Source organism: Setaria italica, chromosome VIII (genome assembly GCF_000263155.2).
Source record: "Setaria italica strain Yugu1 chromosome VIII, Setaria_italica_v2.0, whole genome shotgun sequence".
In the NCBI taxonomy this organism is placed as follows: domain Eukaryota; kingdom Viridiplantae; phylum Streptophyta; class Magnoliopsida; order Poales; family Poaceae; genus Setaria; species Setaria italica.
This window is the reverse complement of record NC_028457.1, coordinates 36,635,188-36,705,407: the sequence shown is the minus strand read 5'-3', so window position 1 is coordinate 36,705,407 and position 70,220 is coordinate 36,635,188. Positions and strand designations below refer to the sequence as shown.

At 46.6% G+C, this 70,220-nt stretch overlaps 5 protein-coding genes across 6 annotated transcripts; 4 read left to right on the top strand and 1 right to left on the bottom strand.

The window, feature by feature from the left end:
- Positions 1-13,828: 13,828 nt before the first annotated feature.
- On the top strand, positions 13,829-16,605 carry LOC101774967 (receptor-like cytosolic serine/threonine-protein kinase RBK2). Its single transcript, XM_004980761.2, has 4 exons — positions 13,829-14,734; positions 14,817-15,032; positions 15,128-15,286; positions 16,365-16,605. The coding sequence occupies exons 1-4, from the start codon at positions 13,829-13,831 to the stop codon at positions 16,560-16,562; spliced, it is 1,479 nt and encodes a 492-aa protein (XP_004980818.1). The 3' UTR covers positions 16,563-16,605.
- A 3,474-nt stretch (positions 16,606-20,079) lies between these two features.
- Positions 20,080-21,756, top strand: LOC101777672 (probable inactive leucine-rich repeat receptor kinase XIAO). Its single transcript, XM_004979784.3, has one exon. The coding sequence runs from the start codon at positions 20,175-20,177 to the stop codon at positions 21,387-21,389; it is 1,215 nt and encodes a 404-aa protein (XP_004979841.1). The 5' UTR covers positions 20,080-20,174; the 3' UTR covers positions 21,390-21,756.
- Positions 21,757-37,387: 15,631 nt separating this feature from the next.
- LOC101774576 (probable CCR4-associated factor 1 homolog 9) lies at positions 37,388-38,320 on the bottom strand. Its single transcript, XM_004980760.1, has one exon. It carries the CDS (start codon positions 38,318-38,320, stop codon positions 37,388-37,390), a length of 933 nt encoding a protein of 310 aa, XP_004980817.1.
- Positions 38,321-43,151: 4,831 nt separating this feature from the next.
- Positions 43,152-48,671, top strand: LOC101778090 (glutathione synthetase, chloroplastic). Its single transcript, XM_012847973.3, has 13 exons — positions 43,152-43,626; positions 44,431-44,600; positions 44,825-44,900; positions 45,011-45,141; positions 45,642-45,764; positions 45,857-45,937; positions 46,248-46,328; positions 46,405-46,474; positions 46,771-46,892; positions 47,205-47,344; positions 47,423-47,615; positions 47,739-47,865; positions 48,187-48,671. The coding sequence occupies exons 1-13, from the start codon at positions 43,336-43,338 to the stop codon at positions 48,187-48,189; spliced, it is 1,608 nt and encodes a 535-aa protein (XP_012703427.1). The 5' UTR covers positions 43,152-43,335; the 3' UTR covers positions 48,190-48,671.
- Positions 48,672-54,796: 6,125 nt separating this feature from the next.
- Positions 54,797-64,850, top strand: LOC101779030 (nuclear pore complex protein NUP107). 2 transcript variants are annotated; one of them, XM_004979788.4, is made up of 25 exons: positions 54,798-55,027; positions 55,764-56,137; positions 56,736-56,805; positions 57,614-57,729; positions 57,866-57,897; positions 58,011-58,136; positions 58,571-58,729; positions 59,068-59,160; positions 59,252-59,419; positions 59,562-59,660; positions 59,736-59,944; positions 60,016-60,073; positions 60,459-60,547; positions 60,634-60,768; positions 61,438-61,560; positions 61,813-61,911; positions 62,008-62,199; positions 62,362-62,533; positions 62,639-62,795; positions 62,932-63,134; positions 63,294-63,435; positions 63,510-63,670; positions 63,784-63,900; positions 63,992-64,089; positions 64,441-64,850. In XM_004979788.4, exons 1-24 carry the CDS (start codon positions 54,921-54,923, stop codon positions 64,070-64,072), a joined length of 3,282 nt encoding a protein of 1,093 aa, XP_004979845.1. In that variant the 5' UTR covers positions 54,798-54,920; the 3' UTR covers positions 64,073-64,089; positions 64,441-64,850. The 2 variants fall into 2 exon arrangements, with proteins under 2 accessions (XP_012704056.1, XP_004979845.1); XM_012848602.3 differs by having other exon boundaries at positions 54,797-55,027; positions 62,362-62,795.
- The last annotated feature ends 5,370 nt before the right edge of the window (positions 64,851-70,220 follow it).

Below are 70,220 nucleotides of genomic sequence, written 5' to 3'. Positions count from 1 at the left end.
AGCATGAATTTGCATTTGATTTGCTCCAAAACCTCACTAATAAGGGGAAGTGGAGCTGAAGGATGCGTGTTTTTTTCTGGAAGAAGTGTCAGTGCAGTCATATCCCTGACCAGAAGAAGGGAGATGCATACATATATTGAGAGAGAAATGCGTGCCAAATCTGCTTCGTCATGCATTTATGCTCGAATTCAGTTTCTATACTGTTGTGAGTGAACAGGGAGAAAAGTGTGACAACTAAAGAACACAACGCTTATACCCTTCCATTAAAAAACAATGGACCCTTAAAGTACAAACTATCACTGAATGATGAACAACATTGGCCCCAAAATCATAACTGTGCCCAAGACTCCAAGGTAAGCAAATGAAAAAGCTTTAGATGAGACATGGGTGATCATGCATCCCCGAAAGAGTGAACTTCAGTTTTCTCAACCATGGACAAACTTAGCCAAGGAAGGTTAATGATGAAACCTGCCTCTTTTGTGAAAAAAGAGAGAAAGCAACACACACATATTTTTTTGATCGTCTCGTGATCAAGTGAGTCTGGGTCGGTATTGCTGAATGCACAGGCATGCATGTGGTCTCTAATTTTAAGTCTTTAGCTACGTTCTGGCTTCATGAGAAAAATTATACAGTTCTTAAAATGTTTCTAGGTTTTGGGAACTTAGAACAATCTCTGTTTTTAGATTTTAGAATGGGCGTTATCTCAGTTTGCAGCAGCCATGGATATTCTCGTCCACGATAGATGCTCAAGAATTGGAAGGGTTCATTGCTGAGATTCTTTTTTTAAAAAAATAATAAAGATGCAAATCCATATGTCACACCCGATTTTAAGGACAAAATCGAGTGCATTAAATACATGTGCGCCAGGATCAAGTTACACACATGTACGATAATAGTGAATAACAAAGATAGTGCTAAAGCGAATAAAGAGAGTATTAAATATTATTACATGACCGAAAGTCTCAATAAAACATAAGCCTAATTTATTACATAGCGGAACTCCAAAGACGACGACGACACCACAGGCAGCTGACTGAAGAACCGTACGCCTAGAACTCCTCAAAGTCGTGCAGATACTCCTCCCAATTAGCTTGGTCTGAACAGCGGTTTTGCAAGGGTGAGTACACTTATGGTTGGTACTCAACAAGTCGTGGGGAATAGTGTAGTGTAGGGCAAATCAAGGTATAGCTAAGGCATAATTAGCATTCGCTTTTAATTAAGTTGGTCAAGTTTTATTAGCAATTAACTAAGTATAAGTTCATACCACCTGAAATTAAACATGATCATAAATAAAGTAAACAACATATGCATGAAATGACAACAAGTTAAATCCATCTCCCGATAATATTATCATGTGAGGGTCCAGGCCACTCTTAACCGTGAGCACGGCTGATCGATCAGTTTTACACTCTGCAGAGGTGGCACATCTTTACCCACAAGTCGCATAAAAGTTCAAAAGAACTTTGGACCCAACCATGCGGTGTTTGCAAGGCACCATACCACACATCCGAGGTGTGATTGCATAGAGACGCTACGAGGCCTTTACAAAGATTCATTAGTCAGTGGTAACCCGCTAAGGTTTCGGTGTCTGGCGTGCACAACCCATCCCAGGCAAAAATGCAACGACTCAGTCCCCCCTCTTGCCTCATCACGAGTAAGGTCACCCCAGACTAAGGTTTCTAATTATTCAGCCAAGACCAGAGCCATTTAGTCTTGTGGTAGCACTGTTTTCCTGGGTGGTCGCTCCATATTCCGATTAATAATACATGATCTTGTATTAATGAAAGGTATAACAGAAGTAAAGCAAGATTAAACGTTGTGTTTAGTTAAACCACCATACCAAGTAAGCATTAAGCATGAGCTACCCAACAGAAAGTAAACCGGTTGGTCAAGGCAAAGGTAAATCAATCTAGGCGAACCTTAATTGGGACCCATCAATTTAATCTTAACATGTGCATAGCATAAATGTTGAGTACGAGAAAGTAAAGGTGTATAGGACGAAAAATAGTGATCAAGGACACGACTTGCCTTCTTGGCCTTGCTCCTGCTGTTCGTACTCCTCGAAGGCTTGGTCTTCAACTCCCTCGAACTGCAGGACGTCTACACGCGTCACATGAGCACATACAAGAAAACATGGGCAAAAGTAAGAAAACAGTACGCCAATCTCAATTAAACAGAGAAAACAAGCCTGAAAAGTTGATCTACGCTTTAAAACGAACACGTGGATATAAAGAACGTGAAAAACGGAGTTAAGATGCAAAAGATATGATTAAAACAAGGTACAGGGGCTTTTCTGTGAGAAAAATGAAACTTTTAGGGCCAAACCGCGAAAACCGAGGGCTTATACGCAATTACGCGTATAAACCGAAGGTTTAACGCGCAAAAACTCCAAAACGGACGGCGGGTTGATTTTTAGAAAGATCAAGGGTTAAACCGAAAAGTGCGAGGGCAGATCTGTGAATATTTTTCAACGCGATCTGGACCGTGGGTTGATTTGCAGAAAAGGCGGGGGCTCAAGTGCAAAAGAGGCACGACGCAGCGCGGTTGACCGTTATGCGGCCGGATTGACTCGCTACGAGCTGTCGGATCTAAATCCGACGGTTGCGGTCGTCGATGACTCGCGGCGGCGGCGAGCGGCGGCGGGTCGCCGGAGTAGGCCGAAACGGCGCTCCGGGGCTCGGTTTGGCGCGGGGGTTGCACCAGAAGAAATAGGAAGACTTGGCGAACTCGCTTTGGCGGTCCTTGATGACCGAAGCTCACCGGAGGGCGGCGTTTGGCGGCGGAGAAGAGGTGGCGGCGTTGGAGCTTGGGCGCTAGGGTTTGGGTGCTGTTGGCGCGTGTGGTGGAGACCGGGAGGGGCGGCGGTTTATATAGGCCGGATGGTGGCGGCTTGCGCGTCAAGGAATAGAGGCAGCCCCGGTTCAAATCGGTCGGGGAAGGCGGCACCCACCCGGAGATCTCGCGCGGCGGTTGCGGGCGGAGGAGAGTCCGGCCGGAGGTGGGAGATGACGGTGGGGCCCACCTGTCGGCGGCCGCGGGTGGTAGGCGGGCTGGTGCAGCTTCGTGGGCCGGCGCGCGCGTTCGCGGGCCGCGGGGAAACGGGCGAGCGGCGAGCCACGCGGGAGAAGGGAGCTGGGCCGGCGAGGAGTTTCGCGGGCTGGCAAAAGAGAAAGAGGAGGGGGCCGGCGGACGGGTGGAGCAGGCCAGAGAAGCTGCAGCTCGGCTAGGCCGAAAGAAAAGAAGAAAGGGAAGGAAAGAAGGATGCGGCCCAACGGCAAGATAGGAGAAGAAGAAGAAAATAGAAAAGGGAAAAGGAAAAGGTTTTGGAAATTGAATTTAAATTTGGAATTCAAATTTTTTATTCAAACTCAAACAATCAAAATAAATGCACCAGCATGAATGCACAAATAACCCTATGATGAATTAATTAAATTAAAGAAAATGGAATTAAATGCCTAGAATTTAAATGACATCCTAATTTGAGAAAATTTTAGTGAATTTGAATTCTTCAAAAATTTGGGTGTTACAAATCCTACCCCCCTTAAGAAGAATCTCGTCATCGAGATTCGGAAGATCCTGCAAAGAGATGGGGAAATTCCTTCTGTAACTCGTCCTCTCTTTCCCAAGTTGCCTCGTCCTCTGTATGGTGACTCCACTGAACCTTGCACATTCTGATCGTCCGGTTTCTTGTAACCCTTTCCAAAGTATCCAAAATCTTAATGGGGTATTCCGTGTAAGTGAGGTCATCCTAAACATTCAATTCCTCCATAGGCAACTGTTCCTCGGGAACTCTGAGGCACTTCTTAAGTTGTGAGACATGGAACACGTCGTGTACATCCGACAACTGATTAGGCAACTCCAATCGATAGGCTACCTGTCCCACTCTCTCAAGAATCTTGAACGGACCGATGAATCGAGGTGACAACTTCCCTTTGACCTTGAATCTGCGCATACCCCTGATGGGTGACACCTTGAGATACACATAATCACTTATCTCAAAGGTCAATTCTCTTCTCCTAGTGTCAGCATAACTCTTCTGTCGAGATTGTGCAGTCCTCAAGTTTTCTCGGATGATCTGGACCTGTCTTTCTGCCTCTTGTATAATTTCTGGCCTGAATAACTGACTCTCTCCTGTCTCACTCCAATAAAGAGGTGTTCTGCACTTTCTACCATACAAAGCTTCAAACGGCGACATTTTGAGACTGGCTTGATAACTGTTATTATAGGAGAATTCTGCATAGGGTAAACTCTTGTCCCAACTACCTCCATACTTCAGTGCACATGCTCTTAACATATCCTCTAATATTTGATTTGTTCTCTCGGTCTGTCCATCCGTCTGAGGGTGATAAGCGGAACTGAAATTCAATCTTGTACCTAGAAATTCATGCAACTTCTGCCAGAAGCGTGACGTGAACTGAGTACCTCGGTCAGACACTATCTTCTTGGGCACACCATGCAAACACACTATTCTTAACATATACATCTCTGCTAACCTTGCCCCAGAGTGCGTAGTCTTTACCGGAATGAAGTGTGCTACCTTTGTCAACCTGTCAACAATAACCCAAATTGAGTCGTAACCAGCTTGAGTGCGGGGCAATCCAACTATAAAGTCCATGCCGATTTCTTCCCACTTCCATTCAGGCACTTTTAACGGTTGAAGCAATCCAGCCAGCCTCTGGTGTTCAGCTTTAACCCTTTGACATATGTCGCAAACAGCTACATGTGCAGCTACATCTTTCTTCATTCCGGGCCACCAATACCTCTGCTTAAGATCCTGATACATCTTGGTACTTCCGGGGTGAATGGAATAGGCTGAATCATGAGCTTCTTTCAAGATCGTTTCACAGAGATTTCCCACATCGGGTACCCAAATCCTTCCTTTGACCCATAAAGTTCCCCGAGAGTCTTCTGTAAAATCTGTGGCTCTTCCTTCCTTTATCATCTCCTTAATTTCCTTGACCTTGGCATCCTCAAGTTGTCCTTTTCGTATCTCTTGCTCCAAAGTCGACTCCACTTCCATCGTTGCTCCCTCAGTATGCGCAACGACGCTCAAGTTAAGCCTCTCAAATTCTTTCATCAACTCGTCGGGCAACTGAGATGCTAAGGCTAGGTTAGCATGACCCTTCCGACTCAAAGCGTCTGCAACCAGATTAGCCTTACCAGGATGATATTGAATCTCCAGATCATAGTCATTGGTAAGCTCTAACCATCGTCGCTGTCTCAGATTAAGGTCCTTCTGAGTGAAGATATAGTTGAGACTCTTGTGATCGGTATAGATCTGACACTTAGTCCCCAGAATATAGTGTCTCCAAATCTTCAAGGCATGTACCACTGCGGCTAACTCCAAATCATGGGTCGGGTAATTTTGCTCATGTTTCCTCAATTGCCTGGAAGCATAGGCGATCACATGACCTTCCTGCATCAGAACACAACCTAAACCCTGTCGAGATGAATCACAATATATGTCAAACCCTTTATGCAGATCTGGCATTACCAATACTGGAGCTGTGGTCAACCTCTTCTTCAGTTCCTCAAAACTGGCCTGACATGCCTCTGTCCATTTGAATTCCCTTCCTTTTTCTAGTAGCGTAGTGAGGGGCTTCACTATCTTGGAGAATCCTTCGATGGACCTGCGGTAGTAGCCTGCAAGTCCGAGAAAACTCCTAATCTCAGTTACTGTCTGCGGCGGGTTTCACTTCAAAACATCCCTAACCTTGCCTGGATCCACTGCAATTCCATCGTCGGAGTTGATATGACCAAGGAAAGAGACCTCCTTCAACCAGAACTCACACTTACTGAATTTTGCATACAACTGATGCTCCCTCAACTTCTGAAGCACTAACCTCAAATGTTCCTCATGTTCTTCCTCACTCTTAGAGTAAATCATGATATCATCAATAAACACCACAACGAACTTATCCAGGTACTCCATAAATACCTTATTCATCAGATACATGAAGTAAGCTGGAGCATTTGTCAGCCCGAATGACATTACCGTGTACTCAAAGAGATCATATCTGGAAGTAAAAGCAGTCTTGGGTATGTCGGACGGCCTGATCTTCAACTGATGATAACCCGATCGCAAGTCGATCTTGGAGAATACCTTGGCTCCTCTCATTTGATCAAACAGATCCTCAATGCGAGGCAATGGGTACTTATTCTTGACGGTTACCTCGTTCAGTGCTCTATAATCCATACACATCCTCTGAGTACCGTCCTTCTTTGGCACAAAGATAACTGGTGCTCCCCATGGTGATGAACTAGGCCGAATAAACTGTTTTGCCGATAATTCCTCTAATTGTTGTTTCAATTCTTTTAATTGCTCAACCAACATTCTATAAGGACGTTTGGAGATAGGTGCAGTACCAGGTAAAAGATCAATAGCAAATTCAATTTCACGGTCAGGTGGCATACCTGGTAAATCGTCGGGGAACACATCCAGGTAGTCACACACCACTTTGATATCTTTCAAAGATTTCCCAGCCAACTCATTAGCTGCACAATCTGCTGCTGAGGGTAGAGTAGCTACAAACTCCACTTTCTCTCCATCAGGATCTGTTAGCAAAACTGACCTCTTGGCACACTGAATCGTTGCGTCAAAAGCGGCTAACCATCTCATTCCTAGAATAACATCAATTCCACCGGACTCAAGTACGATAAGATCAGCCGGAAAATCTATTCCCATTATTCTCAGCTTAACTTGTGGACAGATGTACTGAGCCTTCATTGACCCACCAGATGAACTCACTAGCATGTGACGCCTCATGGTATGCATGGGTAAATTATGCTTTGCTACATAATGACTAGTGACAAAAGAATGTGATGCTCCAGAGTCAAATAAAACTGATGCGGGGGCAGAGTTGACAAGGAACATACCGAGCACTACATCTGGAGCCTCCCGAGCAGTCTCGGCTTCCACGTGATTCACCTTGCCACGAGCAAAGCTTTGCTGCCCCTGATTGCCTTGTGGAGTCTGGTTCCCATTCCTCGGTTGCTGCATCTGATTCTGTCGAGGAGCACTGCTGTTCTGCACGGGGGTAGCTAGCCCACCTTTCTTAGGACAAGAGTTGGCATAGTGACCAACCTCACCACATTTGAAACAAGTAGGGCCCACTGGAGCATTGGGCCTTGCTGGAGTGCCAGTAGGGGTCATCTGGCGATTTTGCGGAAAGCTGGGGCGCGGAGTCTGCATAGTCTGCATCCCCGGATGCTGGAACTGGGGGCTGGGGCGCTGGAATGACTGTTGAGCAGGGCGCTGGAATGATTGCTGCCCAAAATTCCCACTCGGACCCCCTACGCGGAGCGGTGTCCCTTGCTGTGGAGCAAAGCGAGGGTGAGTGTTGCTTCCTGATGACGACTGGGAGTTAAACTTCCTCTTCATCTCCCCAAGCTCATTCCTCTTGTGCTCCAGGCCAATCGCCTTGTCCAGCATCTTCTGAAAACTGGGGAAGGTGTGCGACATCAGCTGGTATTGGAGTGGTCCAATCAAACCATCCAAGAACAACTCCTGTTTCTGCTCATCATCGGCAACATCTTCAGGAGCATAGCGGTACAACTGGACAAACTTGTCCCTGTACTCAGTCACTGACATATTACCCTGCTTAAGGGCAAGGAACTCCTTCTTCTTGAGCTTCATCAATCCGGAAGGAATGTGGTGACTCCTGAAGTTAGTCCTGAATTCCTCCCAAGTAATGCCATTAGCATTGGCATGGGTGGTGGTGTAAGCATCCCACCAATCTGCAGCTGGTCCTTCCAGGCATCCTGAAGCATACATGACCTTCTCCCTATCAAAACACTGGGTGATATTCAGCATCTTCTCCACGGTTTTCAACCAATCATCAGCATCTAACGGGTCTGGAGAATGTGAAAATGTTGGGGGCTTGTGGCTCATGAACTCCCTGTGTCTATCCCTTGGCGGCGGCTGCTGCTGGTTGTTGTTGTTATTGTTGTTGTTCAGCTGAGCTTGTAAGGCTGCCACGGTGTTGGTCAGTCCGGTGAGAAGCTGAGTCTGGGCTGCCAAGAACTGCTCCATCCCTGCAGGTGCTTGCTGATTCTGTTGCGGAGCGGGGTTGGAATTGCTGTTGTTGTCCCTGTGACGAGGTACTGCGGGGTGGTCAACTCCTGATCCGGACCTGGTGTTTACCATCTGAGCGTTAGGGATAATAGATTTAGATAGGTGTGTGAAGGAATAACTGAGAAAGATAAAGCGACAAGATATAAAAGTAAGACAGATTCTATTAGCTCCATTAAATTAGATGTGGCCGTCAGAAGAAGTGTCCAAAATTAATGAAAAATTACCAAGTAGTAACTTATTAAATTTTTAAACCAACCCAACTGGAATCACCTCAATCGGACTTCTAGATCTCGGGTTACAAAATTAACAAGCTGACAGTATCGGTCGACAGTTTCAGATTCTGATTGCTCTACTAATTCGCATACATCTCCCAGACAGATCCTCCAAAAATTCTGAATAATTTACAGAAAATACTCCACAAAATTTTGAAACTAACCCCACTGATTTTATGTCATTTGGAGTTATGTAGCTCGAGATACAAATAAAACAGTACTGACGTGTCAATTAATGTCGAGAATAGAATTGAACATCGCATAGCTTGCATGATAGATAGATTTAGACAAATGGAAGATCATGATTAAGAAAGATTAGAAGCTGATTTAGAACAGAACTAAAACCCAACCAAGCACTTTTATTACTAAGACCGGTATCGTGTGGCAATTACCCCACATACCGCACTCATTACAAAGATCCAACTCGAACATGTAACACAAAACCAAGCATCTAAGCACACTTTAATCTAAACACACTCGAGCAACGACTAACGATTACAAAAAATTAAGCTAAACACTCCTAACTCCTAGAGATCTTCTGCGGCGGCGCCGGGCAAGTCGTAGCGGGGACGCTTAGGTGGCGGCGACGAAGCGGGAAAATCGGCATCCTCTTACGGCGGCGGTGCCCTTGTCGCGGAAGCCACTAGCACATCTCTCTCCCACCTAACTTCATGAAGCTCCCGTTGAATCTCAAAGAGGTGGTTGTTTGTTTCATTCAAAGCGGTGAGAGTTGCCGACAAGTACTTGCGAAGAAAATCCGTGGCCATGTCAACTCCATCATGAGTAGCTATGAAGGTTCTTGCTTCTCCACTAGCTCTGGATGGAAGGAACCGACGATATGTGTACTGTAGCCGTGGCCGTTCCTTGTGGGAGAGGACCTCAAGTGCCCTCCTAGCTGCCTCGGCAATGCCGGACTCCATGGTCCTCCTCATCGCCACATCATGGTGAACAGCCATCACCTCCCATCCTCTTTCATGCTCCTCACGAAGGATAACCTTCACCTCCCAAAAAGTGGGATAGCGAGGGTGGGTGAACCGAGCACACTTGTAGATAGGCCTCATGCTGTACCCCAAGTGATGACAAGTCCACCTAGCCAACCAAGACTTTCTGTTAAATTCTTCTTGTATTTTTGCCATCTTATGAGCCCGGATCCAACGGCAGTTTGCAACAAGGAGTTCGACGAGCTAGAGAGCTACCCTAATCCAATGCTTAAAAAACAGACTCTCCAGGAATAAAATATGCATCAAAACACGAGCATGTATTTGATTTTCTCCAACACCTCACTGGAATCAAAGAGAGGCTGAATTATGAGCATGCTAGAGGCCTCTTCTGGAGGCAACACACCCTAAGAGGACACATTAAGACAAGCATATATGTATAGAGAAAGGGAGACATGCAGGCAACATGATAAGCTTCACCTCGTTTTGTCATGCATTTCTCCTTGAATTCAGTAGATCTTTACGGTTTTGTGTGATGCGTGGACACTGCGAAAGGAAAGAAGCATAACATTTTGGTAAAAAGACAAAATGACATGTCAATTGTTTTGCCCTTAGTTTCTTCCCTCACACAGAAAAGAAAATGCAGCCAGATTGCACAAGTGCAGAGCCAGAAGCCAGACCAGAAGGGCATCCGTGAGCTCTAGCAATCTCGCATGCTGTTGTGGTATTCTGAAATCTGAACCCTCTAGCTCTAGCAATCTGACATGCCCAAATGGGTCCTCGCCATTTACAATTTTTCCTTTGCAAGAACCAACCAAAACCCTGTTACATGCTTGAAGGGCATCGGTTTCCGAGAGATTTATTTAGAGACTCCCTAAAGATTAACATACTCCTATACAGATCACAAGGGTAAGACAGCATGCACAGCTTTGAAGGAGGGTTCAATCCCATATGAAGAGGCAGTCTGTAACACCAGAGAATATTTTGATTGATTCATCCTCATATGCATCTCCCAACATGTATTTCGGCAGAAAAAGTAAAAAGGGGAAAATAAAGGAGGTGGATAACTATATTACCCTTCCTTAGCTACGCTGTATGTAAAGCAAATTCCGGACTTCTAAGAGCTCCATAATCTAAAACAATACACTCATATTTTCCGCAACAAAGTCTAAATTCCAAAGTGCGTATCACGAACACACACAAAAAATTGCAACACAAATTAATCATGGGTAATGGATTGGAACAAACCAGATCATCAGCCCTCCAATAATATTATTGCTTTAGTCTTGCACTATACAATCAAAAATTGTATCTACTCTGGATGTTGTATTGTACACTCCGACAAATGTAGATATTGTATGCTCCTGCAAATGGATCGCACCCAACACCAATTTATTGATCCCAAACAACCCAACCGCTTTGATTTTCTCAACTAAATCCTGTCACTTGACTTTAGAAGAACAGTATCAACTCTCCAAATCTGCATCTTTGTTGCTGGTATCTTATCTTTCTTGCATTATGGTGAGATCTTTATAATTTCTACATTGGTTCCCGACAGAAGCTAACACCAGCAAATCACAAGGCAAGCTAGCTGAGTGTAATAGCAAGCAGATTATGTTAAACTGCATCCGTGGGTGACTTGGTTGTATTTGATTGCTCATCTTGGGCACAATTGATCATGAAGGGTCAACATAGTTCATTTAGGAGCATGAATTTGCATTTGATTTGCTCCAAAACCTCACTAATAAGGGGAAGTGGAGCTGAAGGATGCGTGTTTTTTTCTGGAAGAAGTGTCAGTGCAGTCATATCCCTGACCAGAAGAAGGGAGATGCATACATATATTGAGAGAGAAATGCGTGCCAAATCTGCTTCGTCATGCATTTATGCTCGAATTCAGTTTCTATACTGTTGTGAGTGAACAGGGAGAAAAGTGTGACAACTAAAGAACACAACGCTTATACCCTTCCATTAAAAAACAATGGACCCTTAAAGTACAAACTATCACTGAATGATGAACAACATTGGCCCCAAAATCATAACTGTGCCCAAGACTCCAAGGTAAGCAAATGAAAAAGCTTTAGATGAGACATGGGTGATCATGCATCCCCGAAAGAGTGAACTTCAGTTTTCTCAACCATGGACAAACTTAGCCAAGGAAGGTTAATGATGAAACCTGCCTCTTTTGTGAAAAAAGAGAGAAAGCATCACACACATATTTTTTTGATCGTCTCGTGATCAAGTGAGTCTGGGTCGGTATTGCTGAATGCACAGGCATGCATGTGGTCTCTAATTTTAAGTCTTTAGCTACGTTCTGGCTTCATGAGAAAAATTATACAGTTCTTAAAATGTTTCTAGGTTTTGGGAACTTAGAACAATCTCTGTTTTTAGATTTTAGAATGGGCGTTATCTCAGTTTGCAGCAGCCATGGATATTCTCGTCCACGATAGATGCTCAAGAATTGGAAGGGTTCATTGCTGAGATTCTTTTTAAAAAAATAATAAAGATGTAAATCCATACCAAAGAATTTAATATGGCATCACTAAGGAAAACAGAGCAGCTCTAGGCATGCATCAGGCCAGACGTGTGTTTAAACTTCAAACTCCACATGTTTTGCGCTCCTGGATTTGTCAAATCTTGTGCCAACCTAACAAGCACAGCAGCGTTTCCAACTTCAGTCCTGTGTTGGCGAGAGTAGTCATGAGATAAAAAAAAGTGACGAACTGGGCCCCCACAAGTAAAGCGTAATAGCGAGCCAAATTCAGTTGACTTGTGACTAAGGTTAAATAAAGCAGCCGGGGAATAGGTTTACCAGTTTCAGTGCACAATTTTATTGTACCGTTACCAAGACTGGGAACTAGGTAAAGTCAGTCTCAATGGGAGTTTCATAAGCATTAATTTTCATACCACATCATCAATTTTACTAACTTACAAGATATCTATGAGGAGAGAGAAGGAGGAGTTTCGTCCCCTAGTCTCATGACACTCAACATGCAAAATGCAAAACCACATGTCCTCACACAAAGCAGCCGGGGAATAGATTTTGGTCATTTACCAAAGAAAAAAATAACAGTAATCGATGAGCTAACTACAGAAATGGAACTGAAACATGAAGGAAGCGATTCAAAAATTTAAATAACGGTATAGAAGGGACGTCGATTGCAATGATTTTGAAGGGCATCCAGTTCTCTCGATATTTTATAAACATTCACCATAAAAATACAATTCCAATGGACTGCAGGTATTTGACCTGAACAAACAAATTCAGTACATTACAAAGATACAAGCCAAATGGTCCAAAACCTACCTTGCTCCAACTCGAATAAATCCTCTTGCACAACTTCAGTTGTGACTTTTCATATTCTGCTTCTCGCATCTTGGTAATCTGCAGGTGAAAACTTTCTAGCCCATGGATATTGTCTCTCAGCAAAAGCTAACCCAAATGAATCTCAAGAAAATATTTAACCTCCAAATCAATTTCCTTAGGGATTCTTGCAAATCTCACCAATTCGCTACATTTTTTACACTATTTCTGAATGAAAATACTCTTCATTGGATTTGGTTTTCCCCACTACCTCACCAACCACAGTGTACACATAGTGGAGCTCAAGGATTTGAAATTTTAAAGCATCTCATGCAGGTACTATTGTACTAATGATATCCCTGCTCTAGCAAAGACAGATCCATACATGTCTTCAGAGATTCATGCCTTATGAATCGATTTTGTCATCCATTTGTCCTCAGTCCTCACATTAAGCCAATCTTTGAATTGGTGTGAGCGATATGGGAGAAAAGCACGAAAAATCGTGGAGCAAGAGTATGAAAAGCATGACAAATTGCAGAGCAAGGGCTGTCCTTCAATTACATGACGCAAATCCAATAAAATAAGTAAGTTAGATACTACTTTAACTTATTTAAATCCAATCAAATAAGTGAAATATGTAATGCCTAGAGCAGAAAAATTAAGATCAAATATGTAATGGAATCCAATCAAATAAGTAGCCTTTAAACGGGCTGTTCAAGCAAGAAACTGGAGGCTCGTTTGGGCCAGAATATTTTTAAGATGGCTCGGCCCAACAAATAAGGCCCATGAGTCCACAAGTTAAACAGACTTGTGTTTAAAGTTAAACTGCGGCACGAATAAGGACAAAAAATGTGTTTAAACTTGAAACGCCACATGTTTTGCGTTCCTTTTTATTTACAGTCAAATAAAAAACCTCAAATTTGGCAAATCTTGTGGCAACCTAACCAAAGAGTCCAGCAGCGTTTCCAAGTTCAGTACTCCAACATGCATGAGGCCTACCGCAGAAACCGCGCCAAAAACGCCTCCCTTCTGCTCTGTTCGCTGGCTAGGCTAGCCTGTTTCTCTTCCATGCATGCGCAAGACCTCCATTCCGATCCCCCAAAATCCTGACACAGTAATCAAAAGAGAACAAACAAAAAAAAAGTCGTTGCAAGATTCACAGAGAACACATCATCAGAGTTCTTGCTAGATTACAGTTCATGTGCCTCCACAGGTAAAGATCAACCCCCGATCGAGGAGGGTGATGCCGTCGCGCAAGAAGAACGCCGGCAGCGGCGCGGCGTGGCGGCGGAACAGCGACGAGTCCGTCTCCCCGAGGTGCGTCCTCGACGACGGCTACACGACGAGCACCAGCAGCGCGGGAGCAACGACGGCGGCGGACATGGCGTCTCCGGCCGTCACGGCGACGTACACGGACCCGTCGACGACGTCGCTGCCGAATAAGCTGGCACAGTCGACAGCGGCGCGGCAGGACGGGGTGCCGGCGGCGGCGTGGAAGGCGGTGGCGGAGGCGTGGCGATCCCGCGCCAAGCGCCAGCTCTCCGGCCGCATCATCCCTCCGCTCGTCCCCGCGATGTCGTCGACGCTCCGGCGCCTCAGCCTCCGCCGCCCCGACGGCGACCGCGCAGCCGCCGCCGGCGAGGCGCACGAGTTCTGCGTCCTCAAGCCCACCCTCCGCACCTTCACCCTCGCGGAGCTCAAGAAGGCGACCCGCAACTTCAGCAAGGAGAACGTGGTGGGCCGGGGCGGGTTCGCCAAGGTCTACCGGGGCAGCCTCCCGGGGGGCGAGCTGGTGGCGGTGAAGAAGCTGACGCCGGCGGCGGAGGGCGGCGACCGGGTGGAGGGGTTCCTGGCGGAGCTGGGCCACGTGGTGAACGTGAGCCACCCCAACATCGCCAGGCTCGTCGGCGTCGGGGTCGACGGCGGGGAGCACCTCGTGCTCCCGTTCTCCCGGCTCGGGTGCCTCTCCGGGATGCTCCACGGCGGCTGCGGCGGCGGCGCGGAGCCGATGCCGTGGGAGGCGAGGTACAGGGTGGCCGTGGGCACGGCGCGCGGGCTCGAGTACCTGCACGAGAGGTGCGCCAGGAGGATCGTGCACCGCGACATCAAGCCCGCCAACATCCTCCTCATGGACAACTACGAGCCACTGGTAGGTACCATGGGGGAAAAAAGTATGCAATGGTGGCTGCCCATTGATGTCGTTGTCATCGACCTCTCCTGCTTCGTTTCAGATCTGCGACTTCGGGCTGGCGAGGTGGCTGCCGGCGAAGCTGACGCACCTGCAGGTGACGGTGTTCGAGGGCACGTTCGGGTACGTGCCGCCGGAGTACACGACGCACGGCGTGTTCAGCGAGAAGACGGACGTGTTCGCGCTCGGCGTCGTGCTGCTCGAGCTCCTCACCGGCCGCCGCGCCATCGACGCCGCCAAGCTCAGCCTCGTCTCATGGGTACGTCGTCGTCTTTGTTTGGACCTACCATACCTACCTGCTGTCTCTGACCGTCTGACGAGATCGTTTTCTGATGCGAAACAATTAATGTGCAGGCCAAGCAGTACCTCGACGACGGCGACGAAGACGAGATGCTCAAGATGGCCGACCCTGCCCTCGGCGGCCGGTACGACGTCGAGCAGCTCAGGAACATGGCGTGGGCGGCCAAGCTCTGCGTCCACAGCTCCCCGGACCATAGGCCGCAGATGAGCAAGGTATCATACCCTCGCTGCACGCATGCTAATTTTGCTAGGACAAGTCAAGGTCAAACTTCCATAACTTTGATTAATAAGGCTATTCCCAGTGGAGGTTTAATAAGAGTTTCATTCTTATTTAATAATGAGACATATCATTGATTTTGATGACATGCATGCTAATTATGAAAAGAGAGGGGGAATGACTTCCATCAGGATGAAACTCTGTAGACATTGGTTCCAAGATTATGAAACCTGATGAGACTAGTATTGGTTGGGGACTAGAGAATTTCATTTCGTCGCATCATGTCTAATCATATACCTTGCAATTAAATTAAATGATATATCCAGCCTATAAAACCGTGAAATGAAACTCTGCATTGTGAGATCTTGTTTCATTCATCTACTCAAACCTCTTTCAATGACATGTCAGTATTGGAAACCGCGATACGAATTTTTCCATTAGGAATAGCCTAGGTACTCTCTCCAAGTTATAAAAGTCTTGTTGTAAATTCTTTGGAAAACGATACCACCATTATTAGTTTCAAAAATATTTTTTATATCTTATAAATGCATTATAAAGAAAGAAATAGTAAAAGTTATATTCTGAGGATCGTGTCAATGTCCAAAACATCAGTTCTTCACGACCGGGGCGGACCTAGGGAAAATATTGAGTGAGAGCACAATCTAAAGATCAACTTAATTGACAAAGCTTAATATGGTGGAACTTTACTACTTACTGCAGCAAAAAAAAATGAGTGAGGGCATGGGCACCTCTACGTGGGTCCGCCCCTGACCTGAAGGAGTATAAGAGTTTTGGGATACTACTATACAAGTAGGAGTATAAGAGTTTTGAGATACTACTATACAAGTAGTTTGCTACTTCCTCCGTTCCAAATTATAAGTCGTTTTGAATTTTTTAGATTCATAGATTTTGCTATGCACTTAGATGTACCTTATGTCTAGATCCAGAATAATATCTATGCATCTAGAAAAATTAAAATAACCTATAATTTGGGACGGAGGGAGTTCATGACAATGGTGCATTTGAAGTGAATTTTAGCGATACAAGTAAAAAAAATATATGCCGCACCCGCAGGTCGTCCGGATACTGGTAGGAGAGGGGACGCATCCATGTGCCGAAGGAGGGCAACATGGGACCCACCATCTAGGTGAGCTGCATGAAATGAACGGCTACGATGCAGCACCTGGGTACTCGGATGATCTAAGCCGCCATAAGGCTCTCGCCTTCGACTTTGACGGGGAATCCACACCACGAACATGCGTTGGTTCTTGAATTCTATGCACGGCTTTTTATTGTGGTTGGGAGGTTTTGTACATAGGGGAAAACATTATAACACATTAATTTTGTGCATTGTATATGGTTTGATGAGGAAGTTGTACATTTCTGTAGTGCACTGAAAAATAATTAAAATTTTGGAGTCGTCAGATTTTTTTTAATAACATGAAGTAGCCTGTTTCGCAAAAAAAAAAAAAAAGAACATGAAGTATGTAGCGTGCCAATGTATAAGGCTCCTGGTATTTCTAATGCACATAAAACTTTTATGCCTTCTTTTTTTTTTCATATAGTGTACATACATAGTATGATAACAAAGCTGCACCATTTTCTCGCGTTTGGCGAAAAAATCAACAACTTGCTGGAAATTCAACTTGCTGAAACTTGTCATATTATAAAAATAGAACGTGTCTCTTGGGTGCAGCTTTAATTTTTCTGGTGCCTAGAGGAAAATTTCAGTACAACTGAAGGTGCAGAATTTCTGGTGCTAGAGAATAATTCACAATGTACATTTTGAACAAAATGGAGGAATGATAATGCCTTAAATTTTCATTGCACATATAGTATGATAAGGAAGATGCACAGTATTTTTAATGACTAGACATCCTGTATTACATCATGATGCATTGATTCAAAGCTGGGGACATTAAGTACGTGCGGTCGTTTTGGGACACGCTTTATAATCACGATGAAGCATGGCATTACATTGTAGCAGACAGCAACCAAATCCATGTACTGGATTAATTACTGCAAATAATTTTTGAGGCGAGATGCAACCATGCAAGTCTGATTTAATTTTACAGATTGCTTACTAGCTAGGCATGCATTATACATACATGGAAAATACAGCATGTATTCAGTGGCTATTTTAAACACGCAAATAGTATGGTACTATATACAGTATGAAATAGTTGAAGTTCAGAGGCACTGTTGTAGTTGTACAATGCCTTCACTTGCTGTCAAGCTGGCAACATTAAGCGTGGGTCGTGCTTTTCTCGATTCCCAGACGTACTTTATGGTCATGGTCCCTTGCTAGGGTAGGTAATCAAAGTTCTTGCGCCGCATGCAGCAGCAGCATCACAGCAAACACAACAATCAAATCCAATGTATACCACTGATGCGATGATAATAAGATTATTAACTACAATAATGCATGCAGTATGAATGTGAGCTCTTGCTTTGCCCCTCTTTATTCATGGATGTAATCAAGAAAAAAATTACAGAGATACATCGGTCATGATCTCCCTTTATGAGACACACGCACACAGCCTTTAGCGATCATGGTACTCACACTAGTAAAGATCCTGTCTCAGACTCTTAGCCAGACAGCCAGTGCCCCATACACAAAATCGGCCCAAATCCAAGTACTACCAGAGATGAATTATTGCAAGAGCAAGTTACTGCACCTGAAAGGCTGAAACAGCCCAGCTTCCATTAAACCAACGCTACTCTTACTCGGCACCCACCCGCCGTTACATTTACGCATGCGAGGACTACTTTTGCCTGCAACAGCAACTGACAGATACATGCAGCTGCAGCTCTGCAACGTATCGTTGTCACTCCACATATAAGCACTGCATGCAGACATTCATGTCATGCAGCCATGGTGCTTCAGAGCTTCACCTCACCCCTACTATGCGATGATGAGCAGGCCCCCTGCTTCTGGTATGTGGTAGATGGATGCTGCTGCAGAGGCCCCTGCTCCTCTGCCTGTGTTTTACCGGCCAAGAACAGGCAATGCAAAGCAGCCAGTAGTAGACGCTCAGCTACCAGCAGCTACCAGGGCGTGGAGCAAGTGAGTGAGTAGAGTACAGTAGCTTAGCTGCGTGATGAATGCGCCAGATTGGGGTCGGTTGGGTTCGGTCCGCTCATTCAATGGCGCGGGCGGGCATGCGTGCGTTTGCAGCTAGTGATGAGCAGAGGTCAGGTTCAGAAGATACCGCTAGTTTCGTTCGGGGCAAACAGAGCTGGGTCGTCGTCGTCGTCGTCGTCTGCCTCTGTATCGATCGATACATGCGGCAAATGAAGCCAGCAATGGCGTTTGCAGCCGCTTTGGTTCACTCTGCTTTTAACAAGGTGGTGTGTCCCTCGTAACCACCTAGCTTCTAGGACAAGAGCGTTAAGCTCGCGCACTGCCGCTGTCCCTCCCCTGCATGGCCAAATGCAGTAACCAAGTGTACCTTCACTGCACTGCACTGCACCTGCATTGGCTGGCACTACGTACTCCATCTATCGTGCTCAAAGAGACTAGCTAGAAAGACGCTACTGCTGGAAAGTGGCGAGCGAGCGAGCAGAGCAGGAACCGCTTGCGCCGTGTCACGGAGCCCATGGCGGCACCGGCGCCGCTCCGAGCTCACCGGAGTCTAGCGCCGTGTCACGGCTCGTAGCGGGCCGTCCCGGCCTGATCGATGGTACGATTCCCGTAGCGCAGGCGGGAAAGAAAAAAAAAAGGTGGCGCCGACTCGCAAGACGACGACAGGACGTCTGGATAAAGAGCTATACAGCTTGGTCATGGCCATGGTCCTCCTGCACCGTGCCCTAGGTCATTAGGCCAGCCTTTTTGTCCCCTCTCGCAACGCACAATCTTTTTGGTCTCCATTTCTCTTTTGTGTAGTGCAGAGCTTCTAACCCATGGTTAGGGCCAAAACAAAGCGCAACATGACAAGGGCATCACCAAGATGCCACCGCTGCTGCCAATTCGTTCAGCCTACACAGACACAGTCCCCGTCTCGCGGCTCCCCAGGACAGGGAAAAGCTTCACAAAATCATCAGAACCCAAGCGTGGCGCGCCGAGATTCGTGCTTGCTCCCACCGCAGGGGCCCACCTGGCAGCGGCAGCGGCGGAGGAGCTGGACTGACCGGCTTCACCTGCCCTGGGCTGGGCCCTCTGTTCCTGCACCGGTGGGGCATACAAAGCTCGCTTTCCCCCCGGACCGGGCCCACCGGCCCTCCGCCCGGGCGTGGAAAGCAGAGACGATGACACGTGGGGACCAGTGGCCTCAGAAAACTGGCGCCCACGGATCATTGGGTGGGGTCTGGGGGGCACTGTGCGGGGGCGTGTCCGCACGCGCCACCGTGTACCTGCCGCCAGCGCGGCGACACGGCCAGCAAGGACGCCCGCGCCGCTGCGTCCACGTGCGCCTCTCACTGTTACGCGGGCCACCACATTACCGGGCCCGCTCGTCATTGGATGCGGAGCTGGACGGTAGAAATCCGCGGCCCCACCCCCCGCCCCAAGGCTGGCACGGCCCGGGCTTCCTCCCCAAGCCCCGTGTGGGCCCACATGGCGGTCTATCGCACCCGCATTGACCTCCGCTCCACCTCCGAGCCTCCACACACCCGCACGGCTTCCGAAGCACGGCTCGTCCTACGGCTCCTGACGCTGCCATGTGGGACATAACCTATCCTAGGCCCACTCGTCAGCGTCGGAAAGCTTTCCCGTGTGGGGCCCACCCGCCTCGACTCGCGCTTCAAAGAACCCGCCCATCCCCAAAGCCTCCCCGTCGTCCTGCTCCCGCAAGCTCACCGCCTCACCCAACCAGTCCCGCCGCGCAGCCACCTCCCTCCTGCCGCTCGACTCCCCCGCCGCCTCCAACTCACCTCATTGGGGTCATGTCCCACCCGCGCGCGAGCCCGCCGCCGCGGCGACCGCGCCTCCTCCTGCCGCTCCTCCTGCTCCTCCTCGCCGCCGCCGCGGCGGAGGCGACGCTGCACCCAGTGGATTACCTGGCCCTCCAGGCCGTCCGCCGCGCGCTATCCGACCTCCCGGGCTCCCGCTTCTTCGCCTCCTGGGACTTCACCGCGGACCCCTGCGGCTTCGCGGGCGTCTCTTGCTCGCCCGACGGCTCCACCCGCGTTGTCGCCCTCGCGCTCGGCGACCCGCGCGCCGGCGCGCCGGGCCTGTCCGGTCCCTTCCCCTCCGCCGCCGTCTCTAAACTCTCCGCTCTCGCCTCCCTCTCCCTCGTCCCCGGGCGAGTCACGGGCGCGCTCTCCCCCGCCGTCGCCGCGCTCCCGGCCCTCCGGTTCCTCGCCCTCGCCGGGAACCTCCTTTCCGGCGACCTCCCGCCCGCGTTCGCGCCCGGTCTACGCACCGTAGACCTCAGCAAGAACGCGTTCACCGGCCGGGTGCCGCCGTCGCTGCTCCAGCTCCGGGACCTCCGCACGCTGGTGCTCTCCCACAACGCGCTCTCCGGCGAGATCCCGAGGTCCGTGCGGGCCCCGCTGGTCCACCTCGACCTCCGCAGCAACCGGCTCTCCGGGGGCGTCCCGCCGCTCCCCGGCACGCTGATGTACCTCTCGCTCGCCGGGAACCGGCTCTCCGGCCAGGTCGGCGCCGTGCTGCGGCGGCTGCCGAGGCTGGCGTTCCTCGACCTCGGCCGGAACTGGTTCTCCGGCGAGGTCCCGGGGGAGCTCTTCGCGTTCCGGATCGGGTACCTGCAGCTCCGCAAGAACGCCTTCTCCGGCGAGCTCCGCCCCACGGGGCGCGTCGCGGCCGGCGCCACCGTGGACCTCAGCCACAACGCGCTCTCGGGGCGCGTCCCGCCCGAGCTCGCCACGGCCGGCGCGGTGTACCTCAACGGCAACCGGTTCGCGGGGGAGGTGCCGCGGGAGGTGGCGGCGGCGGCGGAGGCGGGGAGGATGCGGGTGCTGTTCCTGCAGGACAACTTCCTCACGGGGATCGCCGTCGGCGGCGTGCCGGCCAGCGCCGCCGTCTGCGCGCACTGGAACTGCGTCGCGCCGCCGCCGGCCGTCGTGGCCGCGTGCCCGGCCAAGGGTGGCAGGGGGCGGCGCCGGCCGCAGGCGCAGTGCGGCGGCCGGAGGGGGTGAGTTCTTGACATGGATGGAGGTGGGGTTTTTGTTGGGTTTAGTGGGTAATGGTGGTTCAGGCAGGTCTCATGCCTCATGAGACCCACAAGTGAGTGATTAGTAATAATTATTGGTGTATATTTTGCGGTTAATCCGGAGATATAGGGCTGTGATTTGTCGGTGGGACACGTGGACGGGGGATCGGGCACGTTGCCAATGTTCAGTGGTTGCAAGTTACATAGGAAAAAGTTTGTGTAAAGGAAAAGTAAGAATTGAGGTGGTTCCTGCTGTTTGGTCTCAACTCTCAAATCAAATGAAAATCCCAAAGTCTGAGCATAGTCAATCTGTACTGATCCTGAGATTCTCAGCAATCTTGATTCATCTTGCACCTTGTGCTACTGTCCACTGAATTCTAGACACAACATACTGCATTTTTCTTCTCTGGACTTCGCCTCTGATGAAGAATGATCATTCTCTGAGCTTAGTCATCTGTCTTGATGCTGGATTGTTGGCGACTCAAATTTTGCAGGATAGTTTTATCCTCTGACTCTTATGAATTCTTATAAACTTTGGTCCACATAATTTACCTTAATTTATATCGCATTTGTTAGCAAAATGTTCACAAATGCTTCAGTCAAAAAAAAAAGTTCACGGATGCATTCATTCAGCATACTGCATTTTCTTCTCTGAACTTCAGCTTTACAGTTGGAGAATGATCACTATCTCCCTCTTTCCTTTCTCCCTTACCTCTTTTCAATTTTCTGGATGGTTGCAGTTTATGTCCGGAAAGGTTTGCCTAAAAAAAGTAGAAATTATGGCTGTTTCTGAATTTACATTGTGATCAGCTACTCAAATTGCAGGCTAAAAGTTACAGCTCAGTGATTTGTGTTGATCTTGATATTATTAGCTACTAAAAATTCAGCAGGAGAGATTTGCCTGATCCCCTGGTTCATAAACGCATCTACTGAAACTGAATGGCCACTAGATTCATAAACTGAATCAAGATACTGCATTTTCTTTTCTCAGAGTTACTAGCTTTGCAGGGTTGGAGAATGAACACCACCTCCTCCCTCCTTTGATGCCCCCTTTAACTTTCATCTTTTCCTGTTTCCAAGCTCACTTTAGGAGCCCAAGAAGAATCAGAATTTGACCAGAAGCATCCGGTGTTACAGTTACAGTAGGCTTTCAACTCCATTTATTGGATTCTTGTCTATGAACCTCCTGCAAAGCTGTGCATACAACACTTACCTGCCTGTCTTTCTTTATCGAAAAAAAAAATGCTGCCTGTCTTACTCTCTGGTTGTAGATTGTTTTTAACCTTTCAACAAAGCTAAGTACTAGCAGTAGCAGGGTAGCAGAGAACAAAAGTGACAGTTCCCCCCAAAATCTCTTGGAATCCGAGGCCTTCATAGCTCAGACGGTACCAAAATGATGCTGTACTGTAAGTAATCCGGCTGTCAGTGAGCATCATATCAATTTTGTCATGGATGAACCGGAAGCAACTTTTCACCCACTCCCAAATCTGAATCATGACCTGAAATCTTTTCCCTCTCGGGGTCTTTGGCCTTTGCTGAGGAGCAAAGTGAAATGATAGTTGCCAAGCACTAGGAGAAGCTTTTTTTTTTAAAAAAAAGAACTAGGAGAAGCTTTGCCTGTTGCTCTTTACATATATGCGCAAGACAAATGTACATGGCGACATGGCTTTGGCTCTGCATCATGAGGCATCATCGCCTCTGCTGCCATGGCGCCGGGCAAACCATGATGATCAGTGTCCCTATGGAGACCTGCCAAATCCGTGAACGATGAGCCTCATGCAGCATGTCAGGAGCAATTAGAGGGTGGAGCAGTGCTAATGAGCATTCCGATTGGTGAATCATGCTCCCATCGGGGAAGATCACCTGCCATGGCGCATGGCTAGACGCAAATGCCATGTTTGTGCCGTGGTGCCCGTCTGTCTGAACCTCTGAAAGCCTGCACTGAACCCTGCATAAGTGCTGTCTGGGATCTGGCTGCAGTTTTGCGTCGCCGGCACGCGAAAGAGGCAGTGGAGGACGAGCACCAAGCCGGGCACCGGCGCCCTTGTCTGGCCTCGATCGCTTGGGCGCCGCTGCCAGCAGCAACCGTCCTGAACCTGAACCTGACGGGCCCGTTGCGGGAATGTGAGACGGCGACAGGGCGAGGCAGCTGCAGCAGCAGGGGGAGGCGGCCATTGGTTTCAGGTCACGGGTTTGTGGTGCGCGCGTGCTGCCGGGTTCGCAGGCTCTGCTGTGATTTCTGTGCTGCCTGCCTCTGCACCGTGGTCACCAACCCAACCAGCTGACAATTCTTGATCCTTCGACATGCACATGCTATGGATCAAGAATTGTTTCTTAAGGGAGACATCATCAGAGTTTTGGGCAAGTAAACTCTGCAGTTTCCAGTGATCAAGAACCAGGAACACGGTTTAATTTGGGCCCTGCATCTCCCCTCAACGCTGCTATGTACCTGTGTCTCCGACTCTCTCCGTCAAGTCCAATCATTAAATCAGTTCACTGTCATCTGGGATCAGTTCAATCCCAGGCGCTAGGCGGCGCTGCACCACGAGTCCACGACGACGGCGGGCTCTGGCTCGTATGGCGCTGCTTGCACGTCGTCAGCAGTTCCGGCGGCTCCGGCGGCGCCGAGGATGATCTCCGCGGCTCCAGCGGCGGCGGCGGCGCCCGATATGGCGACATCCATCGACGTGAATACTCGGGACGAAGCGTGACGCGGGGGAGGCGGCAGGCTGTCACGGCTCACGGTCGAGCACCATGTAGGCCCAGGTCCTTCGTTACCCCCGTGTCAGTCACACTCACACGACGTGCACGGCAGATGGGTCCTAGCATTGTGGCCCACGCACGTTTCTCGAGCGGGACCCTCATGTTTTGAGGAATTCCCCATTTGCCCTGCTCGAGGCTCGGACCACCCACTTTCGACCGTCGGATCCTACGTTGGGGGTGCACGTTATGCCCAGCAGAGGTCAAGGTATGCTTTGCGGAAGAGGCCCTCGCTTTCTCGGGATTTTCCTCACCAAAAGCTCGAAATAAAAGGAAAGTTTGGGTCCTCAGAGGTAAATGGGAGGAGGGAGGTTAGCACCTTCACATTACTTATATTACTTGTATGTAGTCCTCACCCACTTCTCACTCATAATTTGTCTTCATCCTTTCTCTATCCTCACCTACCACCGAAAATATATAGATCTATAACAGAGTGAGGAGCCATGATCACGGCAAGATCCGCCCTTCGCCATGGCTAGGTCCCGCGCCTCACTAGTGATGGCATATGCAAGGGCCGCCGGGAGGTTGATGTCGGGGAGGAAGTTCCCGGGAACTTGACTCGACGCCATCACTTGTAGTGGCGGAGTCGTCGATGTTTTGAGGGGTCGAAGAAGTTGGAGCAGGAGGCGGCGCCATATTTGGGTGTCCCTGACTCGCTACCATGGCTAGATCCTATAGCCGCACACAAAAGGTACACTTTTGATTTAGCAAAAAGGCTAGCAATTCTGGCTAGATCTAAAACTCTTTACATGTCTAGATCTAGAGTTTGCAGCAGACAATGAGAAATTGGCCTTTTCCAAGCCATTGTCACCGATGCAGCCAGATCTGGCAATCATCCCCTTTTTCCGCGGGTATCTTTGACATCCATTGGCGATGGCAGCACATGCAAGCAAGGGTAGTGAGCTAGCTATGTCAGGATAAGGTAAATTTTGTCCCTTGCCTCATTACTTTCATCGGTGGAGTGTTGGTAATTGCTAATTTAGAGGCACAATCCATCATCACTGAGGTAGATCCAGATTTGGCATTTCTCCTCTCTAGAGTGGATAGATCTGGTAGTGTAAACAAGGATTTATACTTGAGGAGGCAATAATGATCAAACTTGTTCCCATATCTGTTAATTATCCTCTTCTTTATGGTCAGGTATGGCGCTCACTGGTGGTGCTACATATGTTGGTGGTAAGGATGTTGATGACGGGAGAGAAGGTGCTCGGAACGACATTGACTAGAAGGTGCTCTTCCTCAAGAATTGACATGAAAAATATTGGTAAGAAATATCAAACTTCTCCATATGTTGAACACTTAGCACTTATTTCTACCTTTTGCATCTTGAATACGTTGAAATCCTCATCACTTACTCATTGTATTCTTGATTTCTCATGTCAAAGAATCTTCAGTTTGAATGGGTATGAGATCAAGTGTTTTCACTTACTATTGTTGTGTTGCACTCACAAGCTTCCAAGTGTCTTCAGAAGCACTTTTGCCTCCACTTTGAGGCGTCCATGGTGAGGGAGTTTTATGGAGTTGCTCACGATAAGCACCTCACCACACGGGTAAGTTACCTTTGAATTCAAAATGTCTTGTGCATGAATTAGAGTTGTTATTATTCTGCACTATGTGCAAAGTATCCAACCTTTTGTTTTTTTACATGGTTTAAGGAAAATCATTTGTTTTTTACATTTTTAAGGAAAAGATGTTTAGTAATCTTGAGATGAGAGAGGTTTCAATAATTTTTGTTTGTAGTTCATCTTCATGTTAAGTGAATAAACTAGGAAACATGTGAGTTTTAGTTCCCTAAAAACTAATTAGTATTGTTATGATGGTTATTTGGAATTTCTTCTAGTAAGAAATAAATATCCTCAAAAGTTAAAAATCTATTCTTTAGTATTTATTGTTCCTTATCATGATTGATATTTACAATTTATGTAATGCAGGGATTAATTACCAACAATATCATACTATGTACTATACTTCCCACTTCCCCTTTGTGCACTTGAAACCATGCAAGGATGATTTCTCATGTCCTCGCATCCACATCCAACGCAACTATGTGATCTGCATCTAAAACATGATACATCATATCAGATATTGCATGTAGTAGACAACGATACAACTCTTCTCAGGTACTATACACAAGATCTCTTATAACATTATCCTTCCATTAGCATTGCATTTCTTCTATAGACCCGGTAAAGGGTGACCATGGAATGAGGATTTATTTGTAGTTCAACTTAATTAGCTAGCTTTTTCAATTTGAGATAGTCAAACTTAAAAAAGAATAATTAAGTTGAGCTACAATGGATCAACCCATGAAACCCTACTCAATTAGGCACCTTGACTAAGTTGACCTACAATAATGGATGATCAATCCATTGTCAAATATCCATGAGAAGATTTGCACCTGTGTTACGGCCATGAACTCCTCATTACAGAACTGAACCAAGTGGACATGGGAATATAAAAGCGTAATTGAAAATAGAAATAGACGAATGTTCCGTTGGTGTGGAGACATAGTCCAATAGGAGTGAGACACAATCATCCATTACTCAGTGGCATAGTTGCACTCGATATAGCTCGGTGGCGTGTCTGAATTGTATCAACACTCTTGGATACATGCCATGGACTCCTGCTAGAGTATAGCTACAACCCAGACATGTCACCAAGCTATATCGTGTGCGAATCTACCATGGAGCGCTGGTGGTTGTGCGTAACTTCGACTAGGCTCCACCTCTGTGCAACATAACATCTACATATTTGATTTTTTTCAATATGTTTGTATCTCCCCATGCTGACATGGTTAGGTTCTCGAATGATATATGTTCACATCAATGACATAAGTGCAGACCTGCTCGTAAAAAATAAGGCATTGACTCGCTCACAGTGAGTGCGTGGAGCCTAGGAAAAGGCAAGGAGTGAGGACTCATATGTATTTCAAATTGATTAACTAATTTTTTAAATTTTAGTTAGTCAAAATTAAAAAAAATATTAAAGTTTGCTGATATGGAAGTGAAAACAGATGGGTGCTCTGTTGGACACAACCACCATTACTCAGCGGCACAGTTGCACGTACACGATATAGCTTGGTGGCGTGTCTGAATTGTAGCCACTCTTTGATACCAGCGAAGGGCTTGTAACTACAACTCAGACATGCTGCCAAGCTTTATCGTGTGCAACTCTATCATATGGAGTAATTTGTGGTTATGCCCAACTTCGATTATACTCTATTCACCCTGTACAACAGAACAACTACAGATTTGATTTTTAGTCCATTTGTATCTTAACACTTCGTCCGTGTTTAGTTCCATGCCATCCCTACTCAATTAGCTAGGCACACATTTACTAAGTGAGCTACAATGACTGAGCTCAGAGTTCAGAACTCAAGGCAGTTCTCTAAACTATATAAATCAAGGTAATGGGTTTTGTGATGGGACATCAGACATCAAGGTTGTTCTTCTTCTTCAACTGTAAAATTAAAGTTCTGAGATGAAAATGCAGTATGTTCCTCTCAAAAAAAATGAAGTATGTTGCGTGTATGAATCCAGTGAACAATGGCCCCAGATGCAAGGTGAAGCAAGATTCGAAAGTTGCCCCCCTTTTATCCTCAGATTTAGATCGACGTGTTGCGTAGGAAAAGGGAACAGCGTCTCAGGCTACCAAATGTGTTTTTTTCCCCCCCGAAAAGTTGTCAATGCCATGATAACTTTTACTCCTGCTTTTCCTTTCATCTTTTCCTGTTTCCAAGTCCACTTTGGGTGAAGAGGAAGAAACTGGAATTGACCATAACGATCCAGTCGAGTGTTACAATCACAGAAGCCTTTCAACTTCGTACCGTAGCGGATTCTATGTACCCACTGCAAAAGCTGTCCATGCAACACTTACCTGCCTGCCTGCCTAGCTCTTGTACTCCGACGTACGTACTCGTAGTAACTTGTTTTTACCCTTTTGATAAAGCTAGTTGTAGAGTAGTAGAGAACAAAAGTGGCAGTGCCAAACATATCTTGGTTGAGTTCTTCATACCGCATCATGCAAAAAGCTGATGTTTTGTTCTCATTGATCAACCTGTAACTTTTCTACCCTCTCAATCATGATCCAAATCCTTTTTCCCCTATTGGCAAGCACCAGAGGAACAGAATGATGCCTGCAGAGTTGCCTAGCACCAGGAGAAGCCATGGCGCTGAGCAAACCGTAATGGTGCATCACTCTATGGCGCTGGTTAGTCTCACGCCAAGAGGCAGCCCTGATGTAGTTGTAACAGCTGAGCGTTCTGATTGCTGATATTTGGGTAGGTGACCTTCAGTTTTCAGTGCAGAAACAGTGGCGAGTTCGCAGTTTGGCGGCCACGACTTTCAGTAACCCGGAAATCAAGGATCAGGACGAAACAAATGCAGTGGCTATGAAAATATTTTTTATCAGAGTCTTGGGGTCAGTACTTCGCATGCAGTTTCCAATGATCAGAAAACAGTGGTTAGTTCCTGAATTTCGTTTTACGGTAACCAGGATCGGCCCTGCATCTCCTGTCTTCGCTGCAACTCTCGAAACCTTGCTGCCGCCATGTGTCCGGTCTTTTTTTTTTTTCTCTCAAATACGCAGGAGTGTCCATTTGGCGTGCGGGCTCGTAGGACGCTTGTAGTCGCCAGCATGCTAATACTAATACATGTGGCGTGTCATGTCAACAAGTAGGCGTGACGAAAAATGGTTAGTTCTTAAGGTTTTTACTTTGGCACATGGTGTTATACTGAAGAAATAGTTTTGCACCACCCTGGGCCTTCCTCTATGCACATGGTGTTATACTGAAGAAATAGTTTTGCACCACCCTGGGCCTTCCTCTATGCACATGGTGTTATACTGAAGAAATAGAAGTCTCAGGAGATACTGGTGGAAGCCATCCTTCCCTAGTCTCTCAAAGTTTCTTCACCGTAAAATCTGGAGCTCACCAAAGTCAACGTCGTGTTCACAGTTTCTTCAGATAAGAGAAGTAGTTTCCGACCTCTGCGACTGCACAGTAGTTATTACATCATCCTCAGCCTAAAAGCTGCGTGGAAAATTTGTTCAAAGTTGAGTAGCTAGATTTCTCCCTATTTTTAGGTGTTTCCACTTGTTCACACGTACATAATCGGACCAAAATTCTAGCATTTTCAGTATCCATAATACTCCCTCCATCTATTTTTATAAGGTATAGTATGACTTGGCATGGTCTTCCAAATAGCATTTTGACCATTCATTTATCTTATATTATATTAATTACGGTTATAAAATTATAATCATCATAAAGTACATTTGATCAGCGAACCCAACCATATAAAATTTACATTATAAAAATAAAAAAATAATAGTCAAATTATTGGTCAAAGATTGCAAAGTTTGAATCTTGATACGTGTGTTCCTTATAAATAAAAACGGAGGGAGTATATAGGTGTGGACGTATACATGGCGTTGCATAAAGAACACATAGATAGATAGAACGGTCATGGCTGCCCTAATGGATGGCCGCGCGCGGGGGTCCGGGTGTGCACACCAGAGCACCACGGCCACGACGCACTCCACCTCTGCCGCGAGAGCGGATCCCCTCCACGCTTCTGTGTCTCCGTCGAGTCTCCGTGTCAAGTACTAGCATGGAAACATTTTCTGTGATCAATTTCTTCCCAGGCGATAGCAGGCAGAGCTGCACCCACGACGACGGCCGGCTCTGGCTCGTAGGGCGCTGCTTGCGCATCGTCAACACTCAGCTGGTAGCCATCCCTTTCCCCGCGTCGAGAGGAATCCTCCTTTGTTACGGCCGTGTCACAGCACCGTGGCTCGGACACGTTTCTCGAATAGGACCCTCATATTCTGAGGAAATTTCCATTTGCCCCTCCTCTCGAGGGCGGATCCAATTAGTCGCATGATTCGACCTCCACCCGCTCTACTTTTGACCGTTGGATCCTACGTGCACGGTGCGCGTTATGCCGAACATGGGTCGAGGCATGCTTTGCGGAAGAGGCCCCCGCTTTCTTGGGTTTTTTCTCGCCGAAAGTTCAAAATAAAAGGAAAGTTCAGGTTCTTCGAAGTAAATGGGAGGAGGGAGGTTAGCACCCTCACATTACTTATACCCAGCCCTCACCCATTTCTCGCTCATAATTTGTCTTCGCCCTTTCTCTATCCTTACCTACCACTGAAAATAGATCTATAGCAGAGTGGAGAGCCATGACCACGGCGAGATTCGGCACTTCTCCCCTTCGCTATGGCTGGCTCCCACTCCTCACTAGTGATGGCATATGCAAGGGATGCCATGAGTTTGATGTCGGGAAGTAAGTTTCCGTGAACTTGACTCGAAACCATCACTTGTAGTGGCGGATTCGTCGATGATTGAGGGGTCCAAGAAGTCATCGGAGGAGGAGGCGCATATTTGGGTGTCCTTCTTTCTACCATGGCTGGATCCCATGGCACACACAAAGAGGTACGCTTTTGATTTGGCAAAAAGGCTAGCAATTCTGCTAGATCTAAACTCCTTACTTCACATGTCCAGATCTGGGGCTTGTAGGAGGCAGTGCCATATTTGGCTATACTTCTCTCTACCATGGCTAGATCCATGGCGCACACAAAGAGGTACGCTTTTGATTCGGCAAAAATGCCAACAATTTTGGCTAGATCTAAAACTCCTTACTTCACATGTCTAGATCTAGGGCTTGCATGTACGAGGCAACACCATATTTAGTTGTCCTTCTCTCTACCATGGTAAGATCCCATGGCACACACAAAGAGGTACGCTTGCAAAAAGGCCAGCGATTCTAGCTAGATCTAAAACTCTTTACTTCACATGTCTAAATCTGGTGCTTATAGGAGGCGGCACCATATTTGGTTGTCCTTCTCCCTACCATGACGCGCACAAAGAGGTATGCTTTTGATTTGGCAAAAGCAATTCTGGCTAGATCAACTACTTACTTCACGATCTAGGGTTGCAAGAGGCAGTGCCATATTTGGGTATCCTTCTATCTACCATGGCTAGATCCTATGGTGCACACAAAGATGTATGCTTTTGATTTGGCAAAAAGGCCATCAATTCTAGTTAGATCTAAAACTCCTTACTTCATATGTCTAGATCTGGGGCTTGCAGGAGACGATGGATACAAGGGATGTGAGGAGGATGACAGCGAGGAGCAATACCAAGGAGAAGGTGGCCCTTGCCAAAGTGTCAATGTTGATGTAGCCAGATCTGGCAATATTCTCCTTTTTCCATAGGTTTATTTCGCACCCATCAACAATAGCGGCACATGCGAGCAAAGGTAGGGAGGCACCCTATATCCGGATAAGGTTGCCCGAGGATGAATGCTGTTAAATTTTGGCCCTTGCCTTAATACTATCATCGGTGCAAAGTTAGTAATTGCTAATTGAGAGGCCTAATCCATCATCACTCGAGATAGATCTAGATTTAGCATTTCTCCTCTCTATAGTGGACATATATGGATGTGTATTCAAGGATTTTAGACTTGAGGTGGCAATAAGGCTCAAAATTGTTGTCGGGTGTTGTCGGGTCTACTAATTATCCTATTGTTTATGGCTAGGTGTGGCGCTCACTGGTGGTGGTGCATACATTGGTGGTGAGGATGTTGATGATGGGAGAGAATGTGCTCGGGAACGACATCGACTAGAAAGTGGACCTTGCCATGAGAGGGGATATGGAGTGGTTGCTAATTTAGAATCCCAAGATGTCATTGCTTGAGGTGGACTCTAATGTGGTGTTACATCTGACATTTCTCCACTCAGCAATGGCTAGATAGCTTGAGGAGATAAAAAGGCTAGTGTTGGGTAGAAGGTGGAAAGGGACGGCTGGCTAGTAGGTAGTGGTTGATGGCAAGCTCTTCCTCAGGAATTGACATGAAAAGTTATGGGTAAGCAATATCAAAACTTCTCCTTTAGTGCTTATTTGTACGTTTTGCATCTTGAATACGTTGAAATCATCATCACTAATTTTGGATTATGGTATTCTTGGTTTCTCATGTCAAAGAATCTTCCATTTAAATAAGCATGAGGTCAAGTGTTTTCACTTGTTATGGTTGCATTGCACTCACAAGCTTCCAATTATCTTGGGAAGCACTTTCCCCTCTACTTTGAGGTGTCTACAGGTAAGGGAGTATTATGGAGTTGCTCTTAATAAGCACCACACCACACGGGGTAAGTTATCCATAATTGAAATTTGAATTCAAATTTCCTTATGCGTAAACTCAAGTTGATATTATTCTGCACTATGAGCAAAGTATCTGATCTTTTGTTTTTCACATGTTTTTAAGGAAAATCTTTTTGTTTTTTCATATTTTTTTAAGGAAAAGATGATTAGTAATCTTGAGATAAGAGATATTTCAATTATTTTATTTGTAGTTCATCTTCATGTTACGTAAAATAAACGGGGGACATATGTGAGTTTAGTTCCCTAAGAACTAATTAATATTGTCATGATGGTTATTTGGAATTTCTTCTAGTAAGAAATAAATATCCTCAAAAGTTATAAATCTGTTCTTTAGCATTTATAGTTCCTCATGATTGATATTTACAATTTATGTAATGCAAGCACCCTTGGATTGATTACAAACAATATTGTACAGTGTACTATACTTCCCCTTTGTGCAACTGAAACCATGCAAGGATGATTTTCCATATCTTCGTATCCACATCCGACGCAACTATGTGATCTGCATATAAAACATGATTCACTTCGACCATATCACATATCAGATGTTGCATGTAGTAGACAGAATACAACTCTTTTCAGGTACTATGCAAAATCACTTATAACGTTATCCTTTCCATGAGCCTTGCATTTCTTCTATAGAACTGGTTAGGGAGGATGACCAGCATGGAGCGTGGATTCATTTGTAGTTCAACTTAATTAGCTAACTTTTTAATTTTGAGTTATTAAAACTTAAAAAAGGATAATTAAGTTAAGCTACAATGGATCAATCCATTGTCAACTTTTCATGAGAAGATGTGCACCTGTGTTGCAGCCATGAACTAATTATTATAGAACTGCACCAAGTGGACATGGGAAGATAAAAGCAGGATTGAAAAAAAATAAATGGATGTTCCGTTGGTGTGGAGAGATTGTCGAACTAGAGTGAGACACAACCATCCATTACTCAGTGGCACAGTTGCACTCGATATAGCTCGGTGGCGTGTCTGAATTGTATCATTCACTATTGGATACCTGCCACTGCCATGGACTCCTAACAGAGTATAGCTACAACTCAGACATGTCACCGATCTATATCGTGTGCGACTCTACCACGGAGCACGGATAGTTGTGCATTACTTCGACTCAGCTCCACATCTGTACAATAGAATATCTACATATTTGATTTTCAATCCATTTATATCTTTGCACTTCGACATGGTTTGGTTCTCAAATAATGTAGCGTCACTGGCATGACATTGGTGCGGACCTACTCGTAAAGAAAATGGGGCCTTGGCTCGCTCGCAGTGAATACATGGAGCCTGAACTCATATGTAGTTCAACTTGATTAACTATTTTTTTAATTTTAGTTAGTCAAAGTTAATAAAAAATGATTAAGGTGAGCTAGAATGGAAGTGGGAACAGTTGGATGCTCCGTTGGCACAGAACCAGAGAATAGATTAGGACATAACCACTATTACTCAACGGTACAGTTTCACACGATATATCTCGGTGGCGTGTCTGAATTGTAGCCACTCTTTGATACCAGCCAAGGGCTCCTCATTGAGTGTAGCTACAACTCAGACATGCCACCTAGCTTTATCGTGTGCAACTCTATCAAGGAGCAATTCGTGGTTATGCCCAACTTCGATTAGACTCTGCACCTATATACACAGCAGAATGTACACATTTGATTTTCAATCCATTTGTATCTTTCAACACTTTGTCCCGGTTTGGATCCATGCCATCCCTACTCAATTAGGCGCCTTGACTAAGTGACCTACAATAATGGATGATCAATCCATGTCAACTTTCCATGAGAAGATGTGCACATGAGTTACGGCCATGATGAACTCCTCGTTGTGTAGAACTGAACAAAGTGGAGGTAGGAATATAAAAAGCATGATTGAAAATAAAATAGATGCATGTTCTGTTGGTGTGGAGACAGAACCCAACTAAAGTGAGACACAAGTATCCATTACTCGGCGGCACAGTTGCACACGATATAACTCGGTGGTGTGTCTGAATTGTAGACGCACTCTTGGATACTTGCCATCGGCTCCTCATCCTTGAGCATAGCTACAACTCAGACATGCCAACGAGCTATATCGTGTGCAACTCTACTAAGGAGCAATGGGAAGTTGTGCTTAACTTCGTCCAGAATTCACCTCCGTACAACAGAGAACGTGTACCTATTTGATTTTATGTCTGTTTGTATCTCCCCCACTTTGACCTGGTTTGATTATCCAATGATATATGCTGCCGTGACATTGGTACAGACCTACTTCTCAAAAACTGGAGCATTAGCTCAAAATGGAAGTGCCTGGATCCTAGAAGAAAGAGCAATCCCAAGGAGATATAATTGTATCAGAGTAGTAGCATGCAAGGAGAAGGAGCTCATGGCAGGTACCCAAGAGCCTAATGCTCTCAGAGTAAGGAAGATTCCTCAGACAAGAGAACAAATTGTTGATGCGAGGCAATGGTCTTCCTGACAGATCGATGGATCTCAAAATAGCTTTGATGATGCAGGTTATTGCTGCCGCCTTCATAGCTTTCATTGCCATCATTGCGGTGGTGTATTTCGTGGAATAACCCTTCAAGAGTTTGGCGCAGTAAGCTCCCCTAAATCTTGAAGGCTTGTTCCATGAGATACATTGCTACCGCGATGACAGTGGAAACCATGATGGTTGTGGAGGTACCCTGAGTCATTACGACTGTATGGGGTTCATCGATCTGCGAGATATCATTGCCTGCCAATTGTCAATCTCCTTTGTTCTCTTTTTCTGAGGAAGCTGCCCGGTTGTGAAAGCATTAGTGTAATGGATACATGTCCTGGGCTCCTTCTCCTTGTGTAGCTATAGATCATCCATGCCACCTAGCTACATCGAGTGCAATCCCACCGCGGAGCAATCGGTGGCTACGCCTGACACTAACAGGACACCACCTCCGTACAACAAAGCATCTATCTATTTTATTTTTAGTGATATATTGTGGTATAATTATCTTTGGGATAAGATGTTGTCATGTATAATTATTCTCGTGATAACATGTTTTTTTTATAATATTATGATAGCATGTTGAATTCTGTAGAATCATGGCAGCTCTTCTTTTGGACCTTCCTTTTGAGTTTTGACCATGTCACATTGCAAGTTGAATAGTTTTCATAATTTTCTTCCCCCATGAAAGCTTTGACCAGTTGATTGTGTCAACTGGTTTCCTTTGCTCATAGTCTTTTACCATGTTCTTGACTGATTCACTATAAATATAGATGCTGCAACAACAGGGTGTATTCAAATACTCTGGTCAGATAATCTCGAATTATTTTCATGCAAACAGGGTTAAGATCATGAGAACATGCTTACCACATAAGAGGCTAAAATTGTAGCTGAATTGGTGCTGCTACACTTCAGGGATCAGAGTATATTTAATCTTGAAGGAAGCAGTGAGTTCAGACCTGAGAAAGAAGCTGGATTTCGTTCTGCATTTTTCCCCAGAAATAGTGACCGCAATATTCAGTAATCAGAAACATGGTTTTGGTTTTGCATCTTCCCAGTACAAGTTCTTACATCATGTGATTCATGATAGGGTCAGAATCTCAGGTCACAGCGGCGTCTGGAACTCTTTGATAGATTTTATGGACTTCTAGTAGTAAGGTACTCCGCAGTTTCTTCAGGTGAGCAGAATCTTTGCTCAGCCTTCAATTTTATGGACATGCAGATTATTGGAAACAACATGTTTGACTCTAAACTCCCTTCCCCTCTACTTCTTAACATTATCTTGCATGTTACATTAAGCAGGCAAAAAAGTCAGACCTGATGAGGAATGGAATCGCAGCGAGTACTAAGGTGAAATGGTGGAATCAAAGCCTCATTTTCAATGGGCACTGCAGTACAGTGAATAATATTTGTCCTCAAATAAAGACCGATTTACATAAAAGTAGCTTCAGTGACACAATATTTTCCCTGCATTTCCATACTATCACAGACACAAACCCAATAATATAAAATTTTAAATCCTTGAGAAGCTAAAACGGCAAGGAGCATATATACTTAATTGTGGCTTTCTATATTTTGCCAGGAACCCGCCATCGCCTAGCCTAACGCATGTCACTGCATGGAGCTTCCTCTCTTTGCCTTGTTTTAACATGGCAGTCCCTTATCCGCCGCATCTCAGCAGCTACATCACTCATGCACATTCTCTCTGTGGGTGCCTGCTTGCTGCATGACAGAGCGAGCTTTGTGATGGACAACATTACCATGACTATAAACACAGATGCTGCAACAACAGCGTGCATTCAAATACTATGGTCAGAAAATCTCGAATTAACTTTCATGCAAACAGGGCTAATATCATGAGGACACGCTAACCACGTAAGAGGCTGAAGTGGATGCTGAATTGGTGCGGCTTCACTTTAGGGATCAGAGTATAAATATTGAAGCGATGCAGCCAGGTGAAAAGGGATGGCTTTGTGCAAGATTTGATCAGATTTGCCTTGCTAGTTCTCCCGTAAAAGTACTTAATGGATGCTGTTCATGGCTGGCTCCGATCACAAAGACGACTGGAGGGCACTGATAGGACTCTGTAAATCCTTCGGTGTCGTCAAACAGTGAGCGCAGAACCTAAGAAAGAAGCTGAATTTCGTTCCTGCATTTTCCCTGGAAACAGTGACTGCAATCTTCAGTAATCAGAAACATGGTTTTGGGTAAAAGCTCTCACCGCACGCGGTTCATGATAGGCTCCCCGCGCTGAGGATCTTCGTAGGCAACGCGGCCGGCGAGAGGCCGTGTGGGGCGGACATCCGCACAAGAACAGGCACTCGTTGAATTATCTCATCAAATTCATGTCCAATAATACTCCGAAAAAAAAAGATAGAACACCATTTATAGCTAACATTTTTTTACCAAAAACATGAGCATAGCTAAAATGAGTTCTATTTAAGATCGAATCCACCTGTACATACCAATAGTCAAAAATCAAAATGTCACACTACAAATTTAGACCCTGCATCATTGCTTTATGTCGAAACAAATACCCAACAAATAAACTTCATGCATCCAAAGTATAAAAAAAAACAACTAGTGCCATCAGATGTGCAGGCCATCGATGAGGCTTTCATAGAGAGCGCCGCCGTCACGGTACATGATGCGCCTCCTCATCGCCGTGAAGATGCGGCTGGCGATGTAGCTCTTCCTGCCAGCCAGCCACGCCGGCCGCTCCGGCAAGTCGTGCTGCTGCACGCGGAGGCTCTCGGCCACCCGCCTCAGCCCGCCGCACAGGTCCGCCCGCTCGCAGTGCTCCGCCATGTACTTGGCGTCGAACACCCGCCCGACGAGGAGGTCCCTCGCCAGCGCCGCGAACTCGTGCCATGTCCCCGGCAGCGGCCGCCCGCCGGAGAGCATCTTCACCACGTACGCGAAGTCGTGCGCGCCGCCGAACGCCGCCCACGTCAGCTCGAGCCCGGCCCGCGGCAGGACGGCGGCGAGCTTGGCCGCGAACGCCGCGGAGCTCACCCCCCGCGCGATGGCCTGGTCGAAATCGAGGCCCTGCGACCGCAGGAACGCGACGGACTCCGGCGCGTGGCGGTCGCGGCGGGCGTCGAAGTCCGAGAAGGTCACCTCCCACACGACCTCGTGCGGGCGGCCGCTCCCGTCGACGAGGGTGGGGAGGTTGCCGTATTCGTCGCAGAGCGTGATGCCGAGCTGAACGACGGGGAGCTCGTCCACGTTGGCCTTGAGGAGCTCGTAGCGATCTGGCGGGGAGAGCTCGCGCCCGGCCCTCCACGGCGGCGGCGGGCGGTGGACGGTGCCCGGGTACTCCGTGTCGATGGCGACGTAGGGGTACCTCGCGAGGAGGAAGCCGATGCCGTCCAGCTCCGCCTCGTAGTTCGCCGCCGTCACCGGCCGGACCTGGAGGCCGGGCACTTGTGGTGGTGGCGCCATGGCGTGGCGGTTGACGACTCGGTACGTGTGAGGCGGCTGCAGCGGCGGCGGAAGCGGGAAGGCGCTCATGATCACCATGGATGGTGGATCGGGTCTGGATCGACGGGGAAGTTGCTCTGCACTGCGACGCCGCGAAGGATGGCTGGATGAATCGGTGGAGGAGCCATGGCGTTTATAGGGACTTGCTCCGAGCTCGAGTTGATGGTGCTCGACACCAAGTCCGACTCAGAGTCGGAGGAGTCAGCGTGGAAAGGCAGCCGGGGCGATTCGAGACTTCGAGTCCGATCGACCGGTCGGAGCGAATCACACGACGGTTGGATTCCGAAGAAGTTTTAAACGACTCCGAAATCACCACTCATTCGAATGCTTGCGGAGTTACTTGAGAACAGTGAGCTTGCAACTTTGGATGGAAGAGCCAAACTGCTTCGGAGTTCAGCTTGCCAAGTTCTTCGCGGAGAATGCCGTCGTCCTTGAGGAAATTTCTATTGACGACGGGAACCATAAGATGCGCGAGCACATGAACCACATGCTTGGAAGGTGGATCCGTAGTTCATGCAAAAGGAAGAACTCGCCAAGTACAACAGCCTTTAGAGAGTCCTACTCTAGGAAACGTCAAAAGTGAGAATTGACCATTTTTGGCTGTCAATGAAGAATGAAAACTTCAACAAGTTCGAAGCTTTTCCAGAGCATGTATAACTCATACATGTTGCAGTCTTGCAGAAAACCATGAACTAGATATCCAAATCGCATTGATTGATTTTTTTTCCTCTTGTATAAGTAACTCCTATAATCAAGCTAATATTGTCTTGTACTTCCTCATATCGCAAATACAAGTCATTCTATCCAAGTAAGAAGGGAGAAGGAACAAAAACTCTACATTTATGGAATCAGTTATTAAGTATAAAATTACTAATGCCTTGTGATAGGGGACTTCCACCAAGACTTAGCTTATTGGCTCATCTCGTACATCAAATTTCTAAGTAGGAAAATTGACGTTGGTATGGTGATCAAGCTTCAGTGCACATTTCCTATTTTAGGTTATGGTGACCTTCAATGCTTTGATCCGATATCGCTATCTTAGTCTTATATATTCAGTTTCCTATCCTTTGCTTTTGTTTCAAGCTGTCAATGAGCGCGGAGCTTCTGAAGTTTCTTAATTAGTTTTAGTTATTTGTATCACTAGAAGAGTATTGGTGCTTATCTCTGTTGTTAATGATGTCCTGATTTTTGGCATGTAAATGAGATGAATCAATACTGAACACAAGGTTCTAATTGTTTGAACAGACTGTTGCTTCATTGTGTATCATCAGGATACAGTGTGATTTGTATCATCGGTGCATTACAGTTTGCTTTGTTTTTTCTACTTTTTTCCTATCGAACGAAAGAGGATTATATTTACAGTCCCACGCCCACTGCCCTGCAAGAACCATTTTCTTGCTTGATTTTTTATCAGTGAGTAGGATTTCCCTAGGTAGCAAACAAGTCCAGTTCCTTTGGTGACTTTAGGTTGCAATGCTCTGTGATTTGGCTGTCTTTTTCCAGTGAAAAGACATCACCAGCGTTTCATATCAGGAATTATCTCTGATAATAGAATTATCATTGGCAGTTCTTAGTTAGGATTTATAGTAATAATATTGGAGGTTCTAGCCAAGAACCTGCAGGAAGTGGTTTTGGAACCGACAGTGCTCATGCTGATTTCTACGTCGCATGAGTATTGTCGGTTCAAGAAACATCACTTAAAATCCTTTCGGAACAACCATTGATTTGCCCTTTTTTGCAGAATTTCTAAAAAAATGTAGAACGACATGATACAAATTTTATTCAATAGTTAAATTCATTCAAAAATTTTGGCGTCCTCAATCCTAAACTTTTAAGCACAGTACTGGTACAATTGAGTCGTACTGGATGTTTTGATGGTGAAAGCTATGTTTATGAATCACAAAAGGCATCTCGTGCCAAAACATATTCAAATTTGATAACGTGAAACATCCATATCGTCTCAAAATTGCAAACAAAAATCAACCAAAATCAAATTTTGCAGCAAATTGGAAAGCAATTTTTTTGTTTTTGACGATGGCACGATCTCACTAGAAGAACATCGTGTTGGCAGACTTGTTCACCACCCACCCCTTGATCTCCTCCATCAGTCTGGTCTGGATCCGTAGCGGCCCCTGCGCAAACTCGCCGCACACCTCGTCGACGACCGGGGCGTTGCGGAGCAAGAACTTGGCGAGCGTCCTCTGCGCCAAGTTCCCCTCGTAGTGCACGAAGCTGATCTCCTTCGTCCTCTCCCTCAGGCAGAGGATCTCGACCTCCGGCACGGCGAGCGGCGCGTGCCGGTCGTACTTGAGCTTGTGCCCATCCAAGAGCTCCTCCTCGTCGATGTAGTAGTAATCACTGTCCTCTAGGTCCTCGGGCTCCGGCAGGAAGAACAGCGTCAGCGTCTCCATGCTCGGCGTCCGCTTCAGGACCCTGGTCACCGTGGCGACGGCGGCGGTGTCGTCCTCCGGCAGCATCCCCGTCAGCCCGAGGTGGTGGAGCTTCGGGAACGCCGGGAACGCCAGCGCGCCGCCGGCGCCGCCGAGGCGCGCGGACGTGAGTTGCAGGCGCTTCACGCCGACGAACAGCCGGAGGAAGTCCCCGAGCCTGGCGAGCTTCGGCGGGTCCGTGGCCTCGGCGCCGCAGAAGTCGAGCGCGCACGACGAAATCTTGCGCGCGCCGCCGCGCAGGGCGAGGAACGAGGGCGCGGGGACGGCGCCGCGGTACTCGAAGGCCCGGAGCTCCGACGAGTCGGCGGCGACGGCGGCCAGGTCGTGGCAGCACCGCAGGGCCAGCCTGCGGAGGCGCGTGCCAAGGATGGCGAGCTTGGTCAGCTTCTCGAAAGACTCTAGGGTCAGGTCCGCGAGGCGCGGGCAGGCGGAGACCAGCCGCTGCACGGCGCTCTTCCGGCCGGTGACACGGGTCAGGTGCAGCGTGTCCAGCGACGGCAGGGAGATGGCCGCCGGCAGGGCCCAATGCGGAGGGTGCGCAGCGCGGCGCAGGAGAAGAGGCTCCACGGCGTGACGTACTCGTTCTTGTACGGCGGAGGGGGCTCCTCCTCGTCGCTGTCGTCGGCCGGCTCGCTCTCCGGTAACGCGGGGTCGTCATCGTCTTCTCCGTCGGCGTCACTGTCCGACTCCTTGTCTCCGCCGTAGCTTCCGAATTTATTGTAGTAGTCGTATTCCCCTCCATCTGACGCGGGCTCTTCCTGGCCGCCGTCCTCCTTGTCGGCGTGGGCGGCGGAGACGCTGCGGCGAAGCGAGTAGCCGCGGCGGCAGACGACCTCGCCGCGGAGGTGCAGGTCGACGTGGAGCTCATCGCCAGCCTGCCGCATGGCGCAGCAGAGCCACATGTCCACCAGCCCGGCGTTGAGGCCGCTGAACGCCTGGAACCTGACGCGGAGCGGCACGGCCGCGGCGGGGCCACCGCCGGAGCGGAGGCGGCAGAAGAGGGCGGCGCTGACCGTGTTCACGACGGGCGGGGTCGGGACGCCGGGGTTGCGGTTGATGGGCCCGCCGTACCCGGGGCTGTAGTCGCCGTCGTAGTCCGGGATGGGCGGCTCCGGCTCCTCGATGGCGTGTGCACGTGCGCGAACACGTCGCGCCACCGCCGCGAGAGCGCGGCGGCCCGCACCGCCTCGTCAGCCGGCAGGAACGAGAGCACGTGGACCAGCACGGCGTCTCCGAACCCGCTCAGCCTGTCGCCGCCGCCGCCGCCGCCGCCGCCGGCGAGGACGGCGCCGGAGTCGGAGCCCATCGCGCCGCGAAGACTAGACCTAGCGAGCGTAGCAACGTGGGTCGAGTTCGAGACGTCGTGACGTGGGTCGAGGCTTGCATTTGCTTTATGGACCCGGCCCGGAGGGAGAATCTGATACGGAGCCGTCCCAGGCCCAGGTATTACGGCCCACAATAAATTCTGACGAATCGAGGCCCAGTTACGGCCATCTCAATCAGAGATGTGGCTGACATAAAACTGAGAAGGAAAAGGTGGTCACCATCAATTCGAAAAAGTTTGTGACGGGTATACATAAGAATAATATTTTATGGATCTCTCCAAAAGTGTGACATTCATTCTTTGTGTTTCATTTGGTGCAAATCAACCTCTTAACTAACTAAACCAGTGAATTTATCATCCCTATTTTAGTTTAATAACCTTTTTATTTATTTTTTATTTTTTTTGAAAGCTTTTTTCTTTTTTTCATGCCTATCCACCACCTAACTAGGTTGCTGCGATTCCTTTTACAGTTGGTTCTCGAGTAACGTTAAGGGTTGGAAATAGACTGGCTTGGAGTCTAACGGGGCCCACCGCATGCAGCTCCCCCATGTGGTGAACGACGTTGCCCTCGAGCTGGGACGATTCGAGGAATAATTTAGTAATGTTCGCTTCAGCTTATTCAGCCGGCTTATCAGCCACCAAATAGTGTTTTTCTCTCACAACAAATCAGCCGTTTCAGTTTTTCAGTCAGCTTATAAGCTGAAGCGAACATCCCAAATAGGAAGGAGCGGCTCCAGTGCAATGAACACTCTTTAGAATTTTCTGATGTTACCTTATGTTCTGTTTACTTGCAAAGAAAAGCTTTCTTAAAAGCAAACATCCAAGTACCTAACCAAACAAGATCTCGTTAATACATGCCATCTTAAACCATTCGAACACGAGCAACTTACATTAATCTAACTTTGGTTGGAACTAAAGCAACTAACTAATCACTAACGAGATTCCAGTGGATAAACGTCCCCAAGAAACGTGTCTGCACAAAAATGAAGGAAACATCGTCGTCACAGCGAAAAAAACAGAGGGTAGGTCGGGGTCAGCCGTGAGGTCCATGGTGACGGAAGAGTGGACTCCGGAGGAAGCACCTGGACGCCTCTGCGCCCCGAGAGCGAGAGGCCGAGACGCTAGATACTCAACTCTGACCCCGCCACATCCGAGGAATCTATTCCACCGTTTCCATCCTTCCCAATCCAAGAAGGAACCCGGCGTCCCGACCCGACGGATCCATCGCGCCCACCGAGACTTCCCCTTCGATCTCCACCCCCGCACCAGACACCCCCGCCATGTCCTCCTGCGTCTCGCACCACCACCACATCCAGACCCGCGTCCGCCCCCGCCTCCCCGTACCGGCCCGGCTCCCCGCGGCCGCGGCGTCGTTCGCTCCGCCGGGGCGCCGGGTGGTGACAGCCGCGATGAGCGCCGAGGCGGCCCCGGGCGTGGAGCCGGCGGAGGCGGAACCCGGGGCGGCGGCCGGGCCGGGGCAGCAGCAGGCGGTGCTGCTGGCCGAGATGGTGGAGGACGCCGCCGTCTGGTGCGCCTTGCACGGGCTCGTCGTCGGGGACCGCGCCGACCCGGTACGAATTTGCTTCCCCGCTCGAAAGGTTGCTCTTTGGCTCTTTGCGGGTGCTCTCCGAAATGTGACGCCATCTTGGTGCTTCGTTGTGCGGAGAAAGTTCGGATCTTTAGGCCCGACGCGCCAGTTCCGAATATTTTCCCTCCGGTTCTCGGATAATTCTCCTCTAGTTTAGTTGCACATTTTGAATCTGCCACAGTTCCTTCATTTGCTCCTTGGCGTAGGAATCGAAGAATTATAGTTATAGACTCCCAGCTTGCTAGTTTGCACTTTACCGATTGAGCTTGTACTTGCTAAAGTTAAGGGGCTGTTTGGATACGAGGTGCTAAACTTTAACAGTGTCACATCGGATGTTCGGATGCTAATTAGGAGGACTAAACATGAGCTAATTATAAAACTAATTGCAGACCTTGTGCTAATTCGCGAGACGAATCTATTAAGCCTAATTAATCCATCATTAGCAAATGGTTACTGTAGCACCACATTGTCAAATCATGGACTAATTAGGCTTAATAGATTCGTCTCGCGAATTATACTCCATCTGTGCAATTAGTTTTGTAATTAGCTTATGTTTAGTACTCCTAATTAGCATCCAAACATCCGATGTGACAGGTGTTAAACTTTAACAGGTGTTTCCCAAACACCCCCTAAATATAAATTGACATAAACTGTTCAACGCGTGGCAGATTTTGGTCTTACCCATGGGAGCGAGAGTACGAAACGTGTCACCGTTAGCTGCAAATTTTTATCATTCCGAATTAGCTGGTCAATCCGTCAATGCTTTTTTTTTTTTTGCCACTTGCAGAGATCAGGAACAGTACCTGGCGTCGGCCTGGTTCATGCCCCGTTCTCGCTGCTTCCATCGCGCTTCCCGACGTCCTTCTGGAAGCAGGCGTGCGAGCTGGCCCCTATCTTCAATGAGCTCGTCGATCGTGTCAGCTTGGATGGGGAGTTTTTGCAAGCTGCGTTGTCTAGGCAAGTTTTGAATTATATACTGAGTTATTTCGGCATCCATGTATATCTTTGTTTTCAGCTTGCACGAAGCAGCTGGTTTCTTTTTATTCCAAGGCTGTTGCCTTCCATTCTTAAAAGGATGCAATTCTCTGTTATTCAGGTCATTGAATAGCCAGACTATTTTTCATCCGCCTAGCTATATAGTGTTTCAGATTAACAGCAACATATCGCTTTTCTAATTTCAGGACAAAGCAGGTTGATGAATTCACTGCAAGGCTGCTAGAAATTCATGAGAAGATGATGGCAATAAATAAGAAAGAGGTAAGAGCAATCTGTTCCCGTCATTTTCAGAATCCCAAGTTTCGGAACCACATCTTTCAATCTGTTCCCGTCATTGAATAGCTACTGACATGTGCTTAATGTGTTTTTAGGCTATCCGCTTAGGACTGCACCGATCTGATTATATGCTGGATTCTGAAACCAATTCACTGCTTCAAATAGAGCTCAACACTATTTCGTCGTCTTTTCCTGGCCTTGGCTCCCTTGTCAGTGAACTTCACAGGTCAGGTTACTGTGCAATATTGCTCTCTCTTGGTAGAGTTATCCTGCCCTTTGCACCTATGAGGTTTTATTTTCTGATAATCTCTTTAATCTATAACAGATATGATGAGGTATGTTCAATATCCAATTGTAGATGGAAAACATTCTGACCATATAGGTTCTCTCCTGAGCTTGGGACAAATACCTTGTCTTAGTCATCCGACATGCTTAACATAGGTGTTTACATAAACTTAGCTACATTCAAATTCCAGATTTTGAAAGCCTCAGCTTATGCTTATACAAGTATAAACAGTGTTTGTTCATTTCAGAGTTTCAAAAACCTTAGCTTCAATGATGTGCCACTTTAAAGAGTCAAGTGTCATACTTGATGACTTAATGTTTCATGTCCGATGAGAGCGAAAATGAAATTAGGCAGCAACATATTCTTATTTTATTATTTTCTAATAATGACAAGATTTCCTTGTTTTAATCTGATAAGTTATATTATTTTGATAACTACAGGACCTTACTCAATCAGTATGGAAAAGTTTTAGGCCTAGATTCTAAAAGGATACCACGGAATTGGGCTGCCACTCAATTTGCTGAAGCGTTGGGCAAAGCATGGGCTGAGTATAACAATGACAGGTTGACACTTTCTTCATGAGTTATATTATTCAGATTCTCTAGAAAATGCAAGCATCAATTAACATTGTTTTATTTCTTCTCTTGGTCATCAGTGCTGTTGTTCTGATGGTTGTTCAACCTGAAGAAAGAAATATGTACGACCAATATTGGCTTGCCAATCATTTGAAGGAATCATATCCTTTTTATGTTCACTTTCTTTTCACTCCTGTTGTCAGTCTTCTGGGTTAAAAAAACTTAATTTAGTTGCTGCTGCCTCGAGATTATATTCAGGACATGCTCTTTCCCTGTCTGTGGTTTGGTGGCTTGTGTCCACGACAAATTAATAAAATGTTGATTTCTTGATTGTACAATCTATTATTCTTTCAACATATTGACGGCCTGATGTAACTTCAGGTAACCATTAATGGGTTTCGTTTTTATTTTTTATCTGGTAATAATAGTATCTGACAGAATGGAAAGGGGCTTTCCTTAACTAGCTATCACATATGGTGTGACAACTGTAAGGAAAACGTTGGCACAAGTAGAGGCTGAAGGACAGGTGCTTACAGATGGAACACTTGTGATGTAAGTATCTTATACAGACATGAAGAAAGGCTTATTATTGTTATTAGTACTTAGAATGTAAATTTATGAATTGCAGAGATGGTCGGACAGTTGCTGTTGTGTATTTCAGAGCCGGGTATGCACCAACTGATTACCCTTCGGAAGCGGTATGCAATATAACATTTATTAATTCAAATCCTTTTCTATAGAAGTGAATTCTGAATTTTGAGTGAGCATTTTTGTCCTGTAATTGTTCAAAAAAACCGTATGTTTTGGTCCAGTGCTGCTTAACTTAATTTCCCTTAATGAAAAAATCGACTTCTTTTGTGCATGAGTTCAGTCTCTGTTGTAAAGCTATTCTTACTCAAATGATTTTGCTGCATGGGTTGAGGATACATACTAGTTGGTTTTGTTATGACAGTGCACTGCTGTTCCAGCTTGACATAATCCTGTCATATTCCAGGAGTGGAAAGCGAGGCTTCTGATGGAACAATCTTCTGCAGTAAAGTGCCCTTCAATATCTTACCATTTAGTAGGAACAAAAAAGATCCAGCAAGAACTAGCAAAGCCAAACGTTCTTGAAAGGTGATTTAGTTTTCTCAGTACAAATGGGTGATTAGCTGGTATTTGTATTTTGGCATTCTGCTGATGCACGATTACAATAGTTTTTATTTCTATATTCTGTTGAGCACAACTACAATAGCTTTTTGAGAAAACAAATTGCAACATTATAGATCAATGAACAATCAGAACACTCTTAGATGACCGGACGTTTTAGCTTAATAGTACTCAGAGTCTGGACTATACTTCAAATGCATTAATTGACTGGAATTTCATTGTTCTTGATCTGAATTAGGGCATTAGCAGAATCTAAACCTTTCTCTGACCCATCTATAGGTTTCTCGACAGCAAGGAGGACATTGCCAAACTACGTAAAAGTTTTGCAGGTTTGTGGAGCTTGGATAATGAAGAGATTGTGAAATCAGCAATAGAGAAACCTGACCTGTTTGTCTTGAAGCCTCAGCGAGAAGGCGGAGGTATCTTTTCTTTACACTTGAATCACCATGCTGGCGTAAATCTCCTTAGGATCCTGAATTCCCGATTGTTTCTTTCAGGAAACAACATATATGGTCATGATGTGCGAGACACGCTGATAAAACTCCAGAAGGAACAGGGGGAGTCACTTGCAGCATACATCCTGATGCAGAGGATTTTTCCAAACGCTTCTCTTACTCCTTTAGTTAGGGGTGGTGATTGCTTTGAGGACCTTACAATCTCTGAGCTAGGGATATATGGAGCCTACTTGCGGTAATTAAACCATTGAGAGTTTCAAACATTTGTGCCCTGTGAATGTGTCATGTTGTCTTTTCTTTTGGTTAATCAAATGATACATTCTAATTCTGACACTCTTATTTTGATGATCGATCTCAGGAACAAAGACAAGGTCATCCTGAATAACCAGTGTGGTTACTTAATGCGCACCAAAGTTTCTTCATCAAACGAAGGTGGCGTTGCTGCAGGGTTTGCCGTTTTGGATAGTGTTCTCCTCACTGATGAGGTGAGTACCTCTCATAGAAACAACTTATTCCTCAACCTTGACCATTTATTACTGTCATAGTAAACTGAAAAATCACATAGCCAAATCTGACACAAAGTAATAAGCAATTTTGTGATTCTAAGTCACTGAGTTTTTTGGGGCTACTCCTATGAGAACTGCAACTATTTTGTTTTCCTAGGAGGAAGTACACCGGCAATTAATCATCAGTACCTTCTGTTGTGCAATAGTGTTTGAAGTTCAAACATTTTGGTCAAACTTATTTTGTCTCCTTTTGGGAAATTTCGGTTGAACCACATTTCTTTCATGTTGTCTTCCTTCCAGTGAGATGGAAAAAGTGGAGGAGTTACAAGTGACAACTGACATGAACTAGTGACACGAATCTAGAGCTGAAAGATGGCAATGTCGGATTGGGCGTCATTTGATCTTGGCAGCAATTTTTTGGAAAAACTGTGAATAGCTGACAATGTAACAAATAATACACCTTGACAGCAGAGCAGATGGTGTTAGTGTTCTGCATTAGTGTCATGTTCCTTTTATGTTGGCTGCAAGTGTAGGAAATATCTTGTCACAGAAAACCCTGGAAGACAGCGAGAGTGGGTACATAAGCTTCTGTTTCTTTTTGGGCAAGAGTGGGTACAGAAGCTTATGCAGTCATAGTGTCATGTATTTGTATAGCACGATTGCGCGGACATTGCATCCGAGCCTGATGTTTTCTTGTGAACTGTGGATAAAGATTATTGGTTTTATGGATGTAAATGTGAAATTGTGAAGTTGTATCTTGTGTAAGAACTAAATTATGTTCTTTCTGTTTTGTTTTGTTTTTTTGAGGGAAAAGTTGGGTTTCAGTGCATTAGCTTGTTCTGTGCCTGTTGGCCCAGTGGGCCAAGTGTGGCAAATTGCTGCTAATGGGCTCTCCTTTAAGCTGCTGCAGTACCTTAAGGTTGGGTCAAGTATGGAAATCGTGAAAGGTCAGCCCGCTACTGTAGTTGAATCTATCATGCTGTGCAACCTATTCAAAACGCAAAATTTGAATAAGAACAAGCAATTTTCAAAGACTACATGCAAAAAATGCTACTAGCATAAACAAATCTACGATGGCAGCATCGTGTAGTGGAGCCATCGCTGTCGAACCCGTTGGAGAGGGAGACGATAGCGAGGCAGAAACGGAAGGAACTGATCGAGGGGGGCCGTCTCCATCGCCGCCCAAAACCAACGGTTCTGTTGGGATGCAGATGCAGACTGCCCCAAGCCGTCTGCAACGGCCGTCGCTGTCGCAGAAAAGCCAAAACTGCCATTCAGATGTGCTAGTAGCTATCCGTATAGCCTCTCAACAAGAGGATGGAGACGGTAGCCTTTCCAGATCCGAATACTTTCTAGAAGACGAAAAAAAAAAGGTGCATATTTTTATATACTTATGATTGGAAAGGTGCATGGCGAATTCCAAGGTCGCGTGAGCTATCCATAAAAATTCTAGAAAAAAAAATTGTAAAAACTTACGTCATCGCAGAAACGACATAGTCCAGCCACTTCTTCTTTCTGCCGGCACCACAAGTTTTGCACTGGAGTTGTTTCTTTAATGGATTCATTTTACAAGATGATGCGTATACTCCCCCACATATTCTTTTGTGAACTATATATCGGTATTCAGTTATGCAACGATGGAGTGTATGACCGGACTTAATTCGTTGCTTGACATGTGATGTACTTCGTTTCATCCAAGATGTAAATCCGTTTCAAGGATTCATATCGATCGATCAAATGTATACATAGCTTTTGATCATCAATGGAAAAAAAAGCGTTTAGATCATGTCAGCGTATGCGTCTGTACTGTATATATTCTGCAAAGAAAAAGGAGGTTGGTGTTGTTATACACTCATCTTGAACATACTTTTGTAGCGTGCAACTGTTTCCATATGAAATGCCGTTTTCATATGGTGGGCTAAATCACCACAACCATCCCGTTATCCCGTTGTCGACGAGCACATCACGTATTGCTGATAGAATGAATAGCTGTAAATAAGAGCATGTGTGCTAATCCTCGTGTTATTAATCGTTTAACTGCTAAATCGGCAGGTGTAAATTTTAATTGGCCCACATGCACACGTGCACGATACCTATTGCCAAAGAACTCCACGACTAGCTGCTAGGATTAGATTCACCCTGCACACACACAACACCACATCATATGGATAAGATAAATGCTTACATTAGACGCCAACCGATTTACCATTTTTTTTAAAATAAATGCTTTACTACTGTTTCATTTCTCCTTATTTAGATAATTCCAGTTTTTTCTTTCAGTTTGCTAGCTTGTTTTCAGTTCCAACGTTATTCCTTGCACCCTTTCATACGAAATGGCTACCAAATAAAAACAAACAGCCGTTTTTGCTGCATTCTGCAACTGCAAGCGTGTTCAAGTAGTGAAGCAAAGATCAGGCAGCCGGCGTATGATCAATAGACAGTTAAGCGCACAGCTTAATCCTTGTCACGCCTATCCATAAGAGAGATTAATGATCAATCCCTTCCATGAATCTTTGAACACAGCAGCATCACGCAAATCAAATCATCAAATACTCACGATTCATAACGGAAATGAGAAATGGAATGAAGATCAGAGAAATGCCTCTGGTTGATCGAAGTTGAACACGATTGAATTACAACGATTTCACACGAAAAAATAACTCGCTCCTCCCGATCTCAGTCTTCTCTCTCAATGGTGATGAGCATACAAAGGAATGCAATGCAGCTCCGGCGGCCTCGGCGTCAGGGTCAGGTCCCCACCACCGCGCCGACCTCGACGCGGCTCCGGGGGCCCGCGGCGCCGGCGGCCGCCACCTGGCACGGCTCCCCGCCGTGCTGCGCGGAGACTACCGCACCGCCGCCGGCCTTGTTGTCGTCGTTTCCCGCCTGCTGCTGATTGTTGGGCTCGCCGGCGTCGTCGTCCGGGGCGTTGGCGGCGGTGGCGGCGAAGCAGAGCTGGAGGCGGCCGCCGTCGCGCGAGGCGCGGAACACGCCCCGGCGCTGGCGCTCGGCCGCGCGCACCTCGGTGAGGATGAGCCGGCCGCCGCGGCGCTCCGCGCGAATGACCAGCGCCTCGGACGCCCGCGGCATGACGGGGGGAAGCAGCAGGCCGCCCCGGCGCCGCCTCTTCTCCTCCTCCTCCGGCGCCGGCGGCTGCACCTCCTCCTCCTCCTCCTCGCGCACCCCTCCGGCACCAGCGGTGTCCGCGCCGTCGTCGTCGGCCGCGGGGAGCAGCTGGTCGTCGTCGATCTCGCCGCCGCCGACGTCGCCGCTCTCGGAGCCGAGGCTCTCGGTGCACGCGCCCACCGCGCCGCGCCACCACGCGCTCCCGCCGGAGCCTCCCAACGCCGCTCGCCGATGCATCGGGTCCTCCGCTCCTCACCACCGGCGGCGGCCACCTCCGCAGCGCAAGCGCAATGGAACAGCGACAGCGACAGCGACACTGCCCGAGGAGGGAGGCTGGGAGGGGGTGCGAGCGCACTATATACGGCGGGAGCCAGTGGCAGAACCGTAATTACCTCCCGCGCGGCGATGCTGATCCAAACTGACGTGCGGGCCCCTCCATGACGTGTACCCCACTGTCAGTTGCCGTGCGGGGCGAAACTGGCGCGCCAGCTGTGGGAGCGGGGGCCTTTCCGCCTCCGCCTCCACCAGACTCTGACAAGTGGGCCCCGGCAGAGCGGTTTCTCCGAGCTGGCGGGAGGGAGAAGCCACGCCACGCGCGCGCGCGCGTGCCTATCCGCTAGTCACTGACGCTGTGGGGCCAGGAGGACGTGGGGTCCCCGCCGCTCGGATTGGGTGGTGTGGGGGTTGGTTTTGGACGGCGCGGCGGCTGAGCTGGAGCGCAACAGGAGGAGAGCGGGCACGAGCTTCGACTGCCATGGATGGAGGAATTCAAGGCATGGCCGCGGCGAAAAGGCGCTGCCAGCTTGTGCCCAAGTGGCGGTTAGTGTAACTGAAGGAAATATCTTTTACTAGGCTGGTGAAAAAATTTGAATTTGCAGTTTATTCCATCCTCCTGATTCCATTTGGATGCAAGTTGTCATGTCATATGCCAAACTAATACGCACGCGGAAAGCTCGTCTTCCCAGTTCGTGGGTTTTGTATTATTGTTATCTGTATCGGAAGAAAGGACGGCTCCCGGAGTCCAGCGCGTATATTCTTGTTGTGTGAGGTGATGTTCGTAGCGCCATACGAGCAGTAAGATGCGGTGGAAAGGCTTGCCGTAGGAACTAAAATTGGCGACTAGCGTAGCGGTTTGTTTCTTAGCTTTTTTGGGGTGAGCTGATCTAGTTCGACCAAAGAAAACATCTGGTTACAGGTAGATTTTGATGCTCATGGATGTGTGTTGCCTTGTACATGCTCCGGTTTCCATGTGGATGCATGTTGTCATGTTATATGTAGTTTGTCCTTCGTAGATTCAAATTAACGGACGCGAAAAGCTCATATTTCCGGTTCGTAGGCTTTATACTATTATTAACTGGCGCGGAGGAAAGGACAGCTCTCAGAGTTTGGCGTGTACGTTTGCGTTCACGTTGTGTGAGGTGACGTTCGTAGCGCCATACAGATCATAAGACACGGTGGAAAGACCGGTCTTAGGAACTGAAATTGGTGACTAGTCTAGCGGTTTCTTTCTTAGCTTTTTTTGTGAGCTGATCCAGTAGCGACCAAAGAAAACATCTGGTCACATGTAAATTTCGGTGCTCCGGTTTGTACGTGGATGTGTGTCGTCTTGTATGTTTTGTCCCATGTTGATTCGAGCGAACATGGGCGCGGGAAGTTCGGCTTTCTGGTCGATCACATGCGAACCATGCATGTAGAGTGTACGTGGTTTGTACCATTTGGATTGTTACCTGGCTTTGAAAGAACGGCATCCAGACTCCCCGCGTACGTTCACGTTATGCGAGGGGCCGCTCCATAAAAGCTAAAAGGTTAGTTGTTGTAAGGCACGACGAAAAGGCTGTTAGTAGGAAGTGAATTTGTAGCACGATGGAGCTCTTTCTTAGCTTTTTCGTGGTTAGCTGATCGATCTAGTAGCAACCAAAGAAAACATCTGTTGACGCTGGTGAAAATTTTTGAATGTGCACTATGTTCCCTCCTCTTGGTTCCATGGGGATGCATGTCACCTTGTACATACCTTCAAAGCAAGACAGTCGTTGCAAGCAGGGACGGAACCAGGATGAACACCTCAGGGGAGCTAAATAGTAGAGATTAAGGACTAGAGCTAGAAATTAATGGTGATTTGAGACTTTATCTATAATATTTTATAGGTAAAATCAGGCTCTTAGGGGAGGCTGCATCCCCTAGGCCCCCCTGGATCCGCCCCTGGTAGCAAGACGCGGCGAAAAGGCTGGTCATATAGGAACTGAAATTGACGATTAGTTTGTAAGACGGTTTTTGTGGTAAATTTTGATGTTTTTCATTTTGTACGTGGATCCTTGTCGATCGTCTTGTACAATTTCTGTACCCTGTATATCTTGGAGCGAACACGGGCGCATGAAAAGTTGGGACTTTTCGGTCGATGGCATGCAAACCCCACAGCGACTTTTTGATCGAATAGCAGGCTAGCGGCTAAAGAAAACAACGTAGCTACATGCGAATCTTTTCCTCCATACGAATTGGATCGAATATGCATGCACGCTTGCGTGGACTGCTGGCTGGGCATTCTATTTTCCTCATCACGCGAAGCGCCGGCCGCCATAGGCCCGGTTGTCCTGCATATGATACCGGCGGCATGCATGCATTGGCGGCAAGTTGCAGCGGCCGGACAGCTAGCTTGCATCGGTACACTTGCAAGACCAATGCAACGCCATGCAGGGGGAGAGAGACGAAGATGATCTCTCTGGGCTTATCTCGTGTGGCCAGTGGCGACCACACCCCGATGTGCTACATGCTGGCCGCTGCAGCGTGCGTGCCACATAGCTGGCTAACTCTGCACACGTCACATGAATGTACCGTTACGTAATGGAGAGATGGATCATCGATGCATCTAGATGCGTATGCTAACGGGATCGGAAGCACGAGGTTCTCATCATACCCGTGCAGCTAGTGCTCGACGTACGCGAGTGGCATGAAGATTGAAAGGCCTGTTCGCTTCAGCTTATAAGCCGGCTGAAAAGCTGAAACGGCTGATTTGTTGTGAGAGGAAAACACTGTTTGGTGGCTGATAAGCCGGCTGAATAAGCTGAAGCGAACAGACCGAAAGTTTCATCCGCATGTCCAACTTGTTGGTTCTTGATGGTCAAATAAAAACGTACAAGGCACCCAGCTATAGGGATCGGATCATCATTGCTCGGGTATGACTCACGATGACGTGTAACCCTCTGTCCCAAGAAATGTGACGTGGACTTGTGATAAGTACTTATCATATGGTACTATCTATACATCATGATAATCATATAGCAATCACGACAAGATATGCCCAGCAGTTCATGTTCGGTATAAGCCAGATAGTTAGATGGTTTAGGCCCATCAAGAGCCCAACAACACCGGCGCGCGACTTCTTCTTCAACCTCCCGACGACGCCTCCTGCCTTCATCTTCTTCTCCATTGCCGGCGCCTCCCAACTCCACCTCCTCCACCATCCCGGCCGCCGGCCGTCGCCGCGCCGCCCGCCCACCAACCGACGGCGGCGTGTCCCGAGCGGAGCTCGCGGAGACGAAGCGGCCGCACGAATCTCCAACCTTGAAAGCCATGTAGCTTCCGGGCTTCCGGAAGCCCGCACAGGATTGCTGATGTTTTCTTCAACAATACTCCTGGGCCCATAAATGCCCACTAAAAATCAGGCCCGTAAAAAAACGTGGGCCTACCACACGGGCAGCCGAGGAAGGGCCCAGGAAAACCAGCCCAGTTGGAAACGGGGAAACCCCCCTGCACTTTTTTTTCGTTTTCCTATGGGAAAAGAATTCGTTCGAGCTCCCCTCGCGGCGCGCAGCCGCACCACACGCCACACTGACTCCGGCGAGGGGACGGTCCAAAACCCTAGCTGAACCCTCCCCCAGCGCCGCCTGCCCGCCCGGCCGATCCGCGCGGCCATGGAGGTGGACCCCTCGCCGTCGCCGCCCCCGTCGCGGCCGCCGCCGCTGCCGGGCTACTTCGACCCGGAGTCCTCCGGCCGCCGGGAGGAGTACCGCCGCTACAGGTCAGGCGGCTTTTCCTCCCCCCTCATTCGCGCTCCCGGTGATGCGGTTCCGGCTGGGGTAGTTGCGGTTGACGATGGTTGAGGCTCAAATGGGTGGTAGGAGGAGGGGAGATTGGTGGATTTGTTGGGCGAGTGGTGTCTAGGTGTGCGTGGGGGATTGTTCGGGCCAATTGGAGCTTTCGAGGGTTTCGCTGGTGGCAAAACGTCTTGGTTTAATGATAGGACCTCGAGGCATACGCTGCTTAGTAGTACTAATTTTCGTGGCACCTCGGCAGCATTTTGGAAAGACCTCTGCCTGTGGTTCGTGAAAACATACTAGTCTCAGCATTTTTTGTTCCTAAAAAGCAAAATTGGTGCCCAGGGGCAACCCAACAAGTTAGTAGTTACTTGGTGACAGAAGTGCTCAACTGAGGGTTTGTGTAATTTGGGACAACACGAAAGAAACCCACCCACCTTTTGTGTGTACGAGTTCACAATGTGCAAGCTGGTTTCCTTTCAACTGTAAGTGCAGAAAAAAACTTATTCTGTTTGTAGTACAGGAGAAGACTTTTACTCAGAGGCTCAGGGCCCTTATTTGGTACCTATTTTCTTTTCTGTGTGGTTAAAATACTTCGTTACCTAAATTGCCTCAAGTGAGCAATGATGAACTAAGTGTGAGATCTGTGAGGACATTGTACTTTTAGTGGGAGTGGTTGCTAAACCAGCTGACCATGCTGTTCTCCTTTGCAATTTACAGGAAGAGGTTATCTTCTTCAAATGTCTCGCCGCTGCTGGGGAGCTCACTCTCCAAATCCTCTGAAGCAAGGCTGTTATACGACGGGGACAGCATCCCGAGGCGGCCTAATGCTGGTTTACTCCTTGAAGACATCAAGCAGGAGGCTGAGGATTATTCCAACTTTGAAGGCTTGGATGGATCGAGAATGTTCAGTTCAGCCAAAAGAAGGGCACCATTCGATGGTGGTTCTGCCTCGGACGCAGCTTACAGTTCGGGGAGGCAGGCGGTGAGGCAGACGCTGAAACCAGTCAAGATGGAGGACGATATGTATGCGCCACATGAAGGAGAAACATCGTTTTCAATGTTTGCATCTCTCCTTGATTCTGCGATCCAAGGTTAGTGGAACACCTGGTCTGGTTAGTGAGCTGCTTGTAGTAGCAGCTACTATGGCATGGGCTTTTACTTTTGTGCATGTGGTTTTTTTTTTCCTGGATGGTTCCCATGTTAAGTAATGATTTCAATTCCAAATATTTATTTATACTTTGTTTTACTTCAATTGTCAACCGATATACTTTCTGATGCATGTCAATGTTTCCTTTTTTTCTTGTTCCATTTGACTTTGACCAATAATTAAATAATTAGACTATAGATTGCACATATTTTCAAGTAGCACAAAATAGTAGTTTATTACTGGGTGGTTGCTAAATTCTGTTGTCATTTTTCTCCTTTTGTCTCGAGCATTGTAGCACATGTTATGCAATTATCTGTTGTTTACCAATTACCAGATGATTAATAGAACCACTAGAAACCTGCATCCTTATGTTTCCGATGACCGGCAACCTGAATTTAGCACACATTTGTGTTTTAGCTATATTCTTGATTTATATGACATAAAGCAACCCCCTTCACTTCCTTTCAAGTTTCAAGTTTCCAATTCATTGCTGATTTTATTTTCAAGTACTAATTGCGTTTGTGTTTTCTTTTTTGTTGCAGGTTTGATGCCCTTTCCAGATGTAATTCTACAGTTTGAGAGGACATGTCGAAATGCTTCCGAGTCGATCAGGTTGTCGTTGCAAACATCATATCGGCTGTTAGATTTTAGTATTTTACCTCCCAAACTCTTAGTGACTCTTTACCTTAAAATTTAACTGTTACATAGTTAAATGTTGTTCCCGTCATTCCAACATCGGTGAAAATTACTCATTTCTTCAAGTACTTTAGTTTTGAATCTTGACAATTAAGATGAACAGATTCCCTAGGTTGCAAAAGGATATCATGTATTCTTCCAGTTGAACCCATATGGTTAAGAAGAGATTAATAGATATTTTTTTCATGAACTAAACTTAGAAGATTCAAGGAAAACAGGATCTAGGATAATTTGTTTCTTTATTGTTTGTTTACACACGAACAGTCAATCAGATTAAACTTTCTTAATTGTGAATTCGGAACATGAAGAAAACTTGCTGTCAATATAGTATATAAAGCCTTTTTTTTGTTTTTCTGTTGGCTCTTTATGTGTAAGCATATCACAGGAAGATCTATATAGTTTAAGCCCACCATTCTCTTTGTGCAAGCTACTTAGATATGCCTCAGTTTCAGGTGCTTTTTATCTCTGATCAAGAGTTGGCAAGAGATACCAATATTGCTGACCACCTACTTCCGAGCATAGCTTTTACCATGCTCCTCCCCTGCAAACATTTGCCATCCATTTGTTCACAACTAAGTCAAATAGTGTGTCACTGACTGAATGTAGCTCTTTTCCTATTTTTTTTCCAACTAAAGAATGAGGCTGCTAGGTCAGGGTATGATTGGATGCATGTATAGCTTAGATACTACCTTTGGAATATCTATGTAATGCTTTTAAATTTCAGATCTTCTGCTACTGGAAAGCTTCGGGTGGTGGAAGATAAGCTTATGCAGCAAAAGGCACAACTTTTACTTGATGAAGCTGCTTCCTGGTCACTTCTTTGGTACCTCTATGGCAAAGGTAATAGTTTCAATATGGATACTTAAACACCATTCTTTCTATCATTTTCATCTGAAGAACCATAGACTATAAATGAATACTTTTTGAGCAACCACTTTATTATACCCTCTTGAAAATTTCATCTGCTTCATAACAGGAAATGAGGAGCTTTCAGGAGAGCTTTTTGTGGTAAGATGCATATAAGTTATAGCTACTGATAGATTCAAGTCCTTTTTCCTTTGCATTTTTTGTCTTCAGATGTGTATATTTACCTAAAATTATTGCCCTATAATTGTAAACAGTCACCAACTACATCCCATCAGGAGGCGTGCCGCTTTGTTGCAGCAGATCTTACAGCGCAACTGTGTCTGCGGATTGTACTTTGGCTTGAAGGTCTTGCTTCTGAAGCTCTTGATTTGGAGAAAAAGGTTAGAGTGCCATGTTTTTTTTGTTGAAAAAAGTTACTTTAGTATCACCCATTTTGTTTTCTGTACCTTGTGGGATTCTGTAGTTACACATGATGACATGATTGGCATTGAATGGAGCAACCTTACTCTAATATAAATCCTAAAACTTTCATGCCAAGTGAGTGAAGACAGTAGCAATCTACATTTACACGTATGTAGTCTTATATAGTGTTAGAATTTGAAATATCGAGGTACAATGTAACTATCATGTATCCATGGCTTATTCATAATTATTTGTCCTGAGTCCTGAGTCCTGACCTTCTTAATTAATTATTTATTTACCATTTAGAGTTTTTCCTGTTGGTATTATTCATTAGCTAATTTATATTCATGAGCAAATTGATAAGATGACATCTATTATTGGTTGTGCTTATTGATGTCATACACTCATGCAGGTGAGAGGGTCTCATGTTGGTTCATATCTACCAAGTTCTGGTGTTTGGCACCGTACACAGAGGTACCTCAAAAGAAACAATAATGATTCAACTATAGTGAAGCATGTGGATTTTGATGCTCCAACTCGTGAAGGAGCACAACTTCTCCCTGATGATAAGGTAGGGTATTACCACCTATTCCAAATATAGTGTGAAGATCCTCTCACAGAGAGGCCAATGTTTCATGCTGCATATAATCTTTTATGCTAATGTTGGAAATGTGCATTATGGTTGGTTTCATTTGACCTTCCTGGAACCATCCTTTCTTTGTTTGAGCAAAACCTTTCTTTGATATCCCTGGTTGATATCACCTTTTTAAACTATATTCACTGAACTAAAGAAAAAACATTGGCCTAACGGCACTATATAGAAAAAACATTGCTTATTTTCTGAAATTCTTCTTGTTTAGCATCTCAGCTCTAGTAATAACATTTTGCTTTTTCTTTGTCTATAAGCAGAAGCAAGATGAATTGCTTCTAGAAGATATCTGGACTCTTTTAAGAGCGGGAAGATTGGAAGAGGCATCTGAGTTGTGCCGTTCTGCTGGCCAGGTAGATCAGTCAGTGTATACTATGTTATTCTTGTTACGTGTCATCTCTGCTTAAATTTTGAAAATGCCTTGACTCTTGAGTATATTTTCAGGCATGGAGAGCTGCCACTCTTTGTCCTTTTGGTGGCATAGATATGTTTCCTTCCCTGGACGCATTGCTCAAGAATGGAAAGTCCAGAACACTACAAGCCATTGAATTGGAAAGTGGTATTGGGCGGCAGTGGCGTCTTTGGAAATGGGCATCATATTGTGCTTCTGAGGTGAACTTTACTTGTGTTCTAGAGTATGCTTCTTTCTGTTTTTATTTTTGATGTAGTGCTGTGCACGTTAAACAAATGGTCTGCTTTATTCTTTAAATTTACTGCTTTTGTACACTCACTCAGATTGATAGTACTATTTCAGAAAATTGCTGAACAAGATGGTGGCCGTTATGAGATGGCTGTATACGCTTTACAGTGCAGCAACTTAAAGCGTATCTTGCCAATCTGTACTGACTGGGAGGTATGTTCTTGATTTAATGTTACCCTTTTCTTTGACTGCTGGTGTGTGATGCATCTTTTTCATTCTCATTCCTAGTCAGCTTGTTGGGCAATGGCTAGATCCTGGCTAGATGTTCAAGTGGATCTTGAATTATCTCAGTACCAAACCAGTAGACCAGATGAGAAACAGCTCGATGATGATATGAATGGAGCCCAAAGTTCAGTTGGTCCAGAAAGTTGGCCGTACCATGTTCTTGATCAACAACCTCGTGATATAACTGCACTTCTGCAGAAACTCCACTCGAGGTATTGAAATTATTTAGCACTTACTATCCGTGTTTACCTACTTACATTATTGTTCCGCTTATGTGATGCAGTGACCTTGTTCATGAAACTGTGTCTCGAGCATGCCGGGAGCAGCATCGACAAATCGAGGTAATATTTATTTCCAAAGATGGAAGCTACCTGTGTTCTTGTGCATCATGCATTCTGTATAAGCTTGCCTATGGATGTACTGAATTGAACCTGATGAATTATTCTACATGGCATCACTGAAATTGGGTTAATTATGATGTGCTGTTCTGACAAGATGCCACATTTTGTCCTACATTTATCTAGGTCTCGTTAAGAACATTTGTACATGTGTGGTTCCAAGCATTTGAGTGTATTTGTTGCCTCTTTTCCCTCTTTGAAATTTGTAGGTTGCAATTCTTTTCTATCTCAGTAACTTAAGGAAACCACATTTCACTGAAAGAGCTCTCTAATAATTGATAAACCATTATCCAATTGAAGCTGCAACCCCCTAGTTTTCTAATTGCAGATGAATCTCATGAGTGGAAATATATCTCATCTTCTTGACCTTCTATGGTCATGGTTGTCCCCCGCTGAAGAGGACCAAAATATTGCAAGGTAGGGTCTTTAGGATTTCGTATGTGATGACCTGAAATACTTAATCTGTTTATTGCATCACTTTTGAATAACCTCTGTTTATTTAGGCCCCTTGATGACCCAGAGATGATACGTTTCGCGGCACATGTCGTTCTTGTACTGAGATACATTTTCATCAGTGATGAAATGGAAGATGAGTTGGAGGAAAAGCTGGTTGCTGTCGGTGACCTCATCATCAACATGTAAGTATTATCATTGATGAAGTACTAATCTTGGCGTAGTGTGAGCCCCATTTTTCTTTCACTTCTTTTCTTCCCCTCGAAAGCATAGGAGAGCTGCGTTTCATTTCATTAAGAAGATAATAAAATACAAAGAAGGGGTCACAAGTATCATCCCTTCCAGGAAAACAAACCCACATCCACTCGTACACATCTCAAGCAGTTACATGCGAGCCCCTCACAGAAAAATGAAACAACTAGGTATTTGGATTAAGTCCAGGTTAAGCGACCTTGACAGAATCTCATGGAGCACATGGGCTGCAGCTGAGCATCAAAGGATGCTCTCATTTATTACGTTGCAGAACCACAAAAATTTCTTTCTTTTCTTTTCTTGGGCCCAAGTAGTATTGCTGGTCCTTCATATCCTTTTGGGTGATTCCAAATGCCGGTTGTGCTTGATGATAGTATATAAGATAATAATTTCCATAAGATACAGTTGCATAAGTAGCATGAATTTTTCTACAGATCTATCAAGGGCTTAATCCTTATTCTGCTGTTGTCTTATATTAAGGTTAAACTTAGCATTTTTATTTATTTTTGTTGAATCCTACATTCTCCCATAATCCAGATGCTGTGTACCTTCTTGTTTAAGTTTAGTTTATCATCATAAAAGGAAACATTCAATGACTTCAGGTATGTGAGATATTTGTTCTCAGAGGACCAAGAGGAGTTGGTTGGAGTATACGCTTCTCAGCTTCAACGTGACCTTTGCATTGATTTGTTTGTGGAAATGATGGAATTAAGGTTAAATAGCAGGTATTGTTATCATATGTTTGTCTGGCTAATTGTCTGCAGTTTAGTATTCTATGTATATCATTATTATTGTCAGTTGTTTGTAGTCAGACGATCATGGAGACATGTTATATCAGTATTATTTACGGTTGTTCAATCTTGTTTTCTTTTGCTGGTTGTTGAGAAGTCAAATAGGCAGCATTTGATATATGATTAGAGTTCAGCGACTTTCAATGAATTCATTGTACAATCTCACATTTTGTATTCTGGCAACAGTTTGCATACTATGTACAAGCTCTTCCTCTCTGCTGTGGAGTATCTGCCATTCTCATCTGGAGATGCATCCAAGGCTTGTTTTGAAGAGATCATTGAGAGGTTTGTTGATCCTGGTGATATATGTTGCAATGAAATTCACCAAGGTTTCTTGATCATTTTCTTAGATATGTTCTAACAACTTAAAGTTCAATGCAGGGTGCTTTCAAGATCTCGACAAACAAAACCCAGCAAGTACGATGAGGATTTCTCCGATGTTGCACATCAACATCACTTACAGTCACTTCAAAAGGCAATGGTTATTCAGTGGCTTTGCTTCACACCACCACCCTCGATTCCAGACTTTCAAATGATCACTGGGAAGCTTCTGATTCGGGCATTGATGCATAGGTAATTGAATTTGTTTTTGTGCAAGAGAAACTTGAAATCTTCTCTCTTTCTTTCTCATGCTATCACTATGTTTATTTTGCAGATGTTTATGAGAAATAGTTTCATTTTCTTTTATAAAACTTTGTTACCATGGAACTTATGTTTGATTTCTTTATCCATCAGCAACACACTATTCAGAGAGTTTTCCTTGATATCAATGAGGAGAGTCCCTGAACTACCAGCTGGGCCGCACAAGTTGCTTGCCATCCTGGCTGAACCATTAAAGCAAAAGGAAAATTTATTTTCGCTGGAAGATCAGGAGGTATCTGATAACTTACAGGAGTTTGAAGATTGGGTACGGCTCTTTTTACATATTGATGTGTATCTTACCTTTATGCCAAGCATTTTTATTTCTATGTATAACGTGAGTCTTGACCAACTATTTGCTTTGGTCGAACAGCATGAATATTACTCCCTTGATGCGACTTATCGGAACTGGCTTAAAGTTGAGATGCAGAATGATGCTGTTTCTCCTGAAATGCTTTCAGCAGAGGAAAATGATCAAGCTGTTGCTGCAGCAAAAGAAACACTGGAGTTGGCATTCTTGTTATTAAAGAGTAAGTTCATAAATGGTTGTATTATATGGTGTACCAGTGTGAAAATATGTTTCCTGTGCTGCAAAATTTCTGATAGTATATGTAAGTATTTGATTTTGTTTTCCTTGTTTTTGATGTTCTTGTCTGTTGCAATCAGAGGATGAAAGACCATGGTTGGATGCTGTCGAGAGCAGTCCATTTGAATCCTCAGATCCTATTTTCCTTGAGTTGCATGCATCTGCAATGCTCTGCCTACCTTCTGGAGAATGCATGTTACCCGATGCAACATCATGCACAGCTTTGACTAGTGCACTATATTCAACTGCCAGTGAAGAGGACGTGCTGCATCGCAAGTTGAAGGTTGAATCCTTTTCCTCCAGATTTTGTGCTTCCAGCATCAATAAGTGATTGCTTGTCAGTCAATATAAATAGCTATAGTGCACAATAAGAACTGTTGAGGACAACTTTGACTTTCAGCTTCCAGTAATTTTAGTTCTGAAAGTATAACCCATTGAACAGGTGGACATTCAGGTCTCGTCTAGAGACCCTTGCTGTATTGAAGTTGCTCTAAGCTGCCTAGCTGCAGAAGGTGATGGATATGGGCTTCATGAAGCCAATGATGGAGGTCTTCTTGCTGCAATCATGGCAGCTGGCTTTAAAGGTATCTTTACTTTAAAAGTAGGACTGTGATTTGAAATATTTTGCAAAACGGTTGTAAATGATTTGTTATGGCAGGTGAACTCAGTCGATTCCAACCTGGAGTTTCAATGGCTATTTCACGGCTTGATGCTTGGTACTCTGATGGGAATGGCTCTGTGGAAAGCACTGCTGCTTACATAATTCGAGGGTTGTGTCGAAGATGCTGCCTACCTGAAACGATTCTACGATCCATGCAGGTGACCTAGCAAATCAATTCGACATGCCACTGCATTTCACTACAGATAAATGGTTTCTGCTGTGCTTCTTTAGTAGATGATACATATTAATCTTTGTTGCTCACCTTTTGCAGGCATGTATTTCGCTTTCGGCAGCAGGTGATTCTCTAGATGATTGTGATAAGCTTATTGAGTTAGTTGGTTCGTCCGAATCTGGAATGATCCATTTGTTCAGCCAGCAGCAGTTGCAGGTTTACTTCTGTGACCTTTGGTTTGTTCGTCCAAGAAGTGCTTAGTTTCTTTTTTATGACATCGACAAAATTGTTGTTCAATGTTTGCCAGGAATTCCTGATTTTCGAGAGGGAATGCTTGATATGTAAAATGGAGCTTGAGGAGGAGCAGCAGTTACCTTCTGATGGCTAAGTCCTTCATGTTCTCAGGTGCGAGTCACATTGGTAGTCTTCTCCACTTTGGAAGGAAATCATTAAAATCAATGCTGTGCAAGTTTATAGTTTTATTATTGATCAAGGAGGACAACGGTAAAATGTACTGCACAACGCTCTATGCAAATTTGGTTCAGGCCATCAGAGGAATTATTTCTTAAATATCCAGTTAATTAAACTGATACTAAATCTTTGATCGCATGGATTTTTCTTCCTTTATTTCACATATTTGCTTGTGTAGCGCTGTTGTAATCAGTTACCTTTTCTTTGTTTTACCTCTTTCAACTGGTGCTCATTCTAGCTTGAGTTGATTCCTGTCATTCTGAATTGTTTTGCTTTTGAATGCAGAGAATCAATTGCAAATCACGGGCGGGTTTCAATGTCCGGCGAATCACTTTCTGAACCACCTGCTGACATTCAGAAAGTAATGACCCACAAATTTGGAGGTTGGCGCCAAGATTGAAGGACACTGAAGAACCTGTTGTAATGTGTTTCTAATGGCTTGGTGTCAAGATTGAAGACACTAAAGAACCTGTTGTAATGTGTTTCAATGCCATTAGAGGAGGAACTTTGGATTTCCGTGTATAGGTAGGTGTTCGGTAACACCATGGATTGTAAAACTGCCATTTTAGTCCCATCGTATGTGTAAGAATGAATACGCATTTCGGTGGCAAATACAGTACAAGAGGCACCTGCAAATCCAACATGATTCATGAAAAACTGAACTTTCACGGTGTTTCGGCGAAACTTTGTTGAAATACGCTGTTATGTGCCATTTGATCTGTCCTCGTTATTCAGCACTCAGTTTTCTGCATCTCTCCTACAATTTTCAACTTAGGGTGTTTGGATCCATGGACAATTTTCAACTTAAGGGTGTTTGGATTCATGGATTAATTTTTAGTTCGGGTCATATCAGATGTTTGATACTAATTATAAGGATTAAACGTGAACTAATTATAAAACTAATTGCATAAATGAGGGTTCGCGAGACGAATCTATTAACCCTAATTAATCTATAATTAGTATATGTTTACTGTAGCATCACATGGAACATGGACTAATTAGGATTAATATATTCGCGAATTAGCTCTCATTTATGTAATTAGTTTATTATTAAATTATATTTAATACTTCTAATTAACGTGCAAACATCCGATGTGATAGGAACTAAAATATAGGGCGGTGTATCCAACCACCCCTTAGAGCAACTCCAAGAGTATCCTAAGAAATTCTTCCCCAAAACTATATATTGGGGTTCTCCAAAAAAAAGTTCCTTTAAAAATATATCAGTCCACAGCAGATAGCTAATAAATAGCCCCCAATATTTCAAACACAGGTCACGTCATCGTATTGGGCCCATCGGAAGGGACGCGTGGGCGTGCGGGAATCAGGATTGGGGGAGGAACGCTAACACTAAAATATACATGGTGGTAGGCTGTTTTTTAGCGTTGCTAAAAAATTAGGGAAGTTTTAGGTGAATTGTTGGAGTTCATTTTTTTTTCTCTTTTTTCTAAAAAAATATTGAGGGTAAGATTAGCAGCCTCTTGGAGTTGCTCTTATTGTCAGCAAGGCTGGACCACGTGCACGCTTGAGTTCTGCGGCGAGGAGCCCGCCTCGGCTGATCGCTGTGCACTTGATCAGCCTCGGCTGCGGCGCCGTCGAGCATCGTGGCTGGAGTTCCCATCCTTCCCGGCGCTGTGCAACCTCGATCTGACCGGGATGCTGCCGGAAGATGTCACCGCTGCCGCCGCCGTGACGATGATCCTGGAGCGGACCCCGAGGCTGGAGACGCTGTCCCTGTTCTTCCTGCCAGAGCCTCACCCAATGGAGGAAATTGATTCTTAAAAAAAATGGAGGAAATTGCGGCGGCGGGCATCGATGTATACCCCCTATCCGAGGGAGCGAGGGAGATCAACTTGTACTAGTGCTACTAATAAAATTCTAAATTTTGAATTGGATTGTTTGAATAAATTCAACCGCCATATTAACCTGGAAATGGTAAGCTTCTGGATCCGTTCAAAACTTGTTAATTTTGATACAAGGAGGTGTAGGCTACCAAATTAGTTTATGTGTGATGAGCTTTACTAGTTTTCTATGAGCATGGCCTTGTTAACTAGTAAAATCATGAAGAAGAAACGGCCTTGATTTCAGTTAGCAAGGAGTTTAGTGGTAGTGGCAGAGTTCTTCCATCTCCAGTCTTCGAGGAAAAGCATTGGGAGGCAAGGTTCTGGGATCCGAAAGCTAAAATATTTCGGAGCCCACCGAATTGTTGGACGAAATTTGGAAATCTCAGGTCAGGATTCAGATGATCGAGTTGGTTGGTTCAATTCAAGTGCATTCCCCTTCAGGCATCATCGTTGTCATTCTAGTAACGGTAATGCTAAGACCCGTCACAGGATTAGATTATCGGACGCGATTCCAAAAGCAGCACCTCTTGTCAGCACGTGGAGTTTCGCTGCCAGGCAGCCTGGCATCCTTATCCCATGACCATTTACATCAAGAAGAAGCCTAGGGACGTCGGGCGGCGCCGCCAACGACGGGCATGTTCGTTTCGGCTTATTTAGCCGACTTATCAGCCATTAAACTGTATTTTCCTCTCACAACAAACCAGCCGTTTCAGCTTTTCAGCCGGCTTATAAGCTGAAGCGAACATGCCCGACAACTCGCCCCCGGCGGCAGCCCCGCCCACCACGCCGCCTCTCGTCGCCGCTCGTGCGCCAAGCCCAGGAACCCGAATCTGGGGCCCTTCCTCCTCAAGCAGGCGCGCACGCTCGAATTCGCTAAGCGCGCCGCCCTGGCGCTCGAGCGACGCGGGGAGGGTGCCGAGCTCGAGCACGCCATGAGCCTCCACGTCGCAACAGCTAGCCATCCACTGCGGCCTGGGACGGCACGCCGACGCCATCTTCGTCCTCGAGCGCGCGTGTCGCAGTCGTCACGCCGCCGCCGCAGCCCGCCGAGGGCGAGGCCGACGCGGCCGACGACCACCAGCCGCAACAGCCCGAGGCCGACCAGAGAGGGCGAGGAGTGGTCATGTTGCAATATGTACGTACTGTGGTGCTGCAGTAGAGATTTTTGGATGTTAGGTGCTCGGGTGTTGCAGATGAATGCATCATGTGATGTTGAACGATTGATTTTATGAGATGTTTCGATGTTGTAACAGATAAGTATTGATGTTACAACTATTATTTTTGCATGTTTAACCGTGAATATTTCATGGAATATGGTGTTCATGTTGCGGTGAGAACTTTTTATCCCCAAAGTCGAACGACGTATTTATTTATTTTCAATGTTGCAACTATATATTTTTGATGTTGGAAATATTTTATTTTGATGTTGCAACGGAACGTCTGATTATTATTTAAAATAGATGGTGATGCACGTGTTCTAATGGGAGTTGCCTCCGCTGGATGTGCGGATGCTTTACTTATCGGGGAGCTCCTGCTTCTTCTTTATGATGATAGCAATAAACTTGATCGGGCGCTCTCAAGAACTTGGCATTGTCGAAATTCTGAACAAATTGCTAGAATGCTAAGCGGCATAGACGAATTTGGTACTTGTCGAAGCCATCGTCGGTGAAGTGCAGATATGCTTGGGTCATGTTCGGGGGATATTTATATATTTGCCACCATTGCAAATGGCACTCCTTCATTTGCCACTTTTACGGGAGCTTCTACGTTTTTGCCATCACGAACGAAACGAAGCAACAGATTTGCCACTTTTGCTGACGTGGCACGCCACGTCCCCGCGACAGCGTGTAAAAGGGGTGCCAAAAGACCTGTGTGCCCTCGCCTTTCTCCTCCGTTAACCCGCTAACAGACCCGACGCCATCCATCTCCCCTTCCCATCTCCACTTCTCGCCGTCCGCACGCCCCACTTCCAGCCGCGGCCGGCCTCCATTTCCGCACCTGCCTCCATCTCCACCTCCAGCTCCCTCGCCGCTGCGAACGCGAGGCCCCGCCCCGGCGCCGCCATCCGCACCTCCACCGCCTCGCCCTTCACCGAGGCCTACCGCCGCGACACCTGGTCCTACGCTGCCGACGGCTCCTCCAGCCCCGCATCGCTGTCATCGTCACCCTCCGATGCCGCCGCTGCCGCCACCGCCACCGCCGCGGGCTGTTGGGACGACAAGATCGCGCTGCAACTGCCGGAGCTTCGGAGGCTCCTGGACGCGCTGAGGGCTTCCAGGGGAGGAGCGCCGAGGAGGAGGGCGGTGGCGGCGGGCCTGGGAGGGTGGCGGGCTCGGAACGCTCCCCAGCGGCGGCACCGCCACTTCTGTGCCCCAGCGCCAGCACCGCGGCATTTTCTCTTCGTTCGCGGCCGCCTACGCCCCCGAGGGCGCTCGCCTCGCCTGCGGAAGGCAGCTCTGTCCGGCTCCGGTGCTCACCTCTTCCTCCGTAACCCTCTTCGGTCCAGTGAGGCAGCAGTTCCTCCGCGCGACGCCGCCTACCGCCTCCTCGGGTTCCACCGGGTGAGTGGCCCGCCAGCTGTGTCCACGCGCCATACCTTGCATTTGTGATTTGTCCAAGCAGCACTCTGTGGGGTTTGCTGCAGAGTTTTGGTTGATCTGTGTTCGTGGAAGCTTCCAGAAGTTGAGTGTTAGCACTCTGTGGATGGGGAAGGGGAGATGGATGGCGTCGGGTCTGTTAACGGGAGGTTAACGGAGGAGAAAGACGAGGGCACACAAGTCTTTTGGCACCACTTTTACACGCTGTCGCGGGGACGTGGCGTGCCACGTTAGCAAAAGTGGCAAATTTGTTGCTTCATTTCGTTCGTGATGGCAAAAACATAGAAGCTCCCGTAAAAGTGGTAAATGAAGGAGTGCCATTTGCAACGGTGGCAAATATGTAAATATCCTTTGATTTTAGTGAGAATTGGTGAACTAGCCCATGGTACTTACCGTAACATCAGCACGTCGAGTTCCACAATGGCTTCCAAGAATTCCAGCCAGTCACACTTGGCTAGCACAAGAGCAGTGTATTGATACTAGTTTTTAACCAGAGTCAATCATTGTGGATAAGGTTCTTACAGCCGATGAAGGAGAGAGAAGAATTTGTTGATGAAACTATGTTAACTAAGATTAACCACTGTTGACCAGGATTCCACAAACTGATGGAAGACCAGCCGGTCCGAACCGAAGCAAAATGGACTCCACCTTGCACGAGAGCGGTGATCGTTGGGCAGCGGAACCGTAGCGTTCGATCATTATCTGCCCCCCATCTTCTGTTTCTTCATCATATTCTAAACCTCCGATGAGTCGGGTGCGCTCGAGATACAAGCCGGCGAGCTGCGGCGCGGCGTCCGTAATGCCCTGGAGATCGGTGACCGACGTGGTGCGCCCCAGCAGCTTCAGGTCAGTCAGCAGCGGGAAGACCTCGCTCGGCGGCGGCGGCAACAGCTCAGTGCAGTTGGTTATGTGCAGGACCCGGAGAGCCATGGACGGCACTACGCCAGTACGGCAGGGTGCCAAAGCTGAGCTCGTAGAAGTTGCTGTGATAGCCAGAGAGCTCGCAGACAGAGCCGGCGGCGCTGATGCGGAGCTCCTCGACTTGCTGCGCCGCCGCCGCGCCGTGGAGGAAGGACTCCCGCTTGTCGAAGAGGTCGCCGTCGGCGTGCGCGCGGTCGTAGGAACGGGTGTCGAGGTTGACGGCGCCCGACGTGGCCCACAGCCCCGGCCACCGCCGGGAGAGCACGGCGGTGGACGCACCCTCCCTCGCCGGTGCGAAGTAGAGGATGCGCCGCAGCAGGTCGTCGGGGAGGTCGGACAGGCCGTCGGCGGTCATCGCCGGCGACTCTTGCGGCGGCGGCGTGATGCAAGGGTGATCCATCTCAGATGCGCGGCGTATGCAGGGGATGGATTGCTCTTATGGATTTGATGGCGGGCATCCCTTCGTTTCGGAATCGGTTTCTTGCATACTGCTGTCTCAAAAATAATGTTTATTTTTTCGGAGCTTATTTATATTTCCATATTTTTCTGCATTATTTCTAGATGAAGCTGTTCCAGGGTTTTCTTTCCCCGAAATTGTTTGTTGGATTGCGTTTACCCGTGTTGATTTTTGCAGGATCAATTTACTAGAATGATAACGATGATGCCCGAAGAGGAATGCACTTGAATTGAGTCAACTTGATCA

Excerpts from the sequence above, each read along its gene's own strand:
- LOC101774967 (XM_004980761.2), top strand. The coding sequence starts at position 13,829 with ATGCCGTCGCGCAAGAAGAACGCCGGCAGCGGCGCGGCGTGGCGGCGG. Across the intron at positions 14,735-14,816 it reads TGGACAACTACGAGCCACTG|ATCTGCGACTTCGGGCTGGC; the intron begins GTAGGTACCATG and ends GCTTCGTTTCAG. Across the intron at positions 15,287-16,364 it reads ATAGGCCGCAGATGAGCAAG|GTCGTCCGGATACTGGTAGG; the intron begins GTATCATACCCT and ends CCGCACCCGCAG.
- LOC101777672 (XM_004979784.3), top strand. The coding sequence starts at position 20,175 with ATGTCCCACCCGCGCGCGAGCCCGCCGCCGCGGCGACCGCGCCTCCTC.
- LOC101774576 (XM_004980760.1), bottom strand. The coding sequence starts at position 38,320 with ATGGTGATCATGAGCGCCTTCCCGCTTCCGCCGCCGCTGCAGCCGCCT.
- LOC101778090 (XM_012847973.3), top strand. The coding sequence starts at position 43,336 with ATGTCCTCCTGCGTCTCGCACCACCACCACATCCAGACCCGCGTCCGC. Across the intron at positions 45,765-45,856 it reads GCTGAGTATAACAATGACAG|TGCTGTTGTTCTGATGGTTG; the intron begins GTTGACACTTTC and ends CTTGGTCATCAG. Across the intron at positions 47,616-47,738 it reads ATATATGGAGCCTACTTGCG|GAACAAAGACAAGGTCATCC; the intron begins GTAATTAAACCA and ends GATCGATCTCAG.
- LOC101779030 (XM_012848602.3), top strand. The coding sequence starts at position 54,921 with ATGGAGGTGGACCCCTCGCCGTCGCCGCCCCCGTCGCGGCCGCCGCCG. Across the intron at positions 59,661-59,735 it reads CAATCTGTACTGACTGGGAG|TCAGCTTGTTGGGCAATGGC; the intron begins GTATGTTCTTGA and ends TCTCATTCCTAG. Across the intron at positions 60,548-60,633 it reads GAGGACCAAAATATTGCAAG|GCCCCTTGATGACCCAGAGA; the intron begins GTAGGGTCTTTA and ends CTGTTTATTTAG.